Below are 60,948 nucleotides of genomic sequence, written 5' to 3'. Positions count from 1 at the left end.
AGTAGGAAGGCCTTCCTTCACAGGTTACCTGTCCCTGGTACATATTAACTTTGCGTGAACTGCGTATTTTTATTGACACGGGGTCTCACGATATAGCCCCGGATGGCCTGAAAGTCACTAGGTAGGCTAGGCTGGCCTTGATCCCTCTCTCACTGTTCCTGAGATCAAAGACATGCGCCACTGCGACTAGTTTGTGTTAACAGGGCTTCTATTTTTACTGTTGTCGTCTTGTTACAGAAGCACAAGATTACCGGGATTCTTTGTAGGAAATCATCCCGGATGCCTAGACCTTCCGCTTCGTCGTGGGTATGCGAGCAGATGGTGCGGTGGGCAGCTGGGAGGCCTTGGTGGACTCCTTTCCACAAGCCTCCCAGTCCTCGCGAGGCCCCGCGGAGAAACTCTGTTTCTGGCTGCGCGGGCCTGAAGTCTGTGACAAGGTCTACGAGAGCTACCGGCGCCAGGAGCACGAACGAGACCCTTTCCTGCAGAGAGTGGGCTCCGCGAACACCCCGCCTTTCCCCTTCAGCTCACTCAGTTCCCGGAACCTCTCGCCGCTGCTGACGCATGCGCACGTCCCGCTCAGCCGCGCGCTCAGAGAAAGGCGGAGGCGTGGCTACGCGTGCGCAGAGCAAGCGAGGACCGGAACGCCCGTCGCGGCGCGAGAGTCTGTAGCGGTCGCAATTCCCAGGTGAGCGTGTCTCGGGCTTCCGCATCCGGTCGCTCCGCAGCGGGCGGGCCACGGTCTTTCTCAGCGTTCGGGGTCCGTTTCCTCGGTTCGGATCCCGAAGGAGGCGAGCACTCGGGGTGGGTATCACGGAACCTCCGCGGGAGGTCGCAGGCTGTCTTCAGCACCCGACGCCGCCACCTCGGCCTCGTCAGCCCCGCGGGCGACGAGATAACCGCTACAAAAACGGTGGGCGGGGGCACCAGCCCTCCCCCGTTGAAACGGTAGCCCGTAGGAGGCCAGATGCGAGCCCACTTCTGATGTGGCCACTGCTGCCCATCTTCTCCGGGTTCTTGAACCCGAACCCACAGGCTTTTTGACTTAATACGTCCCAGAGGCTGGAGAGGGTACCTAGTAGGGTCGTGGACGAAGCCTCAAGTTCCTGAAAAACAGGTGTACGGTTTGGGCCAAGATTTCTGTATACCCTATTTGGGGCACTGTTGCGTATATCGACAGATAAGGACAAATGTACAAAATGACATTATTTCCAGGTTATTTATGTATTCTTTCTGGTGTATTGTGAAAGCACTTTTTATTTCTCTTACTAGTTCTGCATGGACTAAATAACAGTGCCCGAGTAACTTCCAGGTAGCTTTGACAGAAGCCTCTCTGGACCCACCAGAGGGTCATTATGGTCAGATGAACTGTCACTGAATATTATCCTTTTCCGGTGTGTTGTAAGATAATCTTAACCTATAAAAACCATTTTTTCTTACTTATTCCCCAGTGTAAGTTGGATTGCAGCAACTTTGATGTAAATTTTAACAAAAGAACTGCTAATGGGTGAGATTGTCAGATAAGTTTTCCTGGAAATTAAGTTGAATCACCTGCTTAGGTGCTTGCAGCCACTCCTTCCCGGTAGAAATTCTCAGGGTAAACACCTCGGAAATTTCATATACACTAGGAAGTGGGCCACCTCTCATGAGGAGAAAAGAAAATTAGCAAGTAAAGTAAGCTGAAAACATGGTTTGATTCGGTTTGCATAGGAAACAAAGAGCAAGAACCTAGGCTGACTCTAAAGTCTCCAGACTCCTTTGTGGGTTAAACATTCTTTAAATGTTTACCTAATTTTTGTAGATTTTTTTTTTAACACTGGGGATGTAAAGGTGAACAAGATATTATGATCTCCCAGTCTGCCAGTCTGGTAAGAATAGTAATCAGAGGCCATTGATTGGACTCTAGTGCCAGAGCTCAAGTGATGCTCTTAATTCACTTCACTTGTAGCTGGCATTGTAAGCACACACCAACTCTAGCCAGCCTGGTGAGGAGGCTACTGTTGGCAAAGTGTTAGACAAACCTATTATCTTCTGGTTCTGCTATCAGACCCTAGAAATTAAATAGACAAGACAGCATGTGCGTAGAGGGCTAAAGGACAACTTCTGGTGCTGTTCCCACAGAGGAATTTAGAGCAGAAACTACCACACCATTGCATGATGAAACTGAAAAGGAGAGGCCCAAGGTTATTAGAAAGCCAGCCTTAGTTTACCCAGTTAACACAAGAATGACCACCAGATGATAGCCATTCCCAAGGCTGTGCAGAAGTTAACTGGAATCCCCTCATCTCTCCCTGTACCTCTCAATCTGGCTCTCCCTATGGCTAATTCCAGTCAGCTAGTCTCCCTCTCTTGATTATTAGCAGTCTTGGATTGTCAACAACAAATATCGCAAAACAAAGCTTGAGGCCTTAGTGCCTGACTTAGTTTATCCTTTGTCAGACACTAATCGTGTTTCCACTTAATACATTAAAAAAATCAGTGGAATCTAGCCAGGTGGTGTCGAATAACTTTAACTCCAGCACTCGAGAAGCAGAAGCAGGCGGATCTCTGAATTCAAGGCCAGCCTGGTCTACAGAGTGAGTTCCAGGACAGCCAGGGCTGTTACACAGAGAAACCCTGTCTTGGGGAAAAAAAAAAAAAAAAAAAGATTCAGTGGAATCTTCTAGCATGTCAACTTTTAATTTGTCTCCTCTCAACTTTTTATTTATATATTAACTGTGACAGTTCTGTAAACTTAGCAAGTAAGTTACATAACTATTTTGAAACTTGTGTGGAGTCTGTTGATTCTCACAGCTGTAATGTGAAAGCCACCTGAATTCATAAACCCATGAATATAGAGCAGTGTTGCAGTAAAACTGTCTGCATAAACATAACAATCCAGAGTTGGTCCTGATAGGAGTCTGCTGGCCTGTGACCTAAATATTACAATTTAAGTCTGTGCTTACTCCCATTTCTACTTTCACGTTTTTATCTTTTTGGGGGGAGGGAGGGTTTCAAGACAGCATTTCTCTGTGGCTTTGGAGGCTGTCCTGGATCTAGTTCTTGTAGACCAGGCTGGTCTTGAACTCACAGAGATCCACCTGCCTCTGCCTCCCAAGTGCTGGGACTAAAGGCGTGCACCACCACCTCTCGGCCATTCATGTTTTTATCTTTATAAATGTCCACAAATGAAATTGTGATTCAGAGTTTATGGCTCTTATGTCTCTCAAAACAAATGTCAAATGTCTTTTTAAAAACATTTTAGGTGTTGGAGAGATGGCTCAGTAGTTAACAGCCAGAACTGCTCTTGCAGAAGCCCTACCTTGGGTTCCCAGTACCCACTGTGGTTCCTCTCATAGCAACCTATAACTCTAGCTCCAGGGGACCTGATACACTCTCCAGGATTCCACAGGTACCTGCACTCACACACCCACGCACGCATGCATACATCCTTATTCTAAATGTTCTGCTGTTCGTATCACTAGTGCTGATGTCCCTATTCCTGATACAAAGATTCTAGTAGACAGCTCTGTACTTCAGCTCAGACATCATATTTGTAGTAAAGAAGACATTAAATCTCTAATTTGTGAACTTAAATATCATGTCATTGAAATTTATTTAAAATACTTGCTAGGACTTCACCTGACTTCTACTGCAGAGACTGCTATTCATAAAGTTAGTTTAAAGCAACAATAGGTATTTCTGTACTGATAAATTGAAATCTGTGAATGGAGGAGTGCCCATTCCTTTGCCCTAGATTCCATGCTTCCTTTGTTAAAGTTACCCTTATAAAAAATCTACCCTCTTTTAGGAGGACAAGATATGAGTGTTACAGAGTCCTGATAAGATATTCAAAAAAGATAACATCTTTAAAAAGTATATAATCTACATTTGCTGTTAATTGTTTTGATAAGGAGTTCCTATTTTTATATTTTAAAAATCGTGTTTTATAAATTATTTAATAGAATAGACTTTGATATCTATACAGATAAATGTGATAGCTGAAAACTACTCTAGATATGTGAGGGGATTCCACCTTTTGTTTGCTAGGGATCAATATCTCTACCTCTAAATTATACTCCTAGTCCCCCTCTGACAGTTTGAATTTTTAATTTGTAAAGAAGGCATCATTTTATGCTAATATCTTGAAACTAAAATCTTGAATTTTAATAGAGGTATAAATTTTATACCATAAAAATGTATACTTCTCGATGATGTGCATATCCTAAATTTTTACTGATTTGTACTTTCATTAATCTTTACTTAGATTATAAAATACTAAATTTTCCTGGTCATTATATGTGATGTTGGTGAACCTGATTATCATCATAATTTAAATTATATTTCATGGTTAAGTATTTCAATTACCTAACAAGTTACACTTATAAATCTACCAAAGTAGGTCATCCTAAACAATCAAACATTGCTTATAAAATTACAGATTTAACAATCAGATTCCCTTAAGCATTTAAAATCAGGGTACAGCCAACATTTTACAAGTCTCAGGGCAGGAAGTGTAGCTCAGTGGCAGAGACCTTATCTAGCATGTCCAAGACCTGGAGTTTAATCCTCAACACTGCAAATTTTAAATAAGTAAATGAATTAAAATTTATGTTTAGCTGAGTGTGGTTGTGCATGGCTTTAATCCCAGCTTCCTGAGGACAAAGTGGGCTAGTCTCTGAGTTTGAGGTCAGCCTGGTCTATATAGCAAGTTCAGACCAGCCAAGGCTACATAGTGAGACTGTTTCAACACAGCAAAACACAAAATTGATTTCTGATGTATAAGAGACTTCAAAGCAGACAGAAAAAGTTATTCTTGTGATAAAATGTGTGAATACACATACTTAGAACAGTTAATGATAGAAATTTTATTACTCTTTAAATTATTTCTATACTGGTTTTCATGTCTTTCCTTGGGCTGTAGTGCCATGTAATGGTAAATAAAAATGTATTCAGTGTGTCCTGGCTTCTGTAGATACACATTACATAATCTTCTAGTGCCTAATTTACTGTGCTGAAGTTAATTATAATTTAAATACATGATTGCCTGGTTGGTTCCTTATCAATAATGGAAACGTTTGTGTGCCTGCTTTCCATTTTGAATATTATTGTGGACTTGAGAGTTCCTGTAACGATAAATCTTTCTGCCAAAGCCACCCGAGCCCTGCCGCCACGTGGGCACGTATATTAGGTACAAATGCGGCTTGGCCAATCGACTAGGATTTCTTATATGCTAGCTCAGTCTTAATTATCATAAATCTATATGTTTTATAAGACTTATCAAGGACACCTTCCAGTGGCGCCCTCTCTTGCCAGCAGACCACATGGCAACTCCAGAGCAGAGACCAGGAGGAAGAGCAAGAAAAAAGCATATAAGAAATCCTAGTCGATTGGCCAAGCAGCATTTGAAACTAATATAAATCTCTGTGTATTACTTGGGGCCCTAACATGGCAGGCAGAACTCTGGCAGCTGGCGAAAAGCACCCATGTGGCAGCAGGGCTCAGGCCGCTTGGCGGAAAGATTTATTGTTACAAGTTCCTGCTGAATTTTTCATTTATGCATGTATTTTGTTTTTGAACTTGTACAGTGTCAGCCCTTTTAAATTTTGACATTTTGGAGATGATTAAGGGGGGGGGGGATCATGAATGCAGGTGGCAGCATCCCACTGGCGTAAAAGCTCTACCCCCAATGGAATGCAAGAGGAGAGAGCCTGCCATTGCAGCTTCTCACTGAAGGCCTGTCTGTGCATCATGTGCATGCCTAGAGTCTGGAATTACAACCATCATATGGGTGCTGAGGATCTGGGTCCTCTGAAAGAACAATAAGTGCTCTTATCCATTGAGCTGACTCTCCAGCCCCTTCCTTTTTTTTTTTTTTTCTTTGCGGGTGGGGGAGGGGGCAGGGGGAGTTTTTAAAGGAGAATGAGATTCGAAACTAAAGACTGAATTAAGATTATCAGTAATGTGATACTGCTTTTAGGTCACTATGATAACACAAGAAGTACTTTCTAAATGCTATAGCTTTATAGTAATGTTTTCAGTTTAGTTCTAATTGGGTTGGGGTAGTAAGATATTTTGCGTACTTTTAAAATCATTGTTTAAGTGCATAAACCTATAAGTCAAATTTTTTAAGTAACAAAACATCAGCCTTACTCCATACCATAAATAACTAGAAGTTTAATTCATTTCTTCTACTGTTGAATTTCATGTGTCTAAATGAAGTGCTGTTCTTTGATTTTAGACAAATGGCTACCAGCTGCAGTGTCTCATATCAGACCCCCTTTAATGTCACTACATTAAAGAGGAGTCATGTATACTCCTCTGCAGTAATATTTCCTGTGTTATGTCACGGCTTGTGATTAAATGTTAATTACTAAATATTCAGAAATTTATTTGGAAGCTACCCATACAGGCTGTTTATGTGTCTTGGGTTCCTGTTGCTCAAGGATAGAGGATGGGGGAGAATTTAATAGCAGTCACTGTTCTCTGAGTGCTTTGTCTTCAGTGTGCAGTAGAAGAACGGAATAGGATGATCAGCAAGCAGTAAAGTGCTGAAGCTCACTGATTCATATTGCATTACTACCACCAGAATTGTTGGTGTTTGAAGTGCCTTAGCCGATGCCATGAAGTTTTAATATCAACTATGATTATTAATTGTGATTAGTTTTTTGATGTGATTGATCACATTGAGAGATACTGCAGAGAGATTAACAAAGCTCACCTGAATGTATCTGTGATTTCCAGGGACAGTTCAGTCAGTAGGGCTTTAACCTAATGATGGATTTGGGTTGGTGGTGGGATTTGAAGAATGGAGCCCAGTGAGAGTAAGTAGATGACTGACTGGGAGTGTCATTAAGGGTCTGTCGTGTATCTTTGCTTCTTGGCTAGCATGGAGGATCAAATCATGATCTAAAATAAATCATTCCTTGAGTTATTTTGTTGTGGTGTTTTGTCATAGTGACAAAACAAATGGCTAAAAGCCTGTCTTTTACTCATTTAAACTCAATAGTACTGTACAGAAGGGGGATTTCCTTTGGGGTAAGGTACTGCTGTGGGCTCTGGGACTGTTAGTATAGCTTGATACTCCTAGAGCCCTATAATGACTTCACAAACTTATTGTTAATAGTTCTCTTTTTCTCTCTTTGGGGGTGTGGGGCAGTGAGACAAGGTTTCTCTGACAGCCCTGGCTGTCCTGGAACTTGATGTGTAAACAAGGCCTTGAACTCATAGGGATCTGCCTGCCTGTGCCTCCGAAGTGCTGGGATTAAAGACGTGCACCACCACTGCCCAACCCATAGTTCTCTTTTTGTACTACTAACATTTTGGGAAAATAGAAATAAAACACATTTAGAAATTACACCAGTCTGATGGTTGAACTTTTCTCCTTTTCAGATATACTTTTGACATCATGGATCGATTTGGAGATATATCAGAAGGTGAAGTTGACCATTCTTTCTTTGACAGTGATTTTGAAGATGCAAAGAAATGTGACAGTAATTTAGTTTTTGACAAGCAAAATGATGACCTTAAGGAAAGAATAGATAATGACACCAAAAATGTAAACTTAAAATTTGAAATACAAAATGATGACCTTAAAGAGAGAATAGATAATGACACAGAAAATGTGAACTTGAAACCTGAAATACAAACAAAGGAAAATTGCCTTACTCAGAAAGGAAATGAAAGAAAAGCAAAAGTTTCCTCCAAGGAATACCATGTAGAAAATGATCCTACACAAACAAGAAGTTCCTCATTATCATCCACATCTTCAAAATCAAAAAAATCGTGTGATGCTACAAAAGGACATAAATTACACCTGCCTGTTCCAAATAGAATTCCTAAAATTGCAAAAGGTGAGGACGATTACTACACAGATGGAGAGGAAAGCAGCGACGATGGAAAAAAAAGTCATGTGAGGGCCAAGTCAGCTAAGCCCTCTAAAAACACAAATAAAAAGTATTCCAAAGTCAGTTCCTCCTCTTCTTTGTCTTCCTCATCTTCAAGATCAAGTTCAGAATGCTCAGATATAGGGTCTGATACCCATAAATCTGATTCACGCTCATCATCAAGGAAACATACTTCTGGTGTAGCCCTCTCATCACCAAAACAAAAACGGAAATCAGGAAGGAAATCAGCAAGTGTACAGCCTTCCAGTGCTAAACAAAAAACTGCTAACTGTAATGAGGAATCAGAAGATACTGTAACAGATGTAACGCCTTTGTCAACTCCAGACATCAGCCCTGTCCAGTCATTTGAATTGAGTCCATCACATGATCAGAAAGTGAAAGTTAAAAGGCAAGAAAATGTAAGCCGGGATGTGTGTGAGGATGTGGAAACTTTAAAAAATGATTTAAGATCTCTGAAGTCAGCCAAACGGAAAGAAAAGCATGAGCAGAATTTGGCTCCAAAATCTTCAGTGTTAGAAGCAAATCTAGACCATAGAGCCAAACAAAAAGTCTTACATGACACCATGGACCTTAATCATCTGTTGAAAGGTAATGTTTGAAATTCCATGTATTAAATCTGAAGATTAATAACTAAAATATATGCTTAAGTATGCATGGATTTTTCTGGTCAATGTCTTTGAGATGATTGACATTTTAATAACTTTCCAGATATAGTCCATTATACCATAAAACACTTTGAATATCATTTGAATTGTCAGATAATTGCAAAGATGATCAATTAGGCCTAGAAATTTCAGACTAGTTCTCAATTCCTCTCAAACTCAAAATGCTTACCACTATTCTGTCTTTATTCTTGGGCTACCAGTAAAGATCTGCATTAGTTTTCACCATTCACCTTCAGACATGACAATGTCCAGAGAAACACTTACTCTAGCTCTTGGAGTACAAGAACCTTTTTAAGAAGTATCTCCTGATAATGTGCACTTAATTCTCTTTCTGCAAATTGACATAGTTGCAGTCTTCATTCCTGAACAGGTCCTTGACCAGGGGAGAGATACCTGAAGCCAATCACACTCCTGCTGGAGTTAGGCATGGGAACTGGAAGGCCTTCGATCTATTATGGAGGAAGGTAGAGATAGGTGCAAATTGGGCAATTAGGTTTGTTCACTGCAGTTCCTCAAACATTAGAGTGCATATAGATCACCCTGGAATCTCACTCAAATACATGTTCGGGTATGGTAAAAGTAGAACCCCGACAGCTAAACTTTTAACCCTTCCCAGTGCTGATTGCATTTCTACTTGCCAAAGGATAGTAGTTCCATATCAACATAGTGTTTCAGTCATGTGTACTGAAAATCAATTTTTTTAAAGCAAGGCTAATGATTTTAGAGAGATTTATGAGGACAGAGCTATTATATAACTAATAAAAGTAACCTTGACTTGCTTTTTTTTATTTATTTTTTTATTCAAGTTAGGGAACAAGCTTGTTTCACATGTAGGTCCCTTCTCCCTCTCCCTTCCCTCACCCCCATCCCTCCTCCACCACCCCCAACCTACCCCTCACCCCATCCACCCAAGTAACCTTGACTTGCTTTATACGTACTCTGCTACATGTAATCAGTGGAATCTTCGAGATGACAATGACAGCACACAGTGCAGAAGCAGCGATGAGAAACCACCTGTCTTCTGTTAAGCTAGACATTTAAAAATGGACAGAGTTGTTAAACTATCAACTACCCCACACGCTTCTATTTATATATTTATTCATGTGCATGTGTATGTGTAGGAGCACAGATGTGCCAGTGTGTGTGTGCATAGGTTGGAGAAAAATTTGTGGGAGTCAGTTATTCCTACTATGTGGGTCCTGTAGATCAAACTCAGTTTTTCAGACTCAGCAGCAAGGGCCTTTCCCCTTTGTGCCATCTTATAGACCCTACTTTGTGTTTTTTAATAGAAATATTATGTTGACATATAATTTATTGTTACGGACAAGGAAGGATAAATATCTTTAGTTTTTTTGTACCATTGACTTTTTACATATTAAATATTGGTAGATGTAACCCATGGAAACATTTGTATACCTCAAGCTTTAGGACCCAAAACCAAAAAGTTTAAGAACTAGGAAAATGGAACTAGAATTTATTATTGTAGTAGTTGTTGAATTTTGGAGAAAAATTTTGAGAAAATAATTTTTTACCTTACTCTTTAGAAAAAGGAAAAGAAATGAGGAGGGGGGTGTACTTCATAAAGCTGAAGGAAGAGGGGCCAAAAGATAAAAGTAAATGACTGTAACTTTAGAAGACACCGTGGCATGTTAAGTGAAATCAGGAGTATTACTCAGTCTTAAAGGGAAGAATGATCTGGTCTGTGCTACGGTGTGGATGAGGCTGGAGAACATTATGCTAAGTGAAATAAGCCTCGGAAAGACAAACACTGGAGGCTGATAGCTTAGGAAAGCCCTTGCTGAGCAGGGGCCTGAGTTCCAGTTCTCCCAACCATTTAGGAAGGCAGGCATGGTGCTATGTGCTGGTATAGTCAGCACTGGAGAGAGACAAGGTTCCCTGGGGCTCATTGGCCACCCAACCTAGTGTAACTCAATGAGCACCAGGTCTCAGCAAGAGATCCTGCCTCGAAAAACCAGTGAGGACATCTAATAAATGAGACCCCAGATTGACCTTTAGCCTACACACACACACACACACACACACACACACACACACACACACACACACACACACACACACACACACCCTCCCTCTGCAGATACATGAACATATACATATCCATACCAAGATAACTCTTGTGTGCTTCCATTTATGTAAGGGGCCTAGTCAAAGTCATGGAGACAGAATTGTCATTTCCAGGCTCTGGGAAAAGAAGACCAGAGACTGGTGAGGGTTTTTTGTTTGATTGGTTGGCCTTTTTGTGATTTAATTTTAGTTTTCCAACATACAGCATTATGGAGAATGGACTGTAGTAACATTGAACATTACATCTAAAAATAGGATGGTAAATTTAGGATTTTGTCTATTTTGCTACAGTAAGAAAGGGAAAACACTAGTTCTTTTGATAGTTTGTTACGCTAGCTATAGGTACTCATTAAATGTTAGTTATACTGGAAGAGGATAAATCAACAAAATCCAACCAAAAAGGTATTTAATAGTATTAGGAAGAACAAAAAAGAAGTTTGAAAAAGATACAATGTCAGATATGTCTCCTTTAAAAAGAGGAAATAAAAGTATTAACTCTATTGGTATAAAAATAGATTTCAAGTTGTAAAAAGTGCTAAAGGGGACAAAGAGGGATGTTTTATGTTAATATATAAGCCAAGTATGCTGAAAGGTATAATACTGATATATATGTATATATTTTTTAGAAAATTATATAATGAAAACAAAAGAGAACTGGACAATAAATTGGTAAAGATCAAGCTACTAAGGAGTATTAAAAATCAGACCAAATAACCAGAAAGGTTGTTTTTAAGGGTTAACTGTGCACATGGTGTTGCACTTGATTTCACAGGTACTGGCTCTAGTATATATCTGTTCTTTTAAAAGAAAGAAGAAAAACAAACAACGGATAAAATAAGCAGTAAGTATTGCTACAGGACAAATTACGCCAGCACTTGTAGACTAGAGAGACTCAAAAGTAGGAGTGAGCCGGTGCCTTGGGCCAGAATTGCCTGAGTGCTTGTTTACCCACATGTCAGGTACTGGGACTTGGACCAAACAGAAGGTTGGGACTGCCAACCAGAGAGCCCACTCAGTCTCTCTGCAGCTTCGTCTCCTCACAAAGGCCTAGCTTCTTCAAGGGTGGTGGTTTCAGGGTAACAGGACTTCTTGCATGGTAGTCAGGGTTCCAATCAGAGTGTTTCAGAAAATAATACAGCAATCTCAACCATTTGCAACTTGCTTCTAGAGTCACAAAGCATCTTTTTGTGCTTGTTTGGTTTCTTTTAGATAAGGACTCAATATGACACTTAACTGACCTAAAACTTGCTATATAGATCCAGGCTAGCTTTGAACTTGTGGTGATCCTCCTGTCTCTGCTGCCCAGTCTCTGGGATTACAGGCATACACCACTACTTCTTGTGTTGGTGGAAATGGTTATACACTTCCCAAATTTAAAATGGTGGGGCATAGATCCTGCCTTTTTTGGTTTTGTTTCTTAAGACAGAGTCTCATGTAACCCAGGCTGTAACTGAGGATGGCCTTGACTGTCTTCTTGCCTCTGCCTCCTGAGTACTAGGATTATGAGCATACACTATCATGCCAAGTGGTATGTGGTGCTAACCATGAAACCCAGGGTTTCAGGCATGCTAGGCAAGTACTCTTACCTTCTGACGTGTATCATCAACCTAGACTCTACCTCTTAATGGGATAAATGTCGATTAATTTATAGAAATAGCTTTAAAATCTCTTCACTACTATTTGTTTCTGCTGTATACAAAATGCATCCCCCTTTTCCAACAGTCCAGGTACAGGCAAGATTCCTCAGGAGTGGTGCAGTGAGTAAGCTCTTGGATACTTGAACCTCTTCTGTTGGGGAAGATAAGGGAGGAGTAATTGTTTTATTCTGAACCCTGTGAATCCTGGCTCTTACATTTCCCCTATATTTTCTTTGAAGACTGATCAATTCCTTGTTTGAGGTCATATTTCTCTATCTTACTATGGATAATGTAAGCTTTTGTATTTTCAGTGTCCTGCTTGAATATGTTACCCCAAATCTACCAGTAGGAATTTTTGCCTTCTCCCTTATCCCTGTAACAGTGCTGCTATAAGCAATTGGCTAATTCTTCCTCTCAGACTTCAACAGCCTTTTGTGTTTTAGATTCATTTTATATATACGTGTGTGTGGTGTGTGTGTGTGTGTGTGTGTGTGTGTGTGTGTGTGTGTGTGTGTGTGTGTAAAATGTGTGCATGCCAGTCTCAGAGGAGGCCAGAAGAGGGTGTTGGATCCCCTGGAACTGGATACAGATAGTTGTAAGCCTTCATAGCTAGTACCCAAGCCCATCCTGCAAAAAAAGGCTTTGAAAAAATGTCATCGTAATACCTGCTATCAGTAAATAAATATTCTGTTTTGTTTTGCTGTTTTCAGTGAAGGAAAGCTTAGATACTGCCCTTCAGAGGCTGTTGTTTGATTGTTTAATGAGCTAAACTTTTTTTTTTTACTGTTGCATTTTCTACTTTTAAAAAAGTGTCATTAGGAAATGTAGCTTAATTTCATACATAGCTAAATTTATTTAATATTTATAGTGTATGTGAATCTTTCAAAACGTACTCATTCAAGTTTTGTCAATTACTTGGTGTGGTTTTCAACTACCATGTTAACTAATTATCAACCAGTAATTCCTTGAGTTTTCTTGAGGAAGCTACTGTTTATCTGTTTTGTTTGTTTGTTCCTATAATCTTCAGTAGTCTTTATAGTCTTTGGATAAATTAAGAAGTAAAATTACTGCTTTTGTCACTTGCCCAAGTGCTTGGATTAAACTCATTGTAAAATGGGTGTTAAAAGTACCTCTTCCTTTACAGCACTGTGTATAATGGAAGAAGATGCTAGTCTAGACATGTAAAAAGGAATAGTGTGTAGTCAAGAAGCAACAAACATTACTTTAAAAAAATATTGTTTTAAGGGCTGTGGAGATGACAAGTAGTCATTGTTGGGCACTTGCTGCACAAGGCTGAAACCCTGAGTTCAGTCCCTGGAGTGTGCATAAAGGTGGAAGGAGAGAGCCAAGTCCACAGGTTGTCTCCTGCCTCCATACACACACTGGCATGCACCCTGACAAATAGGGATCATTCACACATAGAATAGTATAGTATCATAAAAACAAAACAAAACTCCATTTGTTAACCTGATAAAATATATTACTACCTTAGAATATGCTGAAGTAGAAACATTCACCAAGCTCGGTTTTTTCAGAAACTTTTCACAAGTGGATAGTAATAGTCATGCTTACTGAAAATTTTTGTAATAATTTTTAAGCATGTTGTTAAAATTCTTTTCAGGCAGAGGACATAGCTTAGTAATACCGTACTCACGTATAATGGACAAGACCCTGGTTTCAATTCCCACCACCACCCCAACAAAAATCATTTGGTAATCATAGTGTGCAATTTTTTCTTGGCTAGGGAATGTCTTTTATATAATGTATTCATTTTGGCTTATGTTTAATAAAAAATAGAATGTTTGTCATTTACAGCAGAAGTACTTTCACAATATTAAGCCAATGGCTTTCAGATTAAGTTGTTAATTCTAGACTGGTCTGAATTTATTCTTGCCAATGCTTCCCTCAGTCATTGTCAGGAACATCTGCTGTTACTGGTGAATTATGCCCTCCCCTTAACAAAAAAGTGTACCTAAAGTATTGTATCAGTACACTCAACCCAGAGGTTCCTATAGTCCCTAGCTATTAACGGTGCTGTAGGAAAACAAAACAGACAAAGCAAGAATAGTTTTTGTGAATTGGCTGTCTAAGAACTAGTATCAAATTCATACATTAATTATTCTGGTATAAATCCCCATCTGCATGAGCTTTTATGCCCAAACGGTCCAGGGAACATAAAAACTCTTAGCTGCATCCAGTTTTTTTCTTATACAAATAAGTCATTAGCTCATTTCATATTTTCTATTAATTTAGTTTATATTTTTAAGAATTAAAGTATGTGCCATCATAGCTATTTTGTTTAGCTACTTTCATTTTTTTGTTTACTTCTGTAGCTTTTCTGCAATTAGATAAAAAGGGACCACAAAAACATCACTTTGATCAGCCTTCAATAATGCCTAGGAAAAACTACTCTTTCACAAAAGAAGAGGTGAGACAGATTGATCGGGAAAATCAGAGGCTTTTGAAAGAACTGTCAAGACAGGCTGAAAAACCAGGAAGCAAAAGTACAATTCCTGGAAGATCACTTGGCCATCCCCCTAAGTTATATCATAGTGCTCTCAACAGACAGAGGGAACAGCAAAGGATTGAAAGAGAAAATCTGGTAAGTAACACATCGTTTAGTCATTAAAAAATTGTATTTGTACTGACTTGTAAGTACAACTTACAGAAAATCCAAGTATAGCCAACTTTTCAAATTTAGTTACATAAAGGCAGGTATAGATAACATGTGGCATAAACTATGGTGATTTATGAGTCTAGAAATAAACCATGTCTGTTTTGTAGCTAGCAGAGTGTATATTAAGCGGTCATTAAAAGAAAATATTGCGGGAGGCAGAGGCAGGCACATTTCTGTGAGCTTGAATACAGCCGGATCTACAGAGTGAGTTCCAGGACAACCAGAGCTACACAAAGACACCCTGTCTCAAAAAACCAAAAGGAGGGGGGAGAGAAAATACTCAAAGTTCCATAGTTTCCTGATAAGATTAGTTAAATCACTGCATAGTTTCAGGAATTGGTACCCAGATGCACATATTCTTCTGTGATGTACCCAGCCACTACCTAAATCTGCTTTACCCCATAATATCCTGGAAATTCTATATGATTTATTTTTAAAAGCAAAAAGGAAACAAATTTGATACTCAGCTTGAAATGAGTGCAGCATTCATAGTTTTGAATTATATAGTTACTTTGATATTTTAAAGAATATATAAATATTCTTTTATATATATATAAATAAAGAATAAAGAACATGCATACATAAGACTTGAAAATTTTAACTATTATAGCATATAATTTTCTTCACTAAATTCAGCTCATAGTGATTGCTATATATTGAACTTACTGAACCACTAGGACTTGGTCTAAATATCCTCCACATATTAGCTTATTGAATCTTGATAAATCTTTGAGGTAGGCATTTTTTTAAAACTATTGTAAACATGAATAAACTAAAACCTAACAGGATTAAATAATTACCCAAAGGAAATAACTGAGCCAAAACCTTAACCCTAGGTAGTCTCTTAAATAAATAGAAATTATAAACTAAAATTAGATCTCTGTAAGTTTATAAGTTCAAACTAAAATGAATGTAAAAGCTGTTATAAGGCAGTTCCAGAATTGACCCTCATGCTTCAGCACCAGTGTGCTTCTATTTAAACCTATATGAACCTGAACTGGTAACAGATTCTATGTGTTTATTACCATCACCATCCCTAAGATAGACTTAAACACTGGAAGAGAGTTATGCCACACATAGCAAAAGGTAGGTACAATAAAGTCATTGAGATGAGTTTTGTGTGTGATGGCGCACAGTAGCTTTCTGTACATCATGTAAACAGTATTTGATTCATATTTTGTGAAATGTGGAGTTACTAATGTCATAAACATTAGTGTTTACTTTGTTTTCATGTGTCTATTTATCTCTGAAGCCTGTTTTAATTAACAAATAAATGCTTTTGCAAACGTTAGGTCATCTTATCCTCTATTGTATGAGGATGGTATGGCATGAGAGAAAATGAGATACTGAGTAGGGCACAGGGAACTGCTTCAGGTCAAACAGCAGATAGCAGACACTAGATTCAGATTTAGGTTGTCTATCTTGGGTTATTTTATAAAAGCAGCTTCAATTTAAGTATAGTTTGTATACCATATCTACTTTAAGGGTACAGTTCACTGAATTTTACTATCTTGTTTGTACTATAACATTTCTCTATTCCCATTTCCCTCTAGGCCTTGAACCTTTATGAATTGAGCAATATTTCTCTTTTTGTAGTTAGCTTATTTCACTTAATGTGTTTTCAAAGTTTATCCATATTGTAGCATGTATCAAAAAAGTTTTAAAAAATTACAGATGATTGTGAGGTGGTGTGAGGGCGCTGGGGATCAAACCCAGGTCCTCTGCAAGAGCAGCTTTTAAAACTGAATAATACTCCATTGTAAATGTATAACGTCCTGATTATTCCATTTGCTGATGGATACTCTAGTTTCTATCTTGACTGTTGTGGGTAATCCTATAGCGAACACTGTCTATTCAAGTCTTTGCTCTCATTTCTTTTAAGTGTTTATAGAATTGCTGGGTCATGTGCTAGTAATTCTGTGTTTAGTTTCTTGTTTTGTGTTGATTTTGAGATAGGGTCTCACTGTATAACCCAAGCTGGCCTTAAACTCTCCATCACCTGGCAGCCTCCTTCCCAGTACAGGCAATCAGTATAGGTGTGTGCTTCTGCTGTGTTTGGCTTTTTAAAGATCCTGGACTTGCAGTTATAACAGCACAATTCATACTGTCTGAATATGCATCATATTCATATGAATATGCATAGATGAAGACTGTCAGCAGCTTCTATTCACAGCTTTCATTATTCTTTTGGGAATGAAACTTCAACAGCAATGGGAAATGCCAATAGTTTATCCTTATTTGCTCCATATACATTGTAATTTACATATGTAAACAAATATTTTTCTTGTCGATAATAACTTACTACACATCAGCACAGTTGTGAATTCTTTTAAATAATTTTTTTTTTTTTTTGGTTTTTCGAGACAGGGTTTCTCTGTGTAGCTTTGGAGCCTATCCTGGCACTCTCACAGAGATCCACCTGCCTCTGCCTCCTGAGTGCTGGAATTAAAGGCATGCGCCACCAATGCCCATAAATAACGTTTTAACTGACTATATGATGTTGTTTTATTTGTTTGCTCATTCATTGGTTCTGGAGGTCAAATCCAGGGCTTGCAAATGCTGCCACTGAGCTGTGGCAGCTACAGCCCCAGCCCACAGAATACTGCCATTCAGCATGTAATCAGCATCATTGATGAGGCATTCTTTTTTTGTTTGGTTGGTTGGTTGGTTTTGGTTTTTCGAGGCAGGGTTTCTCTGTGGCTTTGGAGGCTGTCCTGGAACTAGCTCTTGTAGACCATGCTGGTCTCAAATTCACAGAGATCTGCCTGCCTCTGCCTCCAGAGTGCTGGGACTAAAGGCATGTGCCACAACTACCCGTCATGATGAGACATTCTTACTTTTCTCTTTGATGAGTGTGAAACTTCTGTGTTTTATACATAAAGCACACACATCTCAGGATTAGCTACACTCAAGAATATATAGCACATCTGGCTAATAGCTTTGAACAGTGCTGCTCTGAAATGGAAGACTAGTTGATACAGAGTGAAAACAAGGAACTTCAAGTTAAACAGGAAAACATAATAATTTTTATGTTACAGTGAAGAAAATGAATCTTCCTGGTTGAACTCTTCATTCTTAAAACTAATTTCATACCTTCTCATAACTTTTTTATACTACTTTTGTATTTAGTCCTAATAATGAAACATTTTTTTAAAATAGTTTGTGTATGTTGCATTGTCCTTGATATACATTTTAAACAGAGAATGTTTTATATTGACTAATTTTTGCTTTGTAGTACTGAGGATTGAGCTAACCCTTTGTAGAGCTAGGAAGTTCATTATTCCGGACTGAGCTCTGTCCCCAGTTCAGTACTCCCAAAATAGTACCTTGCTGTCAAAATGCAGCCTTTCCCTTTAAGGAGCCTTCTTGTAACCCACAATAGTAAAAATTTGCACTTTTCTCCAGACTTACATTTTTGTGCTATTGTATATAGTTTTCATGTTTCCTAACCGGTTGCTTCTGTTATTTGTTTTTAACATTTATTTTATAACCAAACCCTTAGTTATTTTTCTGTTTACACACACACACAAGTGAGGGAAGAGGATAAATTGAGTCTTTTTTTCCTTCTTCCATGTAGGTTGCTAGGATCCAACTCAGGTCATCAGGCTTTGTGGCAAGTGCCATCTCACCTGTTTCCAAACTCTTATGTAATAGAGCCATATTGGCTTTAATTTTTCTTGAATATGAGCTAATATACATTTTAATCTGTTTGCTGGCTGGCTGTAATGTAAGTACACACACGTACACACACACACCCCTCATGCATCAATAGTTATTTCTTTGGCCACTATATTCACAAACAAGGTCTACTGATTTATAAATATTACTTTTGTCTCCTTATTTGTCCTGTCACTGATACCAGAGAAAAATCTGGTGGTTAATAGGCATGATTATTAAAACATTTATGTTCCAATATTTATTATAACTTGTTGACACTTCAGAAGCTGAAGCGGTCTCTAATCAAGACCAGAAGGTACTGTGCAGAGGTGTACAGAGAAGGTGGAGTCCTAGATTAAAAGCAAATTGTTAATATACCCTAATAAATTTCAAGGTCCTTACTATCTGTTTCAATGGGCACTAGCATCCTCTTACTAAATATTGTATCCAGATAAATATCAAGAAAGTATAGAACGTACTAAAGTGTTGATGCTTGTTCAGTCCCTAGCAACAATAAGGAAAGGGGGAGGGGTAGAAAGAGAATATGGGAGGGGTAGAAAGAGAATAGAGAATATGCATTTGAATAATAAAATGCAGTTTTGTTCAGCAGGGTGTGCTTGCTTCATATTGACTCGGTTCCGTCAAGACTATTATTCCCAAAACAATGGCAAGTTCCTAAGATAGGAATTTTGAAATGTTCTTGTTAAATGATGGATGGGTGGGTGGATAGATGGACGGTTATCATTTGAACATAATGTGTATTCTTTTTTCCTCAGAGAAGCAAAAATAGTATTAGCAGAAGAGTTAGTTCAGTAAGGGTACTTACATATTGTTTAGCATTAATGTCTAGTGAAATTATTTCATTTTTCTAATTATGTGTCAGGTTGTGTTATTTTCCTTCAGGTAAAAAAGGCAGGGGGACACTTGAAACAGTGTTTGGGATGAAATGAAGGTTCCCCCAGATGGTCATGAATAGTCTACAATTTAAGTGAATTAATTTATTCTTTTTTTTTCATTTTGCTTTTTTAAGGGTGTGTGTGTGTGTGTAAGAGTTTTATCTAGAGAAGTACAGATAAGTACATAAAAAAGTAGACATACTTTTTTTTTCTACTTTCTATTTCTGAGTTCCGCTATGAATATATTATTTTTAAGCTACAGTAATGTGTCATAAATTTAGAAGTTTCAGATCTTTAAAAATATTCAGTGAATATTTTTATGCATATTCTCTATTCTCTTTCTACCCCTCCCTATGAATCTGCTGGTTGATCATAAACTTATACTAAAATCTTGACATAGCTTATAATTCACTTACTGTTATTTTCCTATTCCTGTGCTTATCCTTCTGTGGCAGACAGAAAGCTGACTATAACTCATATGACTCCAGCTGGGGAAAATGTGAGAGGCCTTATCTCTTTTCCTTGGCTTTGGACGCTTGTTACTTTTTAATAACCTTTCAGAGTCTTTGCTTCATCGCTTTTATTTTTCTTTCTTTTTCTTTTTTTTGTTTTGTTTTGGCGGGGGTGGGAGAGGTGGGGGTGGGGTGGTTCTCTGTAGCTTTGGAGTCTGTCCTGGAACTTGCTCTGTAGATCAGGCTGGCCTCGAACTCAACAGAGATCCACATGCCTCTGCCTCCCGAATGCTGAAATTAAACGTGTATGCCTTTAATGGCTGCTTCACCATTTTCAAAACAATAAATTAGTCTCCACTACATCTGCAAGACTTGTTAACATTCATTCATTGTTTGTATCAAAAGACACGCAGGGTTAATTTTTTCCAAGAATACTTCCTGGAAAGTGTATAAAGGAAATATATAGACAGTCATAAAGCAGAAGTACCACCTGTCATCACTACTGTACATTAGGTCTCTAGACTTTTTGCATACCTGAAACCTGGTAGACAGGAGTAGACTATAATTTTCACACAACACACACAAATGGTAGCTGTGAGATAATGTGTTGACTAGAAAAACTGTGTTAGTTTTATAATGTGTATAAAGTAGCATTCTTTGCCTTAAATAGACATGATTTTAAAAATACAACTTTCTGCAAAAAAGTTTTGGTGAAATTATTTTGAAATTCTTTCTTGGAGTCTGAACTGAATGGTCATTCATTCTATGGTTTTGTAAACCATAATTTGGAATTTAAAGAACCGTTCCTATCATTTTGATTTATTAAACAGTAGTAGTGTTTTTCATTTTTCTATAAAGCAGTAGAAAATGTAAAATACTGCTGATTGTCATATAATTCATAACCTAGTCTGAAGATGATGTTTTGTATGTCAGACAATTAGAGAACTATACAAAACAATGTTAATACTAACAAAATCCTTACTGCAATGGATTTCAAGCAATGCATGAGTACTGTTATGGGTACTATATGTTATCTCACTTTTATTCTGACCCTTACATGCCTACCAAATAATCTGGCTAAACAGTCAATGCCTACACTACAGTGTAAGCCCCCAGTCTCATATTAGCAGGTAATGTCAGCATGTATAGACTACATAATGATTAAATTAGGATAAGTAGGACTTCACCTCTTTAATGTATTTTGGACCTCCAAACTCTCTTCCAGTTCTTTTTAAAATACTCAACTTTTATAAATGATAGTCCTCCTACTGTTACACAGAACACTAAAACTTAGCCCTCCTACTTAAGTTTATTTTAGTACCCAGTAACTATCTCCCACTACTTCCCCTCCTCCACCCTTTCACACCTTATTGCTTATGTCTTTTGTCACTGTTACAGTTGTTACAGTGTTATAACTATCATTTTTTAAAGTCCCATGTGCTTTGGAAAGTTGCATCGAATCTTTTCTCTCTTATTTCAAAAAACTCAGTTTGCACCAGAAAAGGTTGTGTATTTTAACCACAAGGACATCTGTTCAACTATGTTCATAGCAGCATTATTTGTAATAGCCAGAACCTGGGAGCAACCTAGATGCCCCACAACCAAAGAATGGATAAAGAAAATGTGGTACATTTACACAATGAAGTACTACTCAGTACTACTCAGGAAAAAAAAGAAAATGAAATCTTGAAATTCGCAGGCAAATGGATGGAACTAGAAGAAATGACCCTGAGTGAGGTAACCCAGTCACAAAAAGACAAACATGAGCCTTAATCCAGTAGCTGATGGAAGCAGAAACAGAGATTCACAGCCAAGCACTGAGCCAAACTCCTTGAATCCCATTATAGAGAGGGAGGAATGATGAGCAAATGGGTCAAGACCATGCTGGGGAAATGCACAGAAACATCTGACCTGAGCAAGTGGAAGTTCATGACCCCAATTTGACAGCTGGGAGACCAGCATAAGACAAACCAGGCCCCCTGAACGCGGGTGTCAGTTGGGGGGCCTGGGAAGTCTATGGGGCCTCTGGCAGTGGATCAGTATTTATCCCTAGTGCACGAATGAGCTTTGGGAGCCCATTCCCTAAGGAGGGATACTCTCTCAGCCTAGATACAAGGGGCAGGGCCTAGGTCCTGCCCCAAATGATGTGACAGACTTTGATGATCCCTCGTGGGAGGCCTCACCCTTCCTGGAGAGTGGATGGGGGAATAGGATGGGGAGTTGGTAGGGGGCATGGGAGGATGGGAGGGAGAGGGAAATAGGATCGGTATGTAAAATAAGGTTGTTTTTAATTTAAATAAAAATTTATTAAAAATAGAAAACAGAACCATGAATCAATCCTCTCAGAGCATTTGGTCTTCCTCTATATTCCTTTCTCAAAGACCTTTGAAAAGGAAAAACTTGAGAATTTTGAGTTAGAGAATGATTGGAGCTGGAGAGATGGTTTAATCAGAGCACTTCCTGCACTTGCAGATGACCCAGGTTCCCTTCCCAGCAGCCATATGGTGGCTCACAACTGTGTATAACTTCAATGCCAGGTGATCAGATACCATCTTCTGGCCTCTTTAGCCACCAGTAAATACATGGCATTCACATACACTCCAGGCACACACGTATTCATATAAAATAAAGTTTTTAAAAAAATAAAATTAGGAATATTTACAATTGACTCAGTGATATTGAAGAGAATGCCTTCTTATTGGCAACCATGCTGCTTTGCCTGTTGATGAGTATGTCCTCTGAAAGGCTTTGTGTTCCTTAGTAGCTGCCTTTCTAATTTCTGAAACACTTCTTTTCCATAGTAGACTTTACCCAGTCTTAAGTATGTAAAGGAAAAGTACAGGAAACAATTGGGAGGGTGAAACGAAGAGAGTGGGGCTTGAGATGAGTGTTCACGCAGCCTTTCCTTAGTGTTCTGTGTGAGGGAGGCATGGCGGCAGTCTAAGCTGGCATAGCTGGCATGGGTGTATGCGAGCTACTTCTGGATAGTATCTGAGATTAACAGGAGAGATTATAATCACAGCATTTTGCCCTTTCACCCTTCAAACCCATCCATATAAAGAGAGTGGACCCTCCTGACTCTCTTTCAAATTAATGGCCTCTTGTTCCGTTACTGTTACATATATCTGTACATAGATATGTATTTCTAAATACAACCTACTCAGTCTCATATGTTGCTGATATGTATGTTCTCCGGCTAACCATTTGGTATTAGATAACCAGTTGGTGTGCTCTTCCCTGAAGGCCATTTCTCCCACTCTCAGGATTCCTTAGTTGCCTCAAGTTTTTGTGGAAGGGTGAGGCCCCAAGAGCTTTTCCCTGTCCACTTTGGTATATTTCTTGTTGTTCTTCAGCTTGTTAGTGAGACTGTGTGTGTATAGCTTGGCATTGCTGGGAGAGCACACAGTATCACGGCAAACTCCCTGATCTTACAATCTGTCTTCGGCAATGTTCCCTGAGCTTTGTTTTGTAGAGGTATCCATTAGGGCTCCACAACTCTGCATTTTGATTGGTTGTGGTTTTATGTAATGTCTTTTCTGTTACAAACAGAAGTTTCCTTGATGAGGGGAGATTACATTTATCTGTGGGTATATGGACAAATATTTAGGGTGGTTGTACATTTTTCAACCTCCGTAAGAAAATTTCTGGCATGTGTGGAGTGACTTAATACTGTTTTTCCTGGTGAATTTCAAGTTACAGAATATCTGACTAAAGTAGGGCACATGCCTTTAATCCCAGCACTCAGGAGGCAGAGGCAGGCGGATCTCTGTGAGTTCAAGACCAGCCTGGTCTACAAGAGCTAGTTCCAGGACAGCCTCTAAAGCCACAGAGAAACCCTGTCTCGGAGGGGGAAAAAAATCTGACTTTGTAGAAATTAATGGTATTTATGTAGTATTAATTTTTATATTTTTATGAAGGCTTTATTGAAACGGCTTGAAGCTGTGAAGCCAACAGTTGGCATGAAACGCTCCGAACAGCTAATGGACTATCATCGAAATATGGGTTATCTCAACCCTTCACCATCCATTAGACGAGTGAGATCTACTCTTGGCCATTACGGCCCACTGAGTAAGAATATAAAAAGCTATTTTCTATTTGTGTTTTTATCAGTGTAATTTATGTTCTTCTGGTAGAGATTTAAAATGTTAACTTTGGAATGCATTTTATTTTTTCACTGGAATGTTTTTATATTTCACTTAACTTCAGGCTTCCTATACAGAATGTAATGGTAGCATAAAGAGAAAACCAAAAGATAAAATGAGTGAAAATAAGTGTTTCCTCAGACACTAGAAGAGAGACTTTTAATTCAGTATGTGTTTTTAAAGAATAAATGGACAGGCTACTTGAATGTGGCTGAATCATTCTCTCTAGCCAGTTATAGACAATTGCTAATACCTTGTAGCCCTTTACATGTGTCTTTTTTTTCCTCACTAGGTAACTAAAACAAAATTAACAAACTGCAGATGTAATTCTTTTTAGTTTGAGATGTGATCAGTTACAGACTTAGCTGTGTACCCTAGAGATGTAGGAATTTAGTGCCAGGGTTTACAACAGATAGAAAGGCAGACGCTTTCCTTTATAGATGTTGATGCTATTGCATCATTACACATTCTAAACTATTTTCCTTAAATATGTACAACCTGTTACTAACGAAAATTGGACCTGCCAGTGCTCAAACTTCCCAGTGCTTATGTGATTGAGTCACTGACTGGTCATCTCACTTACTCAGTTTAAAACATGGATTATTATGGTGACTTAAGATGTGGGCTTGTTCTAGTAACTGACATTTAGTATTGTCCCTTAAACATAGAAAACTGTCAAGTAAACATGTAAATGATTATGCAGAGTGTTTTGTTTTCATTTAAGTCACTTTAGTAGCTTTTAAGTTCCATGGGGAGTTCTTTTTTAAAAAAAAAATTATTTGTATATTTTTTAGGTATCAGTGCTTTGTCTGCATGTATGCCTGCAGGCCAGAAGAGGGTATCAGATCTCATTACAGGTGGTTGTGAGCCAACAGGTGGTTACTGGGAAATGAACTCAGGACCTCTGGATGAGCAGCCAGTGCTCTTAACCTCTGAGCCATCTCTCCAGCCCTCCATGGGGAGTTCTAAAGTACAGTTCTATTGAGAATAATTTCATTAGAGTAGTAGACACATCTGGAATGAAGAGGGAAACCAGTCTGGACTTAAAATTAGGGCAGGAAGTTTCTCAAAAGATGGCATGTGTACGTGGTTCAGATCATTGAGATTGTTTTATTTTGTGTATGTTCAGGAGGAGCTTCCAGGACATCCAGTGCGACCAGTGGTCTCAGTTGTAAGACTGAACGATCAGTGTTGGACACATCCAGTGGCTTTTTGCTAAGACCGAAACCCAACGTTCGTACTGCTTGGTTGTAATACCTTTTATTATGGTATACATTGTTCATCCTATTTTAACAATGTATTTTTATGTATTACTGTAACTCTTTGTAAACATCTGTAATACTTTTTTCAACAATTTATACAACAGTGAGTACAATTTATTGTTGGTCAGTGCAAAATTGTTACCAAAACACACTTTCATGTAAAATCAGTGTTTCATAAGGTGGCATGTAGGAGCTATATGTGTATTTAATAGAGAAAGGTGTTATACATGAATATTTTCTCTATAGAAATTCACTTGTGATGCTGACAAAACAGCAGTGCTGATAATCCATGTTGAACCAAGACACCCACTCTGTTTTTACTCTGTTGTTTTCAGTTATTGTAAGCATGAACGTAAGCACCTCAGACTTCTGTTGCTTTAGAATGTCTGTAACGTGAGTCATCATTTGATTGTGTGATCATTACACTTCTTATGATGAAAATCTTGAAATTTGTTTTCATGAACAAGCTGACTGCAATTTGATGAGGAGGGTGAGCAGCTTGCACTGGTGCAATTCTTGAATCACCAGAGGTGCTTCTCTGTAAGATTTTCATTTCACACTGCATAAATAACAGGGTTCACTCTAGGAGCTTCTAGAAGCTTCTGCTTTGTGTGTTTATGCAATCAGGTAAAATACTCAAGGATTCTGAGGAAAAGGTGGCTTTAACAGCCTACTGTCTTATGACTAGTTTGTATCCCGATCATTTGCATAATAAACAAAAACAAATATCTGTTAGATCAGTGAGCAATATTCCCATCGAGAAGAGCCAAGAAGCAGACCTCAGAGTATGTTAGAGCAGTGTTTGAAATGATACAATTAGTATGTGTGCTGTCATTGTATTAAAAGAATAAGGAAGAAATGCTTTAGAGAAACCAATAAACAAGAAACTAATCACACATTTGTTAAAGCTACTGCCTTAAATATCAGTGGATTTGCTTGGTTTGGTTTGGCTTGGTTTGGCTGAATCCTTGAAGCACTTTTTACCAGTCTTACATTTAAAGGCCTATTTATCCTGATGGATTTGCTAGTGACACATGACACATAGGTGCAATATAGTTGACGATCAAAACTAGAATATTTTTCTGTCAACCTGTAGGCTGTTATTTTATGGAACAAAGGGTGATATTTCATTGTCATGCCTTTTTCATTACTGTTTTTGTTAGTATACCTTTAGGACATACAAATAATTTTCATACTCAATGACATGTTTTTCTTAAAATAAGAATTTTCCCCAGCCACGGTGAGCTCTGTCTGATTTCATTGCTCCAGCACTGTAGCCTGTGTGCCACGCCTGCTGCACCTTCATTAGCAGGAGGGTAGACTGCACTTCACCAAATGCCAGGTCATACATTGTTGATCTTACTTTAATAGATAATGTTTTAGATAGAGCAGCAAAGGTTGGGAAGGATTAGGCTAAAAAAAGTTGCTGAACACATGCACCACACACACGCATTCACATATATATGGTAGATGTGTGTATACCTCATACATGTACAAACACACAGCATGATTGAGGGTTTTTCTTCTGCTTTCTGGGGGCTGTAACATTCTTTGTTACTGTGTTCTAATGAAAAAGATTTTCTACCTGCTTTGTATAACCCTCAGCTGTATAAACTAAGGTTTGTCTTAGTTTTTTAACTCTGAACTTCTAAAGTTTGTGTAACAACAAAATGTAGCATTTTGGCATTTTCCCAATGGTGAATTAATCAGTTTTTAAAACAGGTTTTTGAGGGAAAAATGTGTATATGTAAAACCTTTTATGTTCACAGTGGCATTAGCCTATGAGTACATTTTATTCATAGATAAAAGAAATGCTAATTTATGCCTTAGATTTTACTTTTTGAAAGAAGTTTGTCTGAGTATTACTGATAACAGGGATTCAACTTCAAGTAAAGGGCAACCATCTTTTAAAAACAATTTACAATGTTGTTGTAGATGCATATACATGATGACTATAAGTAGATGGGTAGGAATTACAAACTAAGAATTCACTGATGTAGTCAAAGTATTTTAAGGTTAGGATTTAGGAGGCATTCGTAGTGGAGGTGTCATGAATACATGAATCACTTCAACTTCACCAACATAATAAACACAAGTGGGTTAGGGCTGTGGTACAGTTGGCTGACTTGTCCTTACTGCACATACTCTGAAGATCTGCTTCTGTAGCTAGAAAGTACGCTGGTCTTTGGCTAATGGCCAGATCTTAACGAGAACTGCTTTCATCTCTGTCAAATGTTGTTATCTCCTTTTCTAGTAAGATTTTGTAAAAGATTCAAACTATTAATATTATTTCTTAAGGAGTAGGTACAACCTCTTTCTCTCTCAATTTTTTCAGTCTCCATTAAAAACTGCTCCTACCAGCTATTCCAGTTAACGATTCGTGGTTTGCTTGTAACATTAAGTCATGCAGCTGTGTTCAACCCGAGCCTCAAAAAGCTTTGAAAGGCTATTGTGATAAGTCTGCTTCTCACCTCCAGATCCATGCAGCAACTCCAGAGTATTAAGGTTTATGTAAAGCTTAAGATGAAACTTTACCTTAGTTAGCAATCAAAAACTGTTTTAAATGCCAAAGTCTTAATGTAAATGACTGTATACCACCATAGAGAATGTATATACTGCTAATGGCTGAGTTGCTTATTTTCATGAATAAAGATTAGCAAGAAACTTTTAAGTCATCTTTCTTTGAAAATGTTCAAATTTTTCATGTTTTAGGCATGAGGAGCTAGCTTGGTCTAGTGAAAAAGAAATAAAAGATTTAAAGAGAACCAAGTTTTGATTCTGTTTTCTTCATATTTTTAGAATTAGAATAAAAATTCATGTGTACCCTACAAAACTACTAGTTAGAATGAAGTTGGCAGTTAGTATTTTTATGATATTCCTTTGGTTAAGTTTCTTTAAAATGACACATCAGGTCAGCATTTCTTTGAACCGTATGATTTGATTCATTTTGTAAAACAGTTATGCTTCAACATAGTGAACATTCTTTTAGAGCTTGAATGAGTGTTGCTGTTGTTGTGTTGCTTTATTTTTTACTTTTTTTTAAAGCTGGTTTACTGTTGCCATTGGGCTCAGGGTGGTTGAGCCCACCATAAGCCCAGCAGGCAAAAAGCTCAAGTTCAAAGTCACCCTCAACTGCAGGTCCAGGCCAGCCTCTGCTGCATGATGATGGGTCATGTCTCATGTCCATGTGGCTTCCTGACTGAAGCCACAGGAAGAAATCTCTCCATGGCTCTCACAGGTGCGTAAACTCTTCCTCTGCACAGATGAGGGACACATAACACAAAGGGGCTTGTATTATGGCAGGCAATTTTGATTTTTAGATATAGAAATGGTTTTTAGGTTGTCCCCTAGAGATAGACTGTAAGTCTCTATTGCTGAAAGCACTATGCACTTCAGAGCAGTTGTTGAACGTGTTCAACCATTGATTGGACACCATGCACACCAGGCCTAGAGGCTCCTGAGCTGGAAGTGACCTTCAAGCCTCCTCCCTGGAAACTAGCTTTTATGCTACCAGAAGGAGGGAGCCATGCAAGTTTCCACAGGAAGTAGGCAACCCACATTCCTATCCAACCCAGAAGCCTAAGAGCCACAACAATGACAAGAAGGACACAATAACAGTAAGGGGGCAGCAGTGTCGTGCATATCTTAGCAGTAACCATCAACTCTAATTGGATCCACTCAACAAGAGGTAAACGATGCCTGGTACTAGAAACTTAGCTAACTACTCTGTGCTAGTAAAGTCATGGTTATTAGAAGAGAACCTGCAAACCACCACTTACTAAACCAGCATAATTCCTAATTATACATTTGCCAAAAAAAAAACAAAAAACAAAAAGAAAAGTCAATGGCTGTATGAAGTAGAAATTCTTCAGAAAGCACAGTGATTCCCACAAATGTATTTTTTTAAGCTATCACTCTTGCATGGTCTTCTGCCCTCTGGTATATGTATGGAAGTCAGAGGACAACTTTATGGAGTCAGTTTTCTCCTCTAACTGATGTGGATTCTGGGGACTGAACGCTGTCATCACATACATGCCAAGTGTTTTTACCCACCAAGTCATCTTGATAGATCCCAAAGCTGTCTTTCAGAACTACTTCCAGGACACAGAATAATGTATCTCACAGCCTTTTGTCATGCTGAGTCTGAAACTGCCCATTAGGCCATTTATGCCTCCTGCCTCTGCCATTACTTGTTAACTAACATCTGCTCACTATGAGAGCTCCAGAAGCAGCTCCCATAAAGCAATCTGATAGGGCAGACTCCATACTTGTCTTCAGGGCTGAGCAGTGTGAGTACTCAAATGATTAAATTAGAAGAATGATGGATAGAGGTCAGTAGCCCTCTTGCTATGCATCCCCTCTACTTTTACCAGTTCACTGTGTTGTTCACAGTTCAACAGTTTTACTGTGTTGGTTTTTCTTTCCTTGGGTGGGTGGAGATGTCTGTACCTGATGCCCTAGCTGCCCTTCTGTATTTTCCTACTCTGATGAATCTGATTTGAACTTTACACACCTGTCCTTCTGTCCATGGTGCTCTTTAAACCCGTCTTTTCTGAGATCCCAATGTGAGCAGACATTCCTGGACTGTGTGTACTGACATGTACACCCAGCCAATGTGAGCAGGCATTCCTGCACTCTGTTTACTGAAATGTACACCCAACCAATGTGAGCAGGCATTCCTGCACTCTGTGTACTGACATGTCTGGTCATCTTTGTGTACACAGCACTCCTGGCCTGTCTATCTAATCTGTACTAACACAGCCACAAGTCACTCTCTTTTATTCTCACTATCCCTCTAGGGGCTAACTGTATTCTGAAGTTGTCGCATCAGATGCTTCTGATTGTCTTTCTCTTGTAATAGTCCTAGAACTTGATTGGATTGAGAAACGCCCAGACCAGAAAAGTACATTTTCTGTCTATGCTGCTGTTTCTGGAGACAGATTGCAAGGGCTCTCAATCAATTCCTTGATAGACTCCATACAGGCTGGCAGCACTGGACGGTGGTGTAAGGTAGCAGGTGGTATGTGATTGGAGGACATGTATCCCCGAGACACAGCCTGTGAGCCCTGTCTTCCCAGCCTCTTCCAATAGTTCCTGCTTCCTGGTTGCCACGATGTGATTATTCAGCTCCACCACATCCTGTCCACCATGGGGGACTGATACCTAGGAAACCCTAAGCCAATTCACCCCAAGTTGTGTATGTCAGAAACTGTGTCCCTGTGAGAGAGAGCTAACGTGCAATGTCTTCTTCCATGGGAGCCAGGTTGGTTGTGGCAACAAAGTGTTCACGTACTGCCTTGTCCAGTAGTAGTACTAGGCAAGGGTTGTGGGGTGAGTATCTCCCCCCTCCTCCCACAATTCCCTATGATTTCAAAAACCTGTTGTTCTGGATAGTTAACTGTCAACTTGACAAGACCTAAAGCCATTTGAGCAAAGAATCCAAAGTGGGGAATTTAGACCACATTGGCCTGTGGACATGGTGTGGGGGATTGTCTTGTCAATTGATGTAGGAGGGTTCAGTCCACTGTGGGTGGCCCCATTCCCAGGGCAGGTGGTACTGGGCTATGTAGGAAAAAACTAAACATGGGCCAGCCACAGCTGTGATTTCTCCCTAGTTGGAGGTAACTTTGTGTATAAGCAAACAAAGCTGCTTTCAATTTCCTGCTTTGTGTTTCTGCCTCGACTTCCCTCAGGGCTAGACTGTAAATCCTTTCCACCCATAGTTACTTTAACTCAAAGTATTTTATCACTGAGAAAGGAAACCAGAATACCTAGTGTCTTAGTCACTGTTCTATTGCTGTGAGGAAACACTATGAACAAATTTATGGTAAAAAATTTAATTTGGGGTTTATTTACAGTTCAGAGAGTTTGTCCATGATCATCATGGCAGGAAGCTGGCCGAAGGCAGGCAGGCGTGGCTCTGAAACAGTAGCTGAGAGCTTACATTTTATCCACAAGTTGGAGGCAGAGAGAGATGGGCCTGACAAAATGGCTTTTGAAACCACCAAGCCCACCCTGAGTAACACACTTCCTCCAACAAGGCCACACCTCCTAATCCTTCCCCAAACAGTTCTACCAACTAGGGACCAAACATTCAAATGTGTGCATGAATCTATGGAAGCCATTTTCATTCAAATCACCAGACCCAGCTTAACCTCCTTACTGCCAGAATGAATTCAGATCATTAATGGCAACTTGTCAAATGCTGTCTTAGTCATGGTCACTATTGCTGTGAGGGAACACCATGACCAAAGCAGCTTGGGGAGGAAAGGGTTTATTCAGACTATACTTCCACATCACAGTTCATCAGGAATGGAAGTCAGGACAGGAACTCAGGCAGAGCAGAAACCTGGAGGTAGGAACTGATGTAGAGGTGTGCTTGCTACTGGCTTGCTCCTCATGGCTGGCTCAGCCTGGTTTCTTAAAAGAACCCAGGACCAATAGCCCAGGGATGGCATCACCCTCAATGGGCTGGGCCCTCCCCAATTAATCACTGAGGGAAAAAAAAATGCCCCATATCAGTGGTTCTCAACCTGTGAGTCTTGACCCCACAGGTGTTGCATATCAGATATTTAATTACAATTCACAACAGTAGCAAAGTTAGTTATGAAGTAGCAACAAAATAATTTTATGGTTGTGGGGTCAGCATAACATGAAGTACTGTATTGAAGGGTCATAGCACAACCAGGCCATGTGCTTAGGAAGGTTGAGAACCATTGTCCTACAGGCTTGCCTACAGCCATTATCTTTTGAAGGCATTTTCTCAACCGAGGCTCTCCTCTCTGACAACTCTAGCTTGTGTCAAATTGATGTGAAACTAGCCAGGACAGATGCCAAACAAAGCCTTTTCCTCTCCTTGGCATTATTTTTGACCTGCTGTATTTGGCATCTTTTTCTCTTAATTTCTTTCTTTCTTTCTTTCTTTCTTTCTTTTTTTTACCTTTTAAAATAATATGTAACTTTGTTCTGGTGACACATTGATTACTTCAGTTCATTTTCTTGCTTTTGTCTCTGATTTATGTTGGGATGTTTTTGTGAAGATTTGTTGTTTATTCATGTGTGTTTGCCCAGTGTACCACATGCATGCAGGGTTACCTGGGGATTCCCTAAAGCTAGAGTTACAAGTGGTTGTAAATTGCAAGATATGGGTGTTTGAAACTGAATGATTTGGGGTCCTGGAAGAGCAGTAAGTGTCCTTAACCACTGAGCAATCTCTCCAGTGACAGTACCTGTGTTTTGAATCCATTTATGGAGAATCTTGAGGCTGTGGGCATCTGTGGTTTTATTTTATTTTGGGGGTATGACATGTATGTGCCATAGTGCACATATGATCAGTCCAAGGACAACTTCTAAGAGCCAGTTTTCTCCTATCAAGTGAGTCCCGAGGGATTAAACTCAGGTCTTCAGGTTTGGCAGCAAGCACCTCCCTCTAGAGTTAAGAGTCCATGGTTTATCTCACACGAGATAATGTCTAGTTTGTCTAGAGTAATGTCACAGAGATGGGATTTTAGAGTCTGGCATGGGATCCTAGCTTTTCACCTTAATGTGACTCCCTTTCCCAGACCTTGAGGCTTGAGAGCTTTGTACAGTGATGTAGGACAGCAGGAGGATCCTGTCTGCCTATCCTCCCTGCCTGGTCACACATTCTTCTGTCACTGGCTTCGTTCTAGGAATTCCTGTTGAGTGGAGTAGCTATAGTGGAACCATCTCAGCAGGCCTTAGGCAGAGCAGGATTTAACCTCAGCAAGCAGGAGGAAGCCTGCAACTAGGTCATGCGTATACTGCAGATGATGTGCAGTTTAACATGCAGCCAATTCCTCCACTCTGCTCCTCACTGCGTTGGGGGTGGGGGTGGGGGCAGTCGCTAGAAAACAATCTGGCTCCTGGTTGGGCTGTGATGACCTACTCTTTGTTCCCTGCAGTCACTTCCCAATTACATTTCATGGCCTGTCAGTCTAAGCACTTAAGTTTGGAAATGTTGCAAGGGACAGCCCTAGTTTTAGATATGCAATGCAAAGGTATTTTTCCTACTAGCCTGTGCTGCTTTTATCTGTCAGAAACATAACTAACTTCTAGAATGCAAAGTAATGTATCTGGAATGGCTCTAGCAAGCACTATTTGCTCCTTGTCCTTGGGAGACAAGATTGACATCTTTTTTTTTTTTTAATTTTTCCATTCATCTAGACACACACACACACACACACACACACACACACACACACACACACACACCTACCTACCTCCCTCTAGGTTGCTCTGGCAAAAACAAGGCAGACAGTGGATAGCACAACCCAAAGCTCTTTATCAGGAAATGCACAAAGCAGACATTTGTCTTCTTTCCAAGTTTTGCCCCTAATCTGTGGTCTTTTCCTGCAGACTGGACACAAATTGGGACTATATTAACTGCTCTTTTTCTGGTCCAGAGGCACCCATTTTCCCTCTTGAAATTTCAAATAAACAGCTATTTTCTGTTTATTTTGCCTGCATGTGATTTGTGCAACACTTACATGCCTACGGCCTGGGGAGACCAGGGAGCACATGACTCCTGCAACTGGGGATCCATGTGGATGCTAGAACCAAACCCAGGCTCTCAACACGACACTAAGTGCTTTTAACTTTGAGCCATCCCTCTACTGTTGTCCCATCTTGAAATTTCTATTTTTCTCTGAAAAGTCAAGTCCAAACAGGTGTTCCTCCTTGTTCTTAAGCTGTTACAGAAAGTACAAGGAGATACTTTGTACACCTAAATCTAGTTACTTTCTTTCAAGATCCCCTCTCCTATCATCCCCCTCCTGCCTCACCCCCTACTTGTTTATTCCCAATCAAGGTTTACTGTATCAAACAACCTAACAATACCATTTCATCTTCTGCCCCACTTAGGTTCAGGACAGGTTCACTGAGTGTCCCAGGCATTAAATACTAGCTCAATAACTGATACCAAGGAAGTAAATGTTGGATGTGCCCCCATCCCTGGAATTTAACCACTAACCCTCAAGATGACAGTATTAGGAAACAGGTCCTTTGGAAGAAATTAGATCACAGCATGGAGCCTTTGTCACTGTGATTAATATCCTTCAAAGGGGATTCCAGGGAGCGCTCTTGATCTCTTCCCACCAAGAAGGTTCTGAAAGTCAGGTGGCTCTTACCAGAGTTGATCCTCATGGACTCTGAGGCTTTAGAACAGTGAGGAATATGTTGTTTTATGAACCAGTCAGCATGTGGCACTTTGTCACCCCAGCTCAAACTAAGACAACTGTTCTTCAGTGAAGATTGTTAACTTGTTAGAAATTTCTAGGGAAACGGATTCTGTGCAGGAACTAAAAAAGCAGAGCACTTCCTAAGCATGCAACATTCCCACCTCTATGATTGCAAAGCTTATGCTTGAAGTCCATAAGGACTGCGTGAAAGTGCACACAGTAGACCATGGAAACTCTGTTCATGTTACCACTTCCAAGCCTTCCACAACAGTGTGGTAAGATAGTCCATGACCTGCTTATGTTTGAAAGACAGCTATAGCACGTGTTCAGTATAGGGCATGCAGAGAGGAGCCAGTCACTGACAAATGCATCCTGCTAGAAAATATGTGTTAATGCTTTTTTATCTGTTAGCAGTTAATGAGTTCAGGGAGATAAAGTGTATTGAGTAGTCTTTATTAATGATTCACATCTGGTTATTTTTTTTCATTCTCAGTTCTTCAGTTAATTAATTGAACAAGTATGATAAGCTATCTTCTGTTTTGCTGTGGGAATCTAAATGTAAAATAAATACAAAATACATTTGTGGTTTAATGAATACTCAATGAGACATTTTTCTGAGGTATTCCTTATGGTCTGGTTTTATCCAAGATCTGTCTTTTTATTTCCTTAAGAATAGTCTATTAAACCACACAATGGATCTGTGAACTTGTGAGCCAAGTCCACTGTGGACCAGTGAACTTGAGTTTTAATGACTTTAGACATATTTTTTGATCTCATCATACAACACCAATACAAAAGCACCACCCATGCCTCTCAGTACATTGGACCAGGCACCTTTGAAGAAAGCGTTGGCTCCTTCATCTTTTGCAATCTTCCTCCAGCAGTCGAGTGTCCCCGTGTACATAATATCAGCTGTGGAGACAAATGTGGATAAGGGCTCCTTTCTTCTCAAAGACCTGCATGTACCACTTGTTATTATAGCTCATCAAGCCCCTGCCTATGCAACAGTCAATGAGACATCTTCCTTTCATCACTGTTAGGCTATCTCTAGCATCCCTATTCCCCAAGCCCAAGATCAGCTAAGTAAAAACTGGAGCAATTAAACAACCAATGTACACACCGTCAGACTAAAATTGGAAGGCAATGTGGGGAAGGAGTGTTAAACTCTGTGGATGACTTTTTATGGAAGAACAAACTGGCCCTGGTCTCAGATTATACTGCCCAAGATTATGGAAGAAAAGTAAAAGGTATGACTATTGGGTTACACAAAATTCCCTCACATTTGGGGTGTGCTTATTTTTTAAGAATTGCAGTTTCATGCTTTAACCTATGGAAGCTAAAACTATCAAAGCAGACTGCTTCAGGCCACTTCTCATCCAGCTAATTCATTCTCTCTCATTCAGCACTTCTAGGGGAAAAAAAAAAAAATCCCTGAAGGGAAAGCTAAAGGGGAAATTATAGTCTCGATTTTCCTAAACCTTTATTGAGTAATTTTACCATTCAGTTTAGAAAAACTCAAGTTTCTTGGCACTTAAAGAGTGCTCTCTGGGGTAAAACCTAAGATTCACATCAGCAGAATACATGTCATGCTTACCCCCTTTCCGGCCAGACTGCATCATCATCCTACGACGAACAGTGTCAAACGGATAGGACACCAGCCCTGCAACCGCCGTGACACTCTGGGCGATCATCCAGCTCACAATAATATGCACATTCTTGGGGTCTGGCAGCATCCCTGTGTGCAGAGCCAAGAAGCAAATGGCTATCAGGTGTTTTTCTCATCAGATTGGTTGAATGAAAGAAAGAAAGAAAGAAAGAAAGAAAGAAAGAAAGAAAGAAAGAAAGAAAGAAAAGCAGGTGGAGAGGAAGACAAGGCTACTGACCCAACTCCGTGTGCTACCCTTCCACAAGAACTGGCTCCTCCCAAGGAACCCTTTCCACAAAACCAGGTAGCCAACCAAAGTTGGCTGCTGCCTTCCCTTAATGCAGGGAAGCTACAGCTCTACTGACATGGAGCTCCCTTCTAGTTCAACTAGACAGCTGTTTTGGGATAGCTCTACAATGCTGTGAGTAGCTTAAAGCCACAGTACCACCAGTAGAGGACAAAGAGGTTCCTTTGGTTATTGATTTACCCAACACAAAGGTCTTTGTGGAAACTATAGGTCATACAGAACCCTCTCTCCATACCTCCTCCCCACACCTTCCACCTCAAAGTCCCTCCCTTACCCTTGGCAGTGTCATAGACTCCGAAGTAGGCAGCTCTGTAGATGATGATGCCTTGGACAGAGACACTGAAACCCTGGTAGAGACCCTTCACACCATCAGACTTGAAGATCTTGCTGAGACAGTCGCCCAGCCCACTGAACTCTCGCTGAGCAGATCCCTTGCCTACATCGGCAGCCAGCCTGGTTCTAGCAAAGTCCAGCGGGTAGACAAAGCAGAGGGAGGTGGCACCAGCTGCCCCACCGGAAGCCAGGTTACCGGCGAAGTAGCGCCAGAACTGCTTATGCCGATCCACACCCCCCAAGAAGATCTGCTTGTACTTGTCCTTGAAGGCGAAGTTGAGAGCTTGGGTGGGGAAGTACCGGATCACATTGGCCAGGTTACCCCTCCAGAAGGAGAGAAAGCCCTGCTCCTTGGGGATTCTCACGACGCAATCAATGATGCCCTTGTACTGTTTGTCTGCACTGATCTGTTTGCTGGCATGCTGGACCTAGTTGGGGACAGGGAAGGGTGGGTGACAAAGGACAGGGTGAAGAGAAGGGAAGACAAGAGGAAAAAAAAAATGGTTTGTACTCCTTCTAATTTCCTGTTCATTTTTCTTGTTTCTAAAGATAGGATCATCCATTGTAGCCCAGGCTAGCCTCCCAAATTTCAGATTTGGGATTTCAGATGTGTACTGCCATGCTCAGGGTCCTCCCCCTTTCTTCTTCAATAGACAAAAGAGAACTTGAATTTTTTTTTAATGTTTCATAAAATTAAACAGTATCAAAGAAATGTCAATAAATGTTAGTTGTTTGTCTAAGCTAAAAACAATTCATTATCAGGGCATGGGGGGTACTAAAAAAGTGACTGAATCATTTATTCATTGAATTTTCCCTGCAGGCTTATGGGAAACATAAATGGATAAAGATCCCTCCCTCAGCTCCCCATGACAACTCTGCAGTTTCTCTCTAATGTCCCTCGAGGCGAGGCTGTCTGAGCAGTAGGTGCTCTGATGTGAACAAGCTCACCAGGCTTTAGAGCCTGAACAATTTCAAGCAGATTTTCCAGGTAGTTGATTACTGAGGTAATACTGTTGTGGCCAGTCTGTGGCAGGATTTTGTTGTTGATCATTTGGACTCCCAAACGGCTATTCCCAGTGAATAGCTTTTGGCTTTGGGATGAATCAGATGATGACGATGCCCTTTGATAACTAGATAGGGAGAAAATGAATTTCTGCCTCAGCGTCTCCATCCGTGAAATACGGGCAAAGAAGTCGTATCTTGGAGAGGTAATAAAAGATGAATGAAATCAATGCGGGGCTATAGCGCAGTGCACGCGACACAGTGTGAGCCCCAGTCAATGATTAATCTGATGCTTCTATTGTAAAAGGTGGGTGCAGATAAGAAGGTGCAAAGGATGCAGTCAAAGGGTGAGGCCGGCCTGGGAGACCTTGGGTGGAGTGCCGCTGCAGGACCAGGCGCAGGATCTGGCTCGAGGTAGACCAGCTTCGGGTGGGTTTCCATATATAGACACCCTAACGCGGGTGCCACCCGACACCAGGAATCTGTCACTGACGCCGGACCTGTAACTGCGTAGAGGGCACCTTCCCCTTCGTGTAGGCCCCGGGCTTGGGGCCTAGCACAAATTTTTTTTGCCGCAGCGCTGCGCGCGCGCGCGCGCGCCCACGCCGCAGCATCCCCGCGCCCCGCCCGCATCCCTGCGCCCCGCCGCACCCAGCCCGCATCCTCGCCGCCCGTGCCACCAGCCGACCCTTACCTGCAGCAGCAGTTTGACCCTCTCGATCGGGGCGACCGCGGTCTTGGAGACGGCGGCGGCGATGCCACCTGCCAGGAAGTCCTTAAAGAAGCTCAAAGCCTGATCCCCCATGCTGACAGCCGGGCGCACACAGCCTGCAAGGAGCCGCTCTCTCGCTCTTGCCTACGCCCAGGCAGGCACCGCCACCTCGTCTCCGTCCCTGCGCGACGCCAAGGGGCCGCCCGCCTGACCGCAGCCCTCCTTATATCCCCGGCTCCGCGTCTCGCGAGAGGAGGAGGGACCCCGGCAAGCGCGCAGCGCGCATTGGCTGGGCAGGTGTCTGGACAGCCCCTCTCCATCCCCCTCCTTTGCAGAGGGCATTGGGGGCGAAGATACTTCCGGGAGCTAGGGCTGGGTTGGGGGCTGTGCCTGCAGCTTGGGACATTTAAAGGGCAAATTCATGTTATCTGTCCCAGCGAGTGAAGGAACACCGTGTCTCTACCGCTTGCGGGCCGCTGTATTTATAGCTCAAGAGGGTTTAGCCTGGGGCTGAGCTGGGGACAGAGAGAGGGGGCCCGATGCCTCAAGCGAAGCTCTCTTTGACCTCGATCCTGCACGATTGCGCACCTGGCCAATAGATTTCAGACTGCTACCCCTTCCCCCTTGTCAGAGCGTTCCCACCTAGAGCTCTCTGCCTGGATTTGGTCCTCTGCAAAGCTCTGCGTTCCTGCAAATAAATTATACTCCTCCCAAATGCATACTAACATCTTTTATGCGGCGATTGCCTCATAATGTCGGGCAAGCTCCTGTCGGAGACTTCCCTCCACCATTCAATCCTTGAACCATTCAATCTGTTAGCAAATATTTGTGCAGCAGCCACTCGGCGCCATCAGAAAAAGCAGAAAGCAGGGCCACTAGTTGGATACTGTTTTAGCAATGAATGTGGATGTGTGGCTTTTCTGTTAACTCAGCCTCTCACATGGACACCGAAGAACAAGACACCCCTTTATTAGCCTCTCATCCATCACTCAGCTCCCGGGATTTTCTTGTAGACAGACCTCTGAAGGGCTTTGAAGGAGCACTCTGCTCACAATGGAAGCTCAACCATATTCTGGGCAGAATGGTTCCAGTTGGCTGACTGCTTCTTGAGGATCAGAGCCCTCAGCCTTTCCGGGAAGGTCGAATCCTTGGCTGTGTTTGGCTCTAATAGGCAGCCTGAGGTTGGGGAGCGCAGGCGCTGTCTAATCCCGAGCAAGTGATTGCAATTATTTTTTTTTAAATATATGGATGTGAAATTCAGTTTCCTTTACCTCTTTTTTTTTTTTAAGGCTGTTCAAATATAACTATTCGTTTTCCTATACTGCTGTCCCTTCCTCAAGAATAAGTGCAATTTCTTTTTTTAACTCCAAGCCCCTTACTCTGTTCTTTTCCCCACATTAGCTAATCTTCCTTTGGACATTTGACAAGGCTTATCCATCTTTTTAAATGTTTGCTGATCCATGCGAACATGGTAAGTGTTGACTGAGCAGAAGCTGTGTGTTACTCAGAGTCTAAAGACTTAGTAGAGCATAGGTCATTAGCAGGGTGTCAGGAGGACATAGATGATAGATTTATTTGCGGATGGGCCAGGTTAGAGTTGGGAGAAACAAGGTGCTCCCTATGAAGCCTAGGACTTGTTACAATGTTGCTAGAGGTCAAAGAAGACAGAGACATAGACAAACACAAAAGACATCTATGTGTTCCTTTAACAGACAGTAGCTAGACAAACACAAAAGACATCTATGTGTTCCTTTAACAGACAGTAGCTGAGCAATCACGGTGTACCAGGAAGTGTGGCCTCTAAAGCAACACAAGAAGAACCTTGGGCCACCTCCAAGGACCGTGCAGTTCAGTGTGTTGTTTCACACAGCGTTCCATGGAGGCTATAATCCATATATTAGTCATAATTATAATTGTGTATCTACTGCATTCTGTTGTATCAATGTTGAGCAGTGACTGAAGCCATTTTCCTTTCAGTTGTGTATTAAAGCTGTTGCTTATTTATTTATTTATTTATGATATACATGTGATTTTTTTCCATTTATTAAGGGTGAAAGCAAATTTGCAACTTTTTATTGAAAACAGATTTTTTTCATAAAATATATTCTTCTTCCTTTTTTTTTTTTTTTGGTTTTTTGAGACAGGGTTTCTCTGTGTAGCTTTGAAGCCTATCCTGTTACTCGCTCTGTAGACCAGGCTGGCCTTGAACTCACAGAGATCTGCCTGCCTCTACCTCCAGAGTGCTGGGATTAAAGGTGTGTGCCACCAACGCCTGCCCAGCCCAAACAATATATACTGATTATGATTTCCCCCCCCCCTTACTCTACCCAGTTCTTCCCCTACTCCCATTCAGAACCAGACCCCTTCTGCCTTTCATTAGAAAACAGTCATGTAAGGAATAATATAAAAATACAATATGATAAAAACTAACAAATATGAGCAGGACAAAACAAACATACAGAAGAAAAAGAGCCAAAGAAAAGGCATAAAAATCACATGTAGACACAGAAACATACATGTTTGTATGCACAGGAATCTCATAAAAACACAAAACCAGAAGCCATAATATAATTGAATGAAAAAATAAAAATAAAACAGGAAGGGTGTGGCTATTCCTAGGTATGACAGAGGAGAAGGTTTATTGTAGATAAGAGGGAGAGCATAGCCAGAAGCAGAGACATCTGGGAGTCCAGAGTGAACATGACCCTGAGCTGGGCCCTGAGAGGAGAGGGGGGAGGGGAGAGCTAGAACAAGAGGCCAGGAGGGTAAAGAGCCAGATTATACAGGAGAAGGGCAGCCCAGCCCTGGGGCAGAAGTTTAGGGTAGGGGGCGGGGTATGCCTGTAACAGGTAGAAACTGAGGGACATTGGAAGAACCTGGGAACTTTGATATGTTAATTAGGTACCTCAGTTAGCCATTTGCCCCTGATTTGAAACCAACAATATTATTCAAAGGACTGCTAGGGCTAAAAAATAAAAAAAAAGAAACAAAAACAAAAAACAAACCCAAACAAACCCTTCAAAGATACTGTTGAGTTCATTTCCTGTTGGCCATCTACTGCTGGGTATGTGGCCTACACTTAAGAGCAGTTTGTTTCTCCAGTGAGACTCCCTTGGAGGAAACTAATTTTTCATTTGCAAATGGTTATCAATTGGAGATAGTTTCTGGGTTATGGATGGGGGTGTGTGCCAAGTTCTTTCAGATCTAGGACTCCCCCTGGTGCAGACCCATGAAGACCCTGTGCATCCTGCCTCAGTTTCTGTGAGTTCATATGTGCATTGATCATGTTGATTTAGAAGGCCTTGTTTCCTTGGTATCCTCCATGCCATAGGACTCTTACACTCTTTCTATTCCCTGAGCCCTGGGGTGGGGTGGGGGCTGTTGATAGAACCATCGCATTTAGAGATGAGTGTCCCAAGGTCTCTCACTCTCCATATTTTCTGGCTTAGATCTCTAAATTTGTTCCCATCTCTTGTAGGAGGAAGCGTCTCTGGTGATGGCTGAGCAAGGCATGAATCTATGAATATAGTAGCATGTTGTTAGGTGTCATTTTATTACTATATTCCTTTAGCAGAACAGTAATATTTGGTTTTCTCCTAGTACCATGGCCAGTCAAGTCTCATCAGGTTCTTGGTTACCCAAACAGCATCATGGATGGGTCCCATCTCCTAGAGTGGACCTTTAATCAAATCAGATATTGGTTGGTTACTCCCACAAGTTTTGTGGCCCTGTTGCTTTAGCATATCTTGCAGGCAGGTCACCATTGTAGATCAAAGGATTTTGTAGCTGGGTTGGTGTTTACCTTTCTCTTTAGTAGCATGCAGAGTACTTTCTAGAACCAAGAACACTAGTGAAAGCTTTAGGTAGGCACCAGCTCAATAGAGATGCTGTGTAGTTGGTTGGGTTTTTTTTGTTTTGTTTTGTTTTGGTTTTTGGTTTTTTTCTCCTTGGCTCTTTGGGGGCCCATTACCTAGCTCCCAAATAAATCAAATGGAGTCTTATTATTACTTATAAATGTCCAGCCTTAGCTTGGCTTGTTTCTAGCCAGCTCTTCTTAAATTACCCCACCTATCTTTTGTCTCTGGACTTTTACCTTTTCCTATTTCTGCATATCATTCTTTACTTCTTACTCCATGGCTTGCTGTATAGCTGGGTGGCTGGCCACTGATGTCCTCCTCCCCCCTCCCATCTTTTTTTCTCCTTCTATTTATTCTCTCGGTATGCCAGGCCCGCCTAGTTCTCTCTCCTGCCTAACTATTGGCCATTCAGCTCACCAGACCTATCAGGTGTTTTAGACAGGCAAAGTAACACAGCTTCATAGAGTTAAACAAATGCGACATAAAAGAATACAACACATCTTTGCATCATTAAACAAACGTCCCACAGCATAAACAATGTAACACATCTTAAACTAATATTTCACAACAATGTTGCTTATTTGTATTGTGAAAAATAATGTTGCTATTTAAGCACTCTTGCAAAAACCTTCATTTTCTTCTTTGTTTCCTTCTCAAATGACCCCCCGAGATAGAATGGATACACTGAGTATGTTTAAAGGTTTTGTTGTTCCTGCTATGTATTCAACAATAATTCTTGGGCCACTTAGATGGCTCAGCAGATCAAGGCACTTGCTGCCAAACCTCATGAACTGAGTTTGATTCCCAGGCCCTATATGGTGGAAGGAGAGAACTGACTCATTAAAGTTGCCCTGTGACCCACCACCACCACGACACATGCTCACGGGCGCGTGTGTGTGCATGCACACACGCACCCCCCCCACACACACACACATCCTAACTAAACATACTAAGATAAATTATTCTTGAGAAATTAGGCCTGCCAGTAATATCATGTAGTTTTGTTTCTCACAAAACCTCCTCTAACATTGACCTAAAAAGAACTTCTTTTAGTGCACACCTTTCATTCCAGCACATGGAAGGCAAAGGCAGGCATGGCTCTATAAGTTCAAAAGGCCAGCCTGTACTACATAGCAAATTCCAGGCCAAAAACATTATGATAAGGATATATGGATCCAATTTCACTTTTCTCCATATCATTCTTGTTTATGCCAATATCAATTTTTTCCAAGATTTATTGATTTTTTAGGTGTGTCAGTGGATCTCTGTACACCACGTGCATGCAATGCCCAAGGAAAGCAGAAGAGGATCAGATCTCCCTGGAACTGGAGTTATAGGTGATGGTTACCAGGGGCACATGGGTCTTGGGAATGGAACCTATGTCCTCTGGAAGAGCAGCCAGGCTCTTAACTGCTGAGTCGTCTCTGCAGCCTTCAACATTAATTATTAAGTAGATATTTCCTGACTCTATTATTTGTCATCAGACTAATTCTGGTTTGTCATATACTAAGTTATGCAATGGCTTAAAACTAGTGAAATCTCTATAATATTATTTATTTCCTTCATTGTTGTTCTTTGGGGGGAAAAAAACTACAAACACTTAAAAGATAAAAAGTCTTACCAAGGAAAATGTCTGGACTTTTTTTTGCTATCAAGTATCCAAGTACTAGAAAAAAATGAACAGACATTTAAACTGGCAATAAGCCCCATTCACACATCAATTCAGAAAGTATGCTATCTTGGTTGCATTTATCAGAATTTTTGCTGTTTTCTGAGATAGCACGTTTCTCCTTGGTCCTCAACCGTCCTGTTACAGAGGAGGATTGGAGCTGGCATGCTACACAAGAAGCTTTCCACGGAAACCCAGCCGTGTCCTCCCTGTCCGTAGATTTTCTCAGGAAAGAGAGGCCTCAGATGCCCTCAGCAGCGTTAGCAGCCTGTGATCACAAGACTCGGGTATCACTTACACAGGGCAGGGAGAGAATGGAGCGAGGCAGAACATGTGTCTCCCAGCCTGCTCCAGTGCTTCATGGCCCTCTGCCAGCGTCAGAATGGAGCAAGCATCTAGATAATAGGAAGCCGAGCTCTCTAACGCTCACCACATGCCGGGGCTGGACGGCGTGATCTGGAGAAGAGACAATGAGGAATTGATAATTTTACAGAATTAAATCCCTTTTACCAAACTGAGAACAGGGAAGGTCCACGGGATAAAGAAAAGCACCTACGAATTTGCGGATGGATGGCAGTGCTCACACAAAGCCTGGGGAACGGCTGTGCCTCTCCAGTCACCAGGAAGCAGAATGCTCTGTTCTACAAGGTCAATTTTAGCATAAAGCAAAGAAGATTAAAATATTTAATTATGTATTTATGCATTCGTGCGTATGCACGGAGGACACACTTGGATGACATTCCTCGGGTGCATCGACCATGGTTTTCTCTTTTGTCACATGGTCTCTCAGTGGCTAAAACATCCAAGCAGGCTAAGCTGGCTTGCAAGCGAGCCCAAGGGATCTACCTGTCTCTGATTCCCCAGCACCGCGATTAAAAGTGGGTCATTTTTTTAAATACGGGTTTGGGAATCAAACTCAGGCCACGTTTGCAAGGCAAGCACTTTACAGACTAGACTTTTTCAACACTCCAAATCTGTTTTGATTGTATAGGACTAAGCGTGAGTTGCGGAATGCAGACCAAAGATAGGTCACAGGTCACACTGCTCTAGGCAAAACAAATGAATATCTTTCCATGATACTTATACATCATATAATGCAAGTTTTCTATAATTGTCTATATGTACAGTCCCTATTTAAGGGCACCCACACGAAGCACATAGCTTAGAAACCACATCAAAATGCTTCAGTTGAGGCTGTGTCTGCAGCCATGAGTATGTTCAGGCTACAGAAGAGGCTTGCCTCTAGCGTCCTCCATTGTGGTAAAAAGAAGGTCTGGTTGGACCCCAATGAGACAATGAAATAGCCAATGCCAACTCCTGTCAGCAGATAAGGAAGCTGATCAAAAATGGGCTGATCATCCGGAAGCCCTTGACTGTTCATTCCGGGGCCGATGCCGGAAAAACACTTTGGCTCGACGGAAAGGCAAGCATATGGGCATAGGGAAACGGAAGAGTACCGCCAATGAAAGAATGCCCGAGAAGGTGACCTGGATGCGAAGGATGCGGATCCTGTGTCGACTTCTCAGGAGATACCGGGAATCCAAGAAGATTGACCGCCACAAGTACCATAGCTTGTACCTGAAGGCCAAAGGGAATGTCTTCAAAAATAAGCGGATTCTCATGGAGCACATCCACAAGCAGAAGGCAGACAAGGCCCGCAAGAAGCTCCTGGCTGACCAGGCTGAGGCTCGCAGGTCTAAGATCAAGGAAGCACGAAAGCACCGCAAGGAGCGCCTCCAGGCCAAGAAGGAGGAGATCATCAAGACTCTGTCCAAGGAGGAAGAGACCAAGAAATAAAGCTTCCCTCATGTCTGTACATAGTGGGCTGCCTGTGGCCTCAGGTGGATCAGTCATTAAAATAAAACAAGCCTTTGTTGCCCTCTTAAAAAAAAAAAAAGCTTCAGTTGAAACTATAATACACATCTTTTTAATGTTTATTTTTATTTATGTGTATATGTGTTTGGTTGTGTGAGTTTGTATGCACCATGTGTGCGCGGCAACTAGAGTTACAGGCAGTTGTAAGCTAGGTGCTGGAATTTGAACTCAGGTCCTCTGGAAGAGCAGTAACTACTTTTAACAGCTGAGTCATATCACCAGCCCCCATCTTATTTTTTTGTTGTTGTTTTTTTGGTTTTTTGGTTTTCCGAGACAGGGTTTCCCTGTGGCTTTGGAGGCTGTCCTGGAACTAGCGCTTGTAGACCAGGCTAGTCTCGAACTCACACTGATCCACCTGCCTCTGCCTCCCGAGTGCTGGGATTAAAGGCATGCGCCACCAACGCCCGGCTATTTTTTATTATTATTACTATTATTATTTTTTACTATCATTAAACCCCAGTAATTCTAGAAACTTTTCACTCTATAGTGGTCGATCCCCTTGTGTATTCAGTTTTCTCATACTCTTCTCCATCAGAGCTGAAATGGCAAAAATCAGTTCCCGTTCCATTCACCCACCTTTTCCTTTTCATCTTCCTATTGACTGTTGCTTCTAGTTCCCAAACACTTTGTAGGACACTGATGGTACAGAATCAGAAGGCTGTCACTGCCTGGGAGAGGAGCCCATAGCAGGGATGTAGAGACCAGTACTGCCGGCAACACTGTGCCAGTGTAGTGTGAAAGGAGTCCAAATAGAGACTTTGGGTATGCTCTGGGAGGAATGGCCTTTAATGTGCTACAGTGACAACTTGTGTTTTTTATTTCTTTTATTTTTATTATGTATCACTGTGTGTATATTCTCTCTCTCTCTCCCTCTCTCTCTCTCTCCATCTGTGTGTGTGTGTGTGTGTGTGTGTGTGTGTGTGTGTGTGTGTTTGAAGACCAAAAGAGGATACCAGGTCCACTGGAGATAGAGTTCCCGGAGGTTGTGACCCACCTACTGTGGGTGCTGGAAATCAAACTCAGGACATCTGAGTGAGCAGCCACCTCTCCTCACCACTGAGCCATCTCTGGGCTTCCCTAAATATTTATGCTTTTAGTTTTAAATTGTGTGTGTATCTCTCTCTCTCTCTCTCTCTCTCTCTCTCTCTCTCTCTCTCTCTCTCTGTGTGTGTGTGTGTGTGTGTGTGTGTGTGTGGAATGGAGGCCAGCAGAGCAAATGCAAGTACAGGTGCCCTCGGGGGCCAGAAGAAGGTGTCAGATCCCCTGGAGCTGGAGTTATAGGTGGTTGTGAGCTCCCTGACATTCTGGAAGAGCAGTACACATTCAGAACTGCTAAGCCATCTCTCCAGCTCCCACAAGTTCTAATTTCAATGTCTTATGAAATGTGTGGAGGAGGGGAAGAAAGATCTGTTAGGAGAATTTGGAGTGGAATTATTTACTGGGGTGACAGAGAGGCAGGGAAACTTCTAAAATATAGAAAAGCTCATGAAGGAAACTGCTCTCAGAAGCCTTTCTGCTTTCTGTAGAAACAGAGTCAGACTAATCATGGATTACTTGAGACAAGGATACTTGGATGCCATCCGGCCCCAAATGTCATTCCACCCCAATACAAGCCTACTGTGTACTTCCTCAAGAGGGATTTACAGCTTGCTTTTCTGTTGGATCTCAGGATGGCTCTTTATTCTACCCAAGACAAGTTTATTTAGAAAGTATGGCTAACACCTTTCCTGCAAACAGCCTCTGGCTTTGCTGACACTTGTGAGTGAAGCTGTTTAGAGCTGATGGGACTGATATTCCAAGTACATTTTGAATTGGCTCCCCCATTGTTTATGGTTTCATACAAAACATTCTATTCCTGTTATTATAAACAAATGCTCAACACATGATATCAGAGATCAGTATTTTAACCAAAGAACAACAATTTGCTCTCATTTGTGAAGGTTCTTAGTATCTTCACATGGTTTCTTTGCTCTGGGAGAGATTGTTCATACAACCAACAAGACACATTGTATCACTGAAGCGGAAAAAAAGAAAAATAAAACAAAAAAACCACTCACCCAGCTCTTGGGAGACAGGGGCAGGCAGATCTCTGTGTGTTGGAGACCAACTTGGTGTACAAGAGCTAGTTCCTTCAAGGACAGTTTCCAAAGTCACAGAAAAACACTGTCTCAACCCCCCCAAGAAAAAACCCCACTCAGAAATCAAAGACTGTAGTCTATTATTGGCTTTTTTTTTTTTTTTTTTTTTTTTTTTTTTTTTTGGTTTTTCGAGACAGGGTTTCTCTGTGTAGCTTTGGAGCCTATCCTGGCACTTGCCCTGGAGACCAGGCTGGCCTTGAACTCACAGAGATCCACCAGCCTCTGCCTCCCGAGTGCTGGGATTAAAGGCGTGTGCCACCAACGCCCGGCATATTGTCATGTTTTTTAAGAGAGAAAATATCCATGTATAAATAATAAACATATCATAGGATATCAAAAGGAAGCCAAAGCTTCCTGTCTACCTGTCCACCCGAAAATTACATAAAGGGTTTCCAGACCTGGATAGAAGGAGAGAAAAGAAGATGTGATGGGGGTCCCAAGGCACCAGGGGAGAAATGACTCCCTGGTGTTGTAGTGTCAGATTAGATGCAGCTCAGAGGAGCAAATTCTGGGCACCTGCGGTGTAGTCTGCTGGTGTACTGGGCCCTGGATGGCCCCATTAAGTTTCACCTGCCCCAGCATATTTGTACAAGCAGTAGTGTAACACTTGTATCCAAGGACACACACCAGTTGGCCAGAAGAGCCTCATGCCCAGAAGTGAGGGAAGTGTTAGAAGTGACCTTGGTAGAGCAGTGACTAAAGACATGAGGACCTGGCTGCACGGATAGATGAAGATCCAGATCACATGGTACTCTCTCTCCTAGTGTCAGCACGATAGAAATCCCTGAAATGTAGATGTCATCCACTGGAAATCGAGAAAAAAGTGCAAGGCAAAATAGCAGAATGAGATCTCCAATTGAAATTAAGTTGTCTTTCACAGCTGAGTTTGAGATCCAATATTTATTCCTGTGGTAACTGAATATCAAATGCATAGGAGAATACTCTACTTCAACTTCTAGTCTAGTGGTTCTCAAATGTATCTACCTGAGGTAAATCGTAGTCAGTTTTACTGGCATAGTGGAGCACTTCTGTAATCTCAACAATCCAGAGGCAATGGCAAGCAGATCAGGAGTTCAAGGTCATTCTCAACTACAGACCAAGGTCCAGGCCAGCCTGGCATGAACGAGACACTGTCTCAGTGGGGAAAAAAAAATCTTGGTACTAATGAAGCGGCTGGAGCCCACCGTAATTTTCATGCATACAGAATTTCATTACAAAGAGTAGGAGTGATTAAATTAGCAGAAATAGGATTTTTCTATATTCTGTGACCACCATGTGTTGTCATAGATATTTTAATCAATTTCTCTTTGGTTGTCTTTCACATTTTTCTTACCTCTAAACAAAGGAGTACTTATTTTTATTTTATGTGTATGAGTGTTTGCATGCATGTATGTGCACTATGTACATGCCTAGTGCCCTCAGACATCAGAAGGGGTCCTGGATCCCCTGGAACTGGAGTTACAGATGGTTGTGAGCCACCATGTGGGTGCTGGGAACCAAACCCAGGTCCTGAGCAGCAAGTGGCTGCTCTGAATCACTGAGCTGTCTGTCTGTCCAGCCCTCTCCTTACACATTCTAAGGATTTGTTTAGATCTGAAGCCATGTGAGATGTGAGCTGTTATATTTTGGGGGTGGACTTAATATTTTGTCATTAAGTTGTTATCCTTTTTTATTGGTAGCCATGAATGTTTGTCTTATAGTTCTTTCCCATTGAACTAGGGGATCAGAACAAGCTTTCCCTTGGTTTGGTTGATCTTTTCCCTCTTGACTCACCATTCTGTGTGTTCTCTGTAAAAATTGGAATCATTTCTACTTCCCATGACCACTGATCATTTTGACTTTTTTTTTTTTGAAGGACTAGCATGGTGTGTTTTTTATTTTTTATTTTTATTTTTATAATTGTACTTAGACAAATTTTAAATTAGAAACAAGCTTCTTTTACATGTCAATCCCAGTTCCCTCTCCCTCCCACCCTCCCTTGCCTCCCTCACCCCCATCCCATCCTCTTTCTGCTCCCCAGGGAGGATGGGGTCTTCCATGGGGATCTACAAAATCTGTCATGTCATTTGGGCAGGGTCTAGCCCCCCCCCCCCCGTGTGTGTGTCTAGGCTGAGAAAGTATCCCTCTATATGGAGTGGGCTCTCAAAGTCCATTTGTGTACTAGAGATAAATATTGATCCATTACCAGAGGCCCCATAGACTTCCAAACTGACATCCTCATTCAGGGGGCCTGGTACAGACCATTGCTGGTTTCCCAGCTATCAGTCTGGGGTCCATTGTCTTTATTTTGAAATTATTCAAAGGATGTTATGGAGAACATGATGACACATCTTCATTTCTACCGTCTCATGCTTTCTTTCTGTTGTTATTTTGAGACAGGGTCTCACTGTGTACCTCTGGCTGTTCTAGAACTCACTATGTAGACCAGGGTGGCCTTGAACTCACAAAGATCCACCTGCCTCTGCCTCCTATGTGCTGAAATTAAAGGTATATGCCACCATGCTTAGCTCCATCTTGTGCTTTCTATGTGTCCTGGAAAGGATGTCCTTGAAGCAATGACTTGTACTATTCACCGTGGCTGTCTTATGCAAACCACTCTTTCTGATTACTCAAAAATATAGTAACTCTACAATTATTATTAGTCACTTAATGCAATACTGTCTTTCTGGATGTCCAGGGTGCCTTGTACACAGCTGCAGTAAACATCAAATATTAAGAAATTAACACAATTGTCAAATAATTCATTGCATTATCTGTTGTGGCCACTAGAGGGAGATCACATGCAACTTTCTCAAAATAGTTTTTCTAGGTTTTTCAATTTTTAATAAAATCCAAAAATATTACACAAATATTATGGATACATTAGAACATGAAAGTAAGCCACCAAAGAGTGAGCAAAAGAGTTAAATCAAATATAAATTGGGGCTGGGTTATGGTCCACAGGTTTGCCATGCAAGTCTGACAGAGTTCCATAGCCAGAACCCACTTAAAAGGGGAAGGAGAATGGACATTGCAAAGTTGTTCTCTGACTTCCATGTGTGTGCCATGGTATGTTCGGGTCCCTCCCTAGCACAATGCATGTGTGCATGCTCCCAAGCACACAAGCATATACAAATACACACGCATACACACAAATACACACCACCACCATCACCATAATTAGAAAAATGAAAGTCTCAAGAATATGCACCATAAGCAAAGCACTTCAAATGTGAAGGTGTAAATAGGTTAAAAGTGAAAAAAACCCAGAAGATTGTAATTATAAACATTATGCATCTAAATATAGAACCTCAAAGTGTGTGAAATATGAGGCTGGCCCTGCATAACAGCTCAGTTGGTAGGGTGCTTGCCTATCATGTGTGAGCCCAGCACTGAATGGAGCAGGAGTTTGTAAAATACTTACTGTGCTTTGAAATAAAAAGCAGCTGATCCTGAGTCAAATGTGAGTGACCATGGTCCAAGAGCACAGGTTACTCCAGTGATAGGAAGGATTACATGATGGAAGACTTTGTTTTTCTTTTCCTGACATGAACTTGTGGTGTGTGTGTGTGTGTGTGTGTGTGTGTGTGTGTGTGTGTGTGTTGCATTTTGAGGTTACATGTTGATATCAGGTATCTTCTGTTGTTCTTTTGCTGCAGCAACAGGCAATGAAACATGAACCAGGAGTCAACAAACCCACATGGAGTTTATTGAAGGGAAAGGGAAGAAGGGGGGGTGTTGGCCAACTGGGAGCAGAGAGAAAGAAAGAAGCAGAGGAGAGAGAGAGGGGGGAACTGAAGGGAGAGAGCGGAGAGAAAGAGAAGGAAGATGAAGGTGCATGCTTAAAAGGGGAAACTTGCATGAGCACTCTGAGTACTTAGACAGCCCCGTAATAAGTGACATTGCCATGATGTGGCCATGCACCACAGGACCCTTTGAACTGCCCAGGTATCTGCCTGAATGCCAGGAAATGGGGATGGAGCCAGCATCTTCCTCAATTGTTCTCCACCTTATAATTTGAGGGTCTCTTGGTGAATCTGGAGCTCACCAATTGGCTAGACTGGCTAGCCAGCAAGCCCCAGGGATCCTCCTGTCCTTACTTTTCTATATATCAAACCTGGCTTTTTACATGATGCTGGGGATCCTAACTCAGGTCTTTATGCTTATGCTGGGCAAACACTTTCCCCCTGACCCATCCCCCAAGCCCTCCTCAATGAATTTTTACCATCACAAAAGAGAAAGTCATGAATACAAGGTTTACAAAGAATGTATAGGAAGCCAACCATGGTGGTGCACACCTTTAATCCCAGCACTCTGGAGGCAGAGGCAGGTGGATCTCTGAATTTGAGGACAGCCTGGTCTATAGAGCCAGTTCCAGGACAGCCAGGGCTACAGAGAGAAACCTTGTCTTCAAACAAATAAACAAGACCAAAAAAATCTCTAGGAAGAGTCATTAGGTAGACAAATGTAGCATGCAGGGAAATCCACAGAATTTAAATGTTGTCTTTAATAGATTTTTAGCTTTAAAACAGGTGTCCTTTGAGGTGTGTCAAGCTAAAGGAGGCATTTAAGAATTTTATCTTTAAGTCTTCCGAATGTTAGGTAAGATACCCAGGTTGATAGTAAGTGGCTGTTACAAGGTACTAAAGATAGCCCGAGACTGTTTGGCTCTTGATCTATGCCATTCATCTCTCCACAGCCATGTCACATGCTAACGTGAAGTGGACACGGGACCTTTAGTGCAGATTTAATTTCTTCAGAGAACATTACCCAGAGATGTGTCCCTGCTTGTTCTCTGAAGCCAGTGTCACACCTGATTCCAGAAAACTAGGCATCGATACTTGGGGAGAGGAAGACCATATGGGTGCAAGCATTCTTTACAGCAAATTGAGTCAAAAGTATATTAATGTTAAATTTCAGTCAACTGAGGGTAAATTCTAGCATTCAAGTTTTATTGAACATTAGAAAACTAATCTCTATAACTAATCATATCGACAAATGGGGGGAAAGTCACAAAGATCACAGAAACAAACCTTCCACAAGTCCACTGTTTGTGTGTGTGTGTGTGTGTGTGTGTGTGTGTGTGTGTGTGTGTGTGTGTACATATATTTACTTGTGTCACCTCACAAATGTGGAGGTCAAAGGACAGCTTTCAGGAAGTGATTGACAGATCCCTCCTTTTACTACTTGAGGCCCAAGGATTGAACTCAGGCCATCAGGCTTGCAGCCAAGCGCTTTTACCATTCTGCCAGCCCCAGTATCTTTATAATGCTAATAAAAAACAGTTTTATCTAGAATTAAAATGGTACTGCCTCATCTAGATAAAGGGTATTTGTAAAAAAAAAAAAAAACTGATAGCTAACATGGTGCTTAATGGAAAAGACTAAATTATTTCATCCAAGACCTGGAACAAATGCCTTTTCATTCTGGTATTGTGCTTCTAGCCAAAGTGATGAGGTGAGGAAAAGAAAAGACACCTAAATTAGAAAGGTAAAAAAATATTGGATAAAAAAGAAATAAACAGGCCACTGCAGGCCATCTATGTTTGTTTATTTCCTTTTACCTTTTTTCTTTTTTTGGTAGAAATTGAGAAGTTGATCATATAATTCACATAGAAAAGGTACATGGAATAGGGCAAACATCTTTGAAAAATTGGAATTTAGTCATAGAGCTAGCAAACACTTCTTTCAAATAATTCTAAAGCTACAGTACTCAACATAGTGTGGCACCAAAAAAAAAAAAAAAAAAAAAAAGGAGCCACAGATCCTTAGAAAAGAGTAAGATGAGACACAGACCCACACAGGTATACACAACGGATTTGACAAAAGTTCAAAGTAATTCACTAGAGAGAAAACCCATTTGATTTCCTTAATACAGAATTGGGATACTTTAAGCTTAACTCTTAAGTTTCCTTCCAGAGACCAGGGAGCTCTGGTTACCTATATTTAAGCAAAGAACTTTGTTCTGAAATTTACACTATGTAAAAATTAAAGCCAGGCAGTGGTGGCGCACGCCTTTAATCCCAGCACTCAGGAGGCAGAGGCAGGCGGATCTCTGTGAGTTCGAGACCAGCCTGGTCTACAAGAGCTAGTTCTAGGACAGCCTCCAAAGCCACACAGAAACCCTGTCTTGAAAAACAAAAACAAAACAAAAAACAAAACTTATAATGAACATAGACAAATATAAAACCCAACGTATAAAACTTTTGGAAGAAAACATGGAAGGCTTTTATGACCTTGGATTAGTGAGGACATGGTGGCACACCCAGAATGCTGACAGTGAAAGACAGATTGCCACGCGCTGGCAAGACTGAGGAAGCTGAAGCCTTCACACAATGATGGTGGAAATGGAAAATTGTACAGGCACTTTGGAAAGCTATTTGATAGTAACTGCTAATGTTGAGGATTTGTGGGCACCACCAAATCCACTCAGATTAAAAAATGACGTATTTATGCTGAGTTGTACTCAGAAGCCATCAGAGGGTAAAGCTGACTGGGATAGGCCGATCCAGTAAATCTGCAGGATTTATTCTGAGGGAGTGCAGACAGTGAGGGTGAAATGGACAATATCACTTGTCAAGCCTTTCCTTTGGTTTACTGAGAGAAAACCCTTTTGATTTGCTTAACATAGAATTGGGATACTTTAAGCGCTTTCCTTCACTTCCTAAGGCCATTTCTGGGGTTCAGGGACTCCTGATGTCTCAGGGAGTCCCTGAGGTATTGGGAGGTACCTAGACCACAAATGCCACTGAGCAGCAGCACTAGGTCTCAGTGCCAGAAAGCCAGGTTGGCTCCTGCAGTCCCTGTTCTCCTGGAGCTTTCATGGGAAACCCAGGCCCTGGCCGGTGCCCAGGGTGGTGGATCTGGCAGGACATGGCAAGAATCCAAGGTCCACATCACCCTTTCTCCTCTCCTCCATAGGAGCATCTCTAGGACTTCAGGAATTGCCAGGGATGGGGGTGGGAGGATGCTGGGCATTTTCCTGTTGCCAGTGGCACTGTCCATGACCTAGTGCTCAAGATGTCCAGCTCCTGGGGAACCCCAAAGAAGACTTCAAGGGACGTTGGTGGAGACTGGACCATATAAGTGACTGGCCTGACCTACTGACCTGATGGGAGCCCGGGGTGGGGGTGGGGGCTGGGAAGCTGTGGCTGTGACTAGAACTGTGCAACTTTCCCAGCCTGCAACTCCTGCTAGGCTCCCTCAGCCTCTGGAAGGTAAGATCTGAGAGCAGAAAAATGGCAACCCTGGGTGTGCACCCCTTGTGGTGGCTTCAGCCTGAGCCAAGCCTGTTCCAGAATACCCCCACCTTTCTGCACCCACTAATTCTGGGCACTGATATTGCCTTCCAGGAGAGATGCTTTGAGGAGAGGCTCAGGCCAAAGTTGGGGGAGGGAAAGGTGGAAGAGTAAGAGGAGATGACAGAGGGGGGAAGGGAGAGACCAAACTCTATTTCCACAAATTAAAAACACCTTCCACTTTTTCCACATTTGAGAGAACATTTGATGGGCACACACTGAACCATGTGCAAGTAGTGGTATTTCAATGACTTTGGCCAACAAAATACTGAGTGGTCCAAGAGATGTGAAAAGAACAAGCCCTTGAAGACTGGATGCCAGAGGCCTTTGTCTCCTGGACTTCTGCATCTGACTGCCATCTTAGCAGGAGGCTTATGGTAGTCACCCCTGCTTGTGGCTCAGGCTGCCCACCCAGCAGTGACACTCAGTACCATATTAATGGAGTTAGCTTCCAGATAGAGTTTGCTTGTATATTTTGCAACCTTAAGGCAATCTCCCCCTTGGTGTCAACTCCAGCATCTCACCCATACTTCCTGGCTGCTGAATATTGGTAGTTATCAATGCAGGATCATTTCAAGTCATCCTTCAAGCTGAACTATTGCATTTCTAAGATGACTTTTCCTTCATTCAAAGTAAAGTTAATCAAATCATGTGATTGTTCAGCCCTGTGACAGTGTTACAGATGATGATGTCATCATGACATAGACATCTCTTCTATTTCTTAGGATACAGTATAGTATTTGAACTGTGCCCCTACATGGAATATTAAGACATGGCAGAAACTACTGAATTTTGCTAAAACTACCTGACTAGAATCTTTGACTTTTATTACCAGGGACAAGACTCCAAAGGGGGGACGAGCTGAACCAGACCCTCCAGCTTTGAGTTCCCAGCTCTCCACTTTCTATAGGACCCTCTCCCTATGTTCCCACCATTCCACAGACCCACACATAGCTGCTTCCTCCTGTTAGCATTCTGGGCCAGAGAGATCTAAAGTCATTTCCTTGTTTCCTGTTTCGCTGTTGGGAGCTGGCTAGAAGGTTTCCACACGTTTTATGAAAACAGGAGGAAATAGAATGAGTGGAGGAAGTCCAAGGCCGGGTGTCTTAAGCTCTGCTCATGGCTGCAGCTTCTCTTGATCAGAAGCATCATCTCACCCTGCTTGTCTCTACTTCCTGACACCGGTTCTCCTTAAACATACTTCACCGAGGGTTGCTTCTCTCTCTGCAGGGCTTCAGTCCATTCCTCGTGGTCACCTGTAAATGGAGTTCTTAATTGGTCTAGATCTTAAAAACCTGGAGTCAGATATAAAGGAAAATGCTGAGAAATCAGAGAGAAGGAGGAGCAAGTCACTGCACACCTTACCTTCTTATCATCTCAGAAGACATCTCAGGTTCCTGTTTCTCCCTGCTTATATCCTGTTTGTGCCCAACTATCTCACTTCCTGTCTGTCTGTACAGATCTCTAGAACTCTATGGTCAGCTAGTGGCAAGCTCTATTTTCTGACCCTCAGACAGGCTTTATTTGCACAAACAAGATATCACCACAGCTGCCCACTCACCAGCCAGCACAAAGGAGCTCCCCTTTGCTCATGTTTGACCAGCTTAAAATTAGGGCTATGCGGAGGTTAAGGAAGCCTCACCTGTGTCAAAGAGTCTGCAACGTTAATTGATTAGAACTTGGTGATTGTGGAGAGTTACAGTGTTTCAGATCCAGAGCCAAACTGTCCAGGTCTGTCCCTGTGATAATTAATCTTAGTTGTGAACTTGGTTGGGTCTGGAGTCAACCAAAAGACAGGTCTCTGAGCAGGTCCCTCTGAGCAGGTCCACGAGGGTGTTTCTGGGAACAGCCCAGACGTAAAACAGCCTGAGGAGAGAGCAGTGATGCTTCTGTTTGCTCCTTGCTGATGCCTTCAGTCTACTGTGTTGCAGCCTCTGTAGTTCCTGTGCTGGCATCAGAACCCAAATTCTTCTGTCTTCTCATATGGACTGAAAACCAGCGGCTGCTCTCCAGAAGTCTGCACTTTTAGCAGTAGATTGGGACTGTAGAGGCAGCATGCTGGTGGAATAAGCAGGCACTACCGGGTTCTCCAGCATGTAGACAGCCACTGTTGGACGACACAGCCTGTATCGTATGAACCCATCTAATAAGTCCCCTTTGCAATACGTGCTGGTTCTGTTCCTCTGTGGCAGTGGTTCTCGACCTCGCTAATGCGGCGATCCTTTAATACAGTTTCTCATGTCGTGGTGACCACTCCCAACCATAAAATTACTTTCTTTGCTAATTCATAACTGTAATTTCACTACTGTTATCAATCATCATGTAAACATTTTTGAAGGTAGATGTTTGCCAAAGGGGGTCAACACCTCCAGGTTGAGAACCCTGCTCCGGGGCAGCCCTGACTAATACGGTCCCCTTAATAGGCATTCATTGCCCACCCGTCTGCTCTAACGTCTTTATGAATATCATGTGAAACTCTTTGGGATGCATGAACAGGGCCACAGCTTTCCCCAACCCTACCAACGTTAGCAGACAGCAGCCGAAGCATAAGCAAGGATGTCCCCACTTTACTGTAGCCTGGTGTGTTTGATAAGCACCTTGGCATATGAATTTCTTTTATTTTGTAACTCTAAAACCTCATGGAACCGTTTCTACATTGGGACGTGGTATTTGTTCCTGAGTCAACCTTGAATTGATATTCCTGAGTGGGATAAGTGAGATGAAGTCTCATGTAGCCCCGGCTGGTCTCAGTCTCACTGTGTAGCCAAGGGTGACCTTGAAGCTCTGCTCTTCCTTCCTCTCTGCTTTTGGAGTGCTGGGTTTGCAGCCGTGTGCCACCGTGTCTGGTTTATGTGGTGCCAAGGGTCCAACTCAGGGCTTCACACATGTGCGGGAAGCATTCTACCGAGAGAACTACATCCCAGCCCATGAGATTCTTAAGACATGTATAGACTCCAACATGAGTTATGTGGAAAAGTGGTAAAGTAGCAGGTATAGCTGGCCCTCTCCCAGGTTAAAAAGTAATATTTCGGTTTGGTCCAGAGTTGCACCTAAAAGGGGAGTGTTTGGGTATTTTGTTTGTTTTCTAGAGACCTTCAAGCTTACAAGCAGTTTAAATGGCATTAGTTGTTTGGCTCTCCTGAGACACTTCCAGGATTCCCCTGCTCCTTTGGGCTAGCCATTGACATTCTTATAGATTTCAGAGTCCCACCAAAATCCCTGCCAGGCTTTCAAGCAGGCTGGACTCCTTGGATGTTTCATCTCTGGGCTACTCTCCTGGGGGCCTTTCATAATGCACAACAAGCAGTCGAGCCTCAGATGGAAGCTGAGTAGGTGATACAGGAATGGAACTAACCTGTGCTGTTAGTGAAGTTAGGATGATTTTTAAAACTATGTTTGTAAGAACCAGCCTGCCTGAGTTCAATCCCAGGCAACCATATAGTGGCTCACAACCATCTATAATGAGCAGGCATACATGTAGACATAATGCTGTTTACATAATAAATAAATAAATAAATAAATCTTAAAAAAAAAAAAGAACCAGCCTGCCTTCCCTAGTGGAGGAGGTTACCCCAGTGCACTGAGGGCACGGAGCACTAACTTGGTGTGACTCACCTCCCCCTGAATAACTCCAGCAACTCCTCAAGTGCCACTCTTTATTTTTAGCTTCAGCCTTCTGGAGCATTTGACCTTTTGCCTAGATAGGGGATCCTACTGTGGACTGTCAACCCTAGCCTGCCCTGTTCATGCTACACAGGGAGGGATATATATTAAATTGTGCCCTCTTTGGGACACTTGCAATGCAGAGGGGTTATTTAGGACAAAGTAAGATTGCTCATGGACACACACTGGCATACACACATATGTGTACTCACACGCACTTATGAGCACATACACACACAAACAATGTTGGTAACATTCCCTTCCATGTCTGAATTATGATTTTTTGCTTTTATCTCTCTTCTGCCATCTACTGTAAGAAATGGTATAAACATTTCTGAAAGTATTTTTAAACTCTGGGCAAGTTCGTTCATTCGTTCGTTCGTTCATTCGTTCCTTCGTTCATTCGTTCCTTCCTCCTTCCTTCCTTCCTTCCTTCCTTCTTTCCTTCCTTCCTTCCTTCCTTTATTTGGTTTTTCAAGTCAGATTTTCTCTGTGTAACAGGCTGTGTAACAGCCCTGGCTGTCCTGGAACTAGCTTTGTAGACCAGTCTGGCCTTGAACTCACAGAGCTCCAACTGCCTCTGCCTCCCAAGTGTTGGGATTAAAGATACCACCACCTGGCGAGTATTTTCTTTCTTAAATATTAATCTCACTCATTTCAGGATAACAAAAAACTTACAAGTAATCTTCAAGAATAAAACTATTTTTAAATAAAAGGAAATGTTATGCAGTCATTAACAATTATTGCCAGTTAGTATTTTTTAATGAAATTCTTCCTTATTGTGTCTGCTGTTGCTGTAACTGAGTACTTGCGACTGGGTAATTTATAGAGAAGAATTTATTTCCTTCAATTCTAGAAGCTGAAATCTCCAAGGCCATATCTGGTGATAGCACAGGACACCATATGGTGCGTGGACTCATGAGGGCTGGTTAGGCTTTTAGGACTGACAGCTGCCGCTGTCTTGTCATCCCCTCAGTTGCTCACTCCTCAGTGGGTCTAGGGAGAAGTTGGCTTTTGGAACAGTAGTGCTGCAGGAGCGAAACTAGGTTGCTGCTGGTGCTTTACTACTATAGATTCACTTTTGTGTAAGAAGAAGCTTGCCTTCCCCAGCTGTACCTCAGTGCATGGGATGCAGAGGGTCACTTGCCTCCTTCTGAATAACCTTCGCATTTCCCCAGTGTCACTGATGAGACTAGTCCACTCATGAACCAGCGCCATCTTCTTCCAAAGATTCCCACTTCAACCGCCGTTAACGTTTAGTGAAAAGGCATCAGGCAACAGTTTAAACCAGCACACCTGTGACTTTGTGCCTGTGTCACATCCCTGCTGCAACAGCTACCCACATGTGCTCCTTCACCAGCAATGCCCCCGCTAGTCAGTTCTCTATACTGAAGCTGGGGGGTCTTCCTACTTTTGAATACGCATATTTAAAGCTTCCTTCCTTCCTTCCTTCCTTCCTTTCTTTCTTTCTTTCTTTCTTTCTTTCTTTCTTTCTTTCCTTCCTTCCTTCCTTCCTTCCTCCCTCCCTCCCTCCCTCCCTCCCTCCCTCTCTCTCTTTCTTTCTTTCTTTCTTTCTTTCTCTCTTCCTTTCTTTCCCATTTCAGGGGTATGTATATGTGTTCAGAGTGTGTGCCGGTGCTACAGAAGGCATTGAATCCCCTGGAACTGAAGTTACCAGCTGTGGTTAGCCACTCTCTGTGGGTGCTGGGAACCAATCTTGGTCCTCTGTGATCGCAGCAAGTGCTCTTACCCATGAGGCCACCTCCCCAGCCCCTTGAATGTGATCTAACTCACTCCATATTTATCATGCTCCATGATTGCCTGTTGCCTTCTGGAAATGGTTAGGTGCAGTGACACAGATTCCAGAGCCTTTGTAGTGCCCCGCTCTGACCCTCATGAGCACTTTGTCTCTGCT

At 41.6% G+C, this 60,948-nt stretch overlaps 2 protein-coding genes and 1 pseudogene across 3 annotated transcripts; 2 read left to right on the top strand and 1 right to left on the bottom strand.

Moving 5' to 3' along the window:
• Window positions 1-535: 535 nt before the first annotated feature.
• Cfap97 (cilia and flagella associated protein 97) lies at window positions 536-28,128 on the top strand. Of its 2 annotated transcripts, none has more exons than XM_027391101.2 (5): window positions 536-688; window positions 7,372-8,474; window positions 14,607-14,875; window positions 23,873-24,023; window positions 25,227-28,128. In XM_027391101.2, exons 2-5 carry the CDS (start codon window positions 7,388-7,390, stop codon window positions 25,349-25,351), a joined length of 1,632 nt encoding a protein of 543 aa, XP_027246902.1. In that variant the 5' UTR covers window positions 536-688; window positions 7,372-7,387; the 3' UTR covers window positions 25,352-28,128. The 2 variants fall into 2 exon arrangements, with proteins under 2 accessions (XP_027246902.1, XP_027246903.1); XM_027391102.2 differs by having other exon boundaries at window positions 671-804.
• A 7,182-nt stretch (window positions 28,129-35,310) lies between these two features.
• Window positions 35,311-38,657, bottom strand: Slc25a4 (solute carrier family 25 member 4). The gene is made up of 4 exons (XM_027391100.2): window positions 38,538-38,657; window positions 36,783-37,269; window positions 36,151-36,291; window positions 35,311-35,468 (listed from the first exon to the last, which is right to left on the bottom strand). The coding sequence occupies exons 1-4, from the start codon at window positions 38,646-38,648 to the stop codon at window positions 35,311-35,313; spliced, it is 897 nt and encodes a 298-aa protein (XP_027246901.1). The 5' UTR covers window positions 38,649-38,657.
• A 6,632-nt stretch (window positions 38,658-45,289) lies between these two features.
• LOC100750907 lies at window positions 45,290-45,954 on the top strand (annotated as a pseudogene).
• Window positions 45,955-60,948: the final 14,994 nt, after the last annotated feature.

Source organism: Cricetulus griseus, assembly GCF_003668045.3.
Source record: "Cricetulus griseus strain 17A/GY chromosome 1 unlocalized genomic scaffold, alternate assembly CriGri-PICRH-1.0 chr1_1, whole genome shotgun sequence".
Classification (NCBI taxonomy): domain Eukaryota; kingdom Metazoa; phylum Chordata; class Mammalia; order Rodentia; family Cricetidae; genus Cricetulus; species Cricetulus griseus.
Note: the sequence above shows the minus strand (reverse complement) of the source record. Positions and strands in the feature narration are given on the sequence as shown.

What these genes read in the sequence shown, in the direction of transcription:
- Cfap97 (XM_027391101.2), top strand. Translation starts at nt 7,388, where the DNA reads ATGGATCGATTTGGAGATATATCAGAAGGTGAAGTTGACCATTCTTTC. An exon ending in CCTTAATCATCTGTTGAAAG is followed by an intron (nt 8,475 to 14,606) that starts GTAATGTTTGAA and finishes TTACTTCTGTAG; the next exon opens with CTTTTCTGCAATTAGATAAA. An exon ending in GGATTGAAAGAGAAAATCTG is followed by an intron (nt 14,876 to 23,872) that starts GTAAGTAACACA and finishes ATTTTTATGAAG; the next exon opens with GCTTTATTGAAACGGCTTGA.
- Slc25a4 (XM_027391100.2), bottom strand. Translation starts at nt 38,648, where the DNA reads ATGGGGGATCAGGCTTTGAGCTTCTTTAAGGACTTCCTGGCAGGTGGC. An exon ending in GGGTCAAACTGCTGCTGCAG is followed by an intron (nt 37,270 to 38,537) that starts GTAAGGGTCGGC and finishes GTCCCCAACTAG; the next exon opens with GTCCAGCATGCCAGCAAACA. An exon ending in GCAGTCTGGCCGGAAAGGGG is followed by an intron (nt 35,469 to 36,150) that starts GTAAGCATGACA and finishes TTGTCTCCACAG; the next exon opens with CTGATATTATGTACACGGGG.